The sequence below is a fragment of the Phoxinus phoxinus genome (genome assembly GCF_949152265.1).
Source record: "Phoxinus phoxinus genome assembly, chromosome: 20".
NCBI classification, from domain to species: Eukaryota; Metazoa; Chordata; class Actinopteri; order Cypriniformes; family Leuciscidae; genus Phoxinus; species Phoxinus phoxinus.
The window spans coordinates 15,796,409-15,847,608 of record NC_136895.1 but is presented as its reverse complement, the minus strand read 5'-3'; the positions used below and the strand labels follow the sequence as shown (position 1 = coordinate 15,847,608).

Here is a 51,200-nt window from a genome sequence, read left to right as displayed (position 1 = left end):
ACTTGAACTCAATTTCTTTGTGGATGGAGCTTAACTGCCATCAGTTTAAAGAATATCTTTTGCCTTTTAACCATGATAGGAAAGTATGAAAAAAAAAAGAAAAGAAAAAAACCGATGACCCGGGACCTGTCGTCAAAATCCCAAAAGTATGAAAAAAAAAAAAAAAAAAAAAAACATGACCCGGGACTTGAACTCAATTTCTTTGTGGATGGAGCTTAACTGCCATCAGTTTAAATAATGTATTTTGCCTTTTAACAATGATAGGAAAGTATGAAAAAAAAAAAAAAACGATGACCCGGGACCTGTCGTCAAAATCCCAAAAGTATGAAAAAAAAAAAAAAAAAAAAACATGACATGACCCGGGACTTGAACTCAATTTCTTTGTGGATGGAGCTTAACTGCCATCAGTTTAAAGAATATCTTTTGCCTTTTAACCATGATAGGAAAGTATGAAAAAAATACAAAAAACGATGACACGGGACCTGTCGTCAAAATCCCAAAAGTATGAGAAAAAAAAAAACATGACCCGGGACTTGAACTCAATTTTTTTTGTGGATGGAGCTTAACTGCCATCAGTTTAAAGAATATCTTTTGCCTTTTAACCATGATAGGAAAGTATGAAAAAAATACAAAAAACGATGACCCGGGACCTGTCGTCAAAATCCCAAAAGTATGAGAGAAAAAAAAAAAAAAAAACATGACCCGGGACTTGAACTCAATTTCTTTGTGGATGGAGCTTAACTGCCATCAGTTTAAAGAATATCTTTTGCCTTTTAACAATGATAGGAAAGTATGGAAAAAAAAAAAAAAAAAAAAAAAACGATGACCCGGGACGTGTCGTCAAAATCCCAAAAGTATGAAAAAACAAAAAAACAAAAAAAAACATGACCCGGGACTTGAACTCAATTTCTTTGTGGATGGAGCTTAACTGCCATCAGTTTAAAGAATATCTTTTGCCTTTTAACCATGATAGGAAAGTATGAAAAAAAAAAAAAAAACGATGACCCGGGACCTGTCGTCAAAATCCCAAAAGTATGAGAAAAAAAAAAAAAAAAAAAACATGACCCGGGACTTGAACTCAATTTCTTTGTGGATGGAGCTTAACTGCCATCAGTTTAAAGAATATCTTTTGCCTTTTAACCATGATAGGAAAGTATGAAAAAAAAAACAAAAAAAAAAAAAACGATGACCCGGGACCTGTCGTCAAAATCCCAAAAGTATGAGAAAAAAAAAAAAAATAATGACCCGGGACTTGAACTCAATTTCTTTGTAGATGGAGCTTAACTGCCATCAGTTTAAAGAATATATTTTGCCTTTTAACCATGATAGGAAAGTATGAAAAAAAAAAAAAAAAAAAAAAAAACGATGACCTGTCGTCAAAATCCCAAAAGTATGAAAAAACAAAAAAACAAAAAAAAACATGACCCGGGACTTGAACTCAATTTCTTTGTGGATGGAGCTTAACTGCCATCAGTTTAAAGAATATCTTTTGCCTTTTAACCATGATAGGAAAGTATGAAAAAAAAAAAAAAAACGATGACCCGGGATCTGTCGTCAAAATCCCAAAAGTATGAAAAAACAAAAAACCGAAAAAAACCATGACCCGGGACTTGAACTCAATTTTTTTGTGGATGGAGCTTAACTGCCATCAGTTTAAAGAATATCTTTTGCCTTTTAACCATGATAGGAAAGTATGAAAAAAAAAAAAAAACGATGACCCGGGACCTGTCGTCAAAATCCCAAAAGTATGAAAAAACAAAAAAACAAAAAAAACCATGACCCGGGACTTGAACTCAATTTTTTTGTGGATGGAGCTTAACTGCCATCAGTTTAAAGAATATCTTTTGCCTTTTAACCATGATAGGAAAGTATGAAAAAAAAAAAAAAAAAAAAAAAACGATGACCCGGGACCTGTCGTCAAAATCCCAAAAGTATGAGAAAAAAAAAAGAAAAAAAAACATGACCCGGGACTTGAACTCAATTTCTTTGTGGATGGAGCTTAACTGCCATCAGTTTAAAGAATATCTTTTAACCATGATAGGAAAGTATGAAAAAAAAACCCCCAAAAAAAAAACCGATGACCCGGGACCTGTCGTCAAAATCCCAAAAGTATGAGGAAAAAAAAAAAAATCATGACCCGGGACTTGAACTCAATTTCTTTGTGGATGGAGCTTAACTGCCATCAGTTTAAAGAATATATTTTGCCTTTTAACCATGATAGGAAAGTATGAAAAAAAAAAAAAAAAAAAAACGATGACCTGTCGTCAAAATCCCAAAAGTATGAAAAAACAAAAAAACAAAAAAAAACATGACCCGGGACTTGAACTCAATTTCTTTGTGGATGGAGCTTAACTGCCATCAGTTTAAAGAATATCTTTTGCCTTTTAACCATGATAGGAAAGTATGAAAAAAAAACAAAAAACGATGACCCGGGACCTGTCGTCAAAATCCCAAAAGTATGAAAAAAAAAAAAAAAAAAAAACATGACCCGGGACTTGAACTCAATTTTTTTGTGGATGGAGCTGAACTGCCATCAGTTTAAAGAATATATTTTGCCTTTTAACCATGATAGGAAAGTATGAAAAAAAACCGAAAAAAAAAAACCGATGACCCGGGACCTGTCGTCAAAATCCCAAAAGTATGAAAAAACAAAAAAACAAAAAAAACCATGACCCGGGACTTGAACTCAATTTTTTTGTGGATGGAGCTTAACTGCCATCAGTTTAAAGAATATCTTTTGCCTTTTAACCATGATAGGAAAGTATGAAAAAAAAAAAAAAAAAAAAAAAACGATGACCCGGGACCTGTCGTCAAAATCCCAAAAGTATGAAAAAAAAAAAAAAAAAAAAACATGACCCGGGACTTGAACTCAATTTTTTTGTGGATGGAGCTGAACTGCCATCAGTTTAAAGAATATATTTTGCCTTTTAACCATGATAGGAAAGTATGAAAAAAAACCGAAAAAAAAAAACCGATGACCCGGGACCTGTCGTCAAAATCCCAAAAGTATGAAAAAACAAAAAAACAAAAAAAACCATGACCCGGGACTTGAACTCAATTTTTTTGTGGATGGAGCTTAACTGCCATCAGTTTAAAGAATATCTTTTGCCTTTTAACCATGATAGGAAAGTATGAAAAAAAAAAAAAAAAAAAAAAAACGATGACCCGGGACCTGTCGTCAAAATCCCAAAAGTATGAGAAAAAAAAAAAAAAAAAAACATGACCCGGGACTTGAACTCAATTTCTTTGTGGATGGAGCTTAACTGCCATCAGTTTAAAGAATATCTTTTAACCATGATAGGAAAGTATGAAAAAAAACCCCCCAAAAAAAAAACCGATGACCCGGGACCTGTCGTCAAAATCCCAAAAGTATGAGGAAAAAAAAAAAAATCATGACCCGGGACTTGAACTCAATTTCTTTGTGGATGGAGCTTAACTGCCATCAGTTTAAAGAATATATTTTGCCTTTTAACCATGATAGGAAAGTATGAAAAAAAAAAAAAAAAAAAAACGATGACCTGTCGTCAAAATCCCAAAAGTATGAAAAAACAAAAAAACAAAAAAAAACATGACCCGGGACTTGAACTCAATTTCTTTGTGGATGGAGCTTAACTGCCATCAGTTTAAAGAATATCTTTTGCCTTTTAACCATGATAGGAAAGTATGAAAAAAAAACAAAAAACGATGACCCGGGACCTGTCGTCAAAATCCCAAAAGTATGAAAAAAAAAAAAAAAAAAAAACATGACCCGGGACTTGAACTCAATTTTTTTGTGGATGGAGCTTAACTGCCATCAGTTTAAAGAATATATTTTGCCTTTTAACCATGATAGGAAAGTATGAAAAAAAACCGAAAAAAAAAAACCGATGACCCGGGACCTGTCGTCAAAATCCCAAAAGTATGAGAAAAAAAAAAAAAAAACATGACCCGGGACTTGAACTCAATTTCTTTGTGGATGGAGCTTAAAGTGTGTATGTCAGGTTCAATTTTTAATTATGATTGACACAAAATAGTGAGGGGATATACACGTTTGACAAGTTGATGTATTGTTTTGTATGTTTTTCGATTCCTAAAGGCAGAATATAAGATGAAAAAGTTCGTTATTTTCAGTCCTCACTTAAAACTGCCCATCCCCCCAAACGAATCGTTTGACGTCATAACAGGGAGACGTCTCCCAAGCTCGCTGAGCTGTGTTGATAATTGTACGAGTGATAGAGCGAGAGAATTAGTGATTAGGACATTTATTTAGTTATTTAGTTATTTATTTAAGTTAGGTAGTTAGTATACGCAGGCGTATTTTCACAATGGTGAATTACTGCGTTTGTGCTGTGTGCAAAAAAAACGTTAAAACCGGTCACAGAGTCCACTGTGTTCTGTGCCTGGGTCAACTTTGTTCGGACCAAATGCGCTGACTTCAGTGCTGCCTCGGTTTCCAAGACTTCGGTCATTTGCAGCGCCCATTTCACTGAGAAGGACTACGCGGTTGGAGATCTCATGAGTTATAAAATGGGATTTAAAACCCGAGTGAGACTGGTAGCTGATGCGGTGCCCACGGTGCTACTGAAGCAGTCGATCGCGCCCGCGTCTCTCTCTCTCTCTCTCTCTCTCTCTCTCTCTCTCTCTCTCTCTCTCTCTCTCTCTCTCTCTCTCTCTCTCTCTCTCTCTCTCTCTCTCTCTCTCTCTCACACACACACACACACCAACATATTCCAGCATTGCAATCTTGACACCGCAGGCTGTTCATTATAGCCACGGAGCTTCAGAGCTAAGGCGGAGCTACAGATTAGGTGTCCCTAAATAACCCGCGTATAACAGTAAGCCAACGTTAGTTCCGCATGAATTAATTTGCACGCGAGTTTTATTTATTTTCATACCGTGTATTCTCCGTGTATATTCAAGCACCGAACCATGACGCCCGTACCGTTTCGGTTCAATACGAATACATGTACCGTTCCACCGCTAAGTTATGCCTATACTACCAGACACCTGACCAACTCTCCACTGGTTCTTCTTCACACCAGATATTTATGTTTCTTCGATATGAATTATTTACATTTCTGTTTGGCTCCTCATCTGTCTCCCGCCTGGGAGGCTCAAAATTGTATGGCTGTGGGCCATCGTATAGGTTTGAGGGGGATTTCGGATCTCCTCAGACTCAAAACTCTCCATACTTCAATAGAACTTTGTTGGCGCGACTCCCTTGTATGACGTCACAGCTCAGCCCTTGTTTTAAAAATATGACCTTGACAGAAATGGCTATAAATCTTATTGCAGGGCAGTTACAGTAATAATTTTAATGCTAATTACATTTTCACTCAGACATCTAACCCTTATTTAATGTATATAAAAAAAAAATTTAACCTGACATACACACTTTAACTGCCATCAGTTTAAAGAATATATTTTGCCTTTTAACCATGATAGGAAAGTATGAAAAAAAAACGAAAAAAAAAAAAACGATGACCCGGGACCTGTCGTCAAAATCCCAAAAGTATGAAAAAACAAAAAAACAAAAAAAAACATGACCCGGGACTTGAACTCAATTTTTTTGTGGATGGAGCTGAACTGCCATCAGTTTAAAGAATATATTTTGCCTTTTAACCATGATAGGAAAGTATGAAAAAAAAACCGAAAAAAAAAAAACCGATGACCCGGGACCTGTCGTCAAAATCCCAAAAGTATGAGAAAAAAAAAAAAAAAACATGACCCGGGACTTGAACTCAATTTCTTTGTGGATGGAGCTTAACTGCCATCAGTTTAAAGAATATATTTTGCCTTTTAACCATGATAGGAAAGTATGAAAAAAAAAAAAAAAACGATGACCCGGGACCTGTCGTCAAAATCCCAAAAGTATGAGAAAAAAAAAAAAAAAAAAACATGACCCGGGACTTGAACTCAATTTCTTTGTGGATGGAGCTTAACTGCCATCAGTTTAAAGAATATCTTTTGCCTTTTAAACATGATAGGAAAGTATGAAAAAAAAACGAAAAAAAAAAAAACGATGACCCGGGACCTGTCGTCAAAATCCCAAAAGTATGAAAAAACAAAAAAACAAAAAAAAACATGACCCGCGACTTGAACTAAATTTTTTGTGGATGGAGCTTAACTGCTATCAGTTTTGAAGAATATCTTTTGCCTTTTAACAATGATAGGAAAGTATGAAAAAAAAAAAAAAAAAAAAAAAACGATGACCCGGGACCTGTCGTCAAAATCCCAAAAGTATGAAAAAACTAAAAAACAAAAAAAAACATGACCCGGGACTTGAACTCAATTTCTTTGTGGATGGAGCTTAACTGCCATCAGTTTAAAGAATATCTTTTGCCTTTTAACCATGATAGGAAAGTATGAAAAAAAAAAAAAAAACGATGACCCGGGACCTGTCGTCAAAATCCCAAAAGTATGAGAAAAAAAAAAAAAAAAAAACATGACCCGGGACTTGAACTCAATTTCTTTGTGGATGGAGCTTAACTGCCATCAGTTTAAAGAATATCTTTTGCCTTTTAACCATGATAGGAAAGTATGAAAAAAAAAACAAAAACAAAAAAACGATGACCCGGGACCTGTCGTCAAAATCCCAAAAGTATGAGAAAAAAAAAAAAAAAATCATGACCCGGGACTTGAACTCAATTTCTTTGTGGATGGAGCTTAACTGCCATCAGTTTAAAGAATATCTTTTGCCTTTTAACCATGATAGGAAAGTATGAAAAAAAAAGAAAAAAAAAAAACCGATGACCCGGGACCTGTCGTCAAAATCCCAAAAGTATGAGAAAAAAAAAAAAAAAAAAACATGACCCGGGACTTGAACTCAATTTCTTTGTGGATGGAGCTTAACTGCCATCAGTTTAAAGAATATCTTTTAACCATGATAGGAAAGTATGAAAAAAAAAACAAAAACAAAAAAAACCGATGACCCGGGACCTGTCGTCAAAATCCCAAAAGTATGAGAAAAAAAAAAAACATGACCCGGGACTTGAACTCAATTTCTTTGTGGATGGAGCTTAACTGCCATCAGTTTAAAGAATATCTTTTGCCTTTTAACCATGATAGGAAAGTATGAAAAAAAAAAAAAAAAAAAAAAAACGATGACCCGGGACCTGTCGTCAAAATCCCAAAAGTATGAAAAAACAAAAAAACAAAAAAAAACATGACCCGGGACTTGAACTCAATTTTTTTGTGGATGGAGCTGAACTGCCATCAGTTTAAAGAATATATTTTGCCTTTTAACCATGATAGGAAAGTATGAAAAAAAACCGAAAAAAAAAAAACCGATGACCCGGGACCTGTCGTCAAAATCCCAAAAGTATGAGAAAAAAAAAAAAAAAACATGACCCGGGACTTGAACTCAATTTCTTTGTGGATGGAGCTTAACTGCCATCAGTTTAAAGAATATATTTTGCCTTTTAACCATGATAGGAAAGTATGAAAAAAAAAAAAAAAACGATGACCCGGGACCTGTCGTCAAAATCCCAAAAGTATGAGAAAAAAAAAAAAAAAAAAACATGACCCGGGACTTGAACTCAATTTCTTTGTGGATGGAGCTTAACTGCCATCAGTTTAAAGAATATCTTTTGCCTTTTAAACATGATAGGAAAGTATGAAAAAAAAACGAAAAAAAAAAAAACGATGACCCGGGACCTGTCGTCAAAATCCCAAAAGTATGAAAAAACAAAAAAACAAAAAAAAACATGACCCGCGACTTGAACTAAATTTTTTGTGGATGGAGCTTAACTGCTATCAGTTTTGAAGAATATCTTTTGCCTTTTAACAATGATAGGAAAGTATGAAAAAAAAAAAAAAAAAAAAAAAAACGATGACCCGGGACCTGTCGTCAAAATCCCAAAAGTATGAAAAAACTAAAAAACAAAAAAAAACATGACCCGGGACTTGAACTCAATTTCTTTGTGGATGGAGCTTAACTGCCATCAGTTTAAAGAATATCTTTTGCCTTTTAACCATGATAGGAAAGTATGAAAAAAAAAAAAAAAAACGATGACCCGGGACCTGTCGTCAAAATCCCAAAAGTATGAGAAAAAAAAAAAAAAAAAAACATGACCCGGGACTTGAACTCAATTTCTTTGTGGATGGAGCTTAACTGCCATCAGTTTAAAGAATATCTTTTGCCTTTTAACCATGATAGGAAAGTATGAAAAAAAAAACAAAAACAAAAAAACGATGACCCGGGACCTGTCGTCAAAATCCCAAAAGTATGAGAAAAAAAAAAAAAAAATCATGACCCGGGACTTGAACTCAATTTCTTTGTGGATGGAGCTTAACTGCCATCAGTTTAAAGAATATCTTTTGCCTTTTAACCATGATAGGAAAGTATGAAAAAAAAAGAAAAAAAAAAAAACCGATGACCCGGGACCTGTCGTCAAAATCCCAAAAGTATGAGAAAAAAAAAAAAAAAAAAACATGACCCGGGACTTGAACTCAATTTCTTTGTGGATGGAGCTTAACTGCCATCAGTTTAAAGAATATCTTTTAACCATGATAGGAAAGTATGAAAAAAAAAACAAAAACAAAAAAAACCGATGACCCGGGACCTGTCGTCAAAATCCCAAAAGTATGAGAAAAAAAAAAAACATGACCCGGGACTTGAACTCAATTTCTTTGTGGATGGAGCTTAACTGCCATCAGTTTAAAGAATATCTTTTGCCTTTTAACCATGATAGGAAAGTATGAAAAAAAAAAAAAAAAAAAAAAAACGATGACCCGGGACCTGTCGTCAAAATCCCAAAAGTATGAAAAAACAAAAAAACAAAAAAAAACATGACCCGGGACTTGAACTCAATTTTTTTGTGGATGGAGCTGAACTGCCATCAGTTTAAAGAATATATTTTGCCTTTTAACCATGATAGGAAAGTATGAAAAAAAACCGAAAAAAAAAAAACCGATGACCCGGGACCTGTCGTCAAAATCCCAAAAGTATGAGAAAAAAAAAAAAAAAACATGACCCGGGACTTGAACTCAATTTCTTTGTGGATGGAGCTTAACTGCCATCAGTTTAAAGAATATATTTTGCCTTTTAACCATGATAGGAAAGTATGAAAAAAAAAAAAAAAACGATGACCCGGGACCTGTCGTCAAAATCCCAAAAGTATGAGAAAAAAAAAAAAAAAAAAACATGACCCGGGACTTGAACTCAATTTCTTTGTGGATGGAGCTTAACTGCCATCAGTTTAAAGAATATCTTTTGCCTTTTAAACATGATAGGAAAGTATGAAAAAAAAACGAAAAAAAAAAAAACGATGACCCGGGACCTGTCGTCAAAATCCCAAAAGTATGAAAAAACAAAAAAACAAAAAAAAACATGACCCGCGACTTGAACTAAATTTTTTGTGGATGGAGCTTAACTGCTATCAGTTTTGAAGAATATCTTTTGCCTTTTAACAATGATAGGAAAGTATGAAAAAAAAAAAAAAAAAAAAAAAACGATGACCCGGGACCTGTCGTCAAAATCCCAAAAGTATGAAAAAACAAAAAAACAAAAAAAAACATGACCCGGGACTTGAACTCAATTTCTTTGTGGATGGAGCTTAACTGCCATCAGTTTAAAGAATATCTTTTGCCTTTTAACCATGATAGGAAAGTATGAAAAAAAAAAAAAAAACGATGACCCGGGACCTGTCGTCAAAATCCCAAAAGTATGAGAAAAAAAAAAAAAAAAAAACATGACCCGGGACTTGAACTCAATTTCTTTGTGGATGGAGCTTAACTGCCATCAGTTTAAAGAATATCTTTTGCCTTTTAACCATGATAGGAAAGTATGAAAAAAAAACTAAAAACGATGACCCGGGACCTGTCGTCAAAATCCCAAAAGTATAAAAAAAAACATGACCCGCGACTTGAACTCAATTTCTTTGTGGATGGAGCTTAACTGCCATCAGTTTAAAGAATATCTTTTGCCTTTTAACCATGATAGGAAAGTATGAAAAAAAAAACAAAAAAAAAAAAACGATGACCCGGGACCTGTCGTCAAAATCCCAAAAGTATGAGAAAAAAAAAAAAAAAATCATGACCCGGGACTTGAACTCAATTTCTTTGTGGATGGAGCTTAACTGCCATCAGTTTAAAGAATATATTTTGCCTTTTAACCATGATAGGAAAGTATGAAAAAAAAAAAAAAAACGATGACCTGGGACCTGTCGTCAAAATCCCAAAAGTATGAAAAAACAAAAAAACGAAAAAAACCATGACCCGGGACTTGAACTCAATTTTTTTGTGGATGGAGCTTAACTGCCATCAGTTTAAAGAATATCTTTTGCCTTTTAACCATGATAGGAAAGTATGAAAAAAAAACGAAAAAAAAAAACGATGACCCCGGGACCTGTCGTCAAAATCCCAAAAGTATGAGAAAAAAAAAAAAAAAAAAACATGACCCGGGACTTGAACTCAATTTCTTTGTGGATGGAGCTTAACTGCCATCAGTTTAAAGAATATCTTTTGCCTTTTAACCATGATAGGAAAGTATGAAAAAAAAAAAAAAAAAAAAAAAAATGATGACCCGGGACCTGTCGTCAAAATCCCAAAAGTATGAGAAAAAAAAAAAAAAAGAATCATGACCCGGGACTTGAACTCAATTTCTTTGTGGATGGAGCTTAACTGCCATCAGTTTAAAGAATATCTTTTGCCTTTTAACCATGATAGGAAAGTATGAAAAAAAACCGAAAAAAAAAAAACCGATGACCCGGGACCTGTCGTCAAAATCCCAAAAGTATGAGAAAAAAAAAAAAACATGACCCGGGACTTGAACTCAATTTCTTTGTGGATGGAGCTTAACTGCCATCAGTTTAAAGAATATCTTTTGCCTTTTAACCATGATAGGAAAGTATGAAAAAAAAAAAAAAAAAAAAACGATGACCCGGGACCTGTCGTCAAAATCCCAAAAGTATGAGAAAAAAAAAAAAAAAATCATGACCCGGGACTTGAACTCAATTTCTTTGTGGATGGAGCTTAACTGCCATCAGTTTAAAGAATATATTTTGCCTTTTAACCATGATAGGAAAGTATGAAAAAAAAAAAAAAAAAAAAAAAAACGATGACCTGTCGTCAAAATCCCAAAAGTATGAGAAAAAAAAAAAAACATGACCCGGGACTTGAACTCAATTTCTTTGTGGATGGAGCTTAACTGCCATCAGTTTAAAGAATATCTTTTGCCTTTTAACCATGATAGGAAAGTATGCAAAAAAAAAAAAAAAAAAAACGATGACCCGGGACCTGTCGTCAAAATCCCAAAAGTATGAGAAAAAAAAAAAAAAATCATGACCCGGGACTTGAACTCAATTTCTTTGTGGATGGAGCTTAACTGCCATCAGTTTAAAGAATATCTTTTGCCTTTTAACCATGATAGGAAAGTATGAAAAAAATAAAAAAAAAAAAAAAACGATGACCTTTCGTCAAAATCCCAAAAGTATGAAAAAACAAAAAAACAAAAAAAAACATGACCCGGGACTTGAACTCAATTTCTTTGTGGATGGAGCTTAACTGCCATCAGTTTAAAGAATATATTTTGCCTTTTAACCATGATAGGAAAGTATGAAAAAAAAAAAAAAAACGATGACCCGGGACCTGTCGTCAAAATCCCAAAAGTATGAAAAAACAAAAAAACGAAAAAAACCATGACCCGGGACTTGAACTCAATTTTTTTGTGGATGGAGCTTAACTGCCATCAGTTTAAAGAATATCTTTAGCCTTTTAACAATGATAGGAAAGTATGAAAAAAAACCAAAACCGATGACCCGGGACCTGTCGTCAAAATCCCAAAAGTATGAAAAAACAAAAAAACAAAAAAAAACATGACCCGGGACTTGAACTCAATTTTTTGTGGATGGAGCTTAACTGCCATCAGTTTAAAGAATATCTTTTGCCTTTTAACAATGATAGGAAAGTATGAAAAAAAAAAAAAAAAAAAAAAAAACGATGACCCGGGACGTGTCGTCAAAATCCCAAAAGTATGAAAAAACAAAAAAACAAAAAAAAACATGACCCGGGACTTGAACTCAATTTCTTTGTGGATGGAGCTTAACTGCCATCAGTTTAAAGAATATCTTTTGCCTTTTAACCATGATAGGAAAGTATGAAAAAAAAAAAAAAAACGATGACCCGGGACCTGTCGTCAAAATCCCAAAAGTATGAGAAAAAAAAAAAAAAAAAAACATGACCCGGGACTTGAACTCAATTTCTTTGTGGATGGAGCTTAACTGCCATCAGTTTAAAGAATATCTTTTGCCTTTTAACCATGATAGGAAAGTATGAAAAAAAAAAGAAAAAAAAAAAAAACGATGACCCGGGACCTGTCGTCAAAATCCCAAAAGTATGAGAAAAAAAAAAAAAAGAATCATGACCCGGGACTTGAACTCAATTTCTTTGTGGATGGAGCTTAACTGCCATCAGTTTAAAGAATATCTTTTGCCTTTTAACCATGATAGGAAAGTATGAAAAAAAAAGAAAAAAAAAAAACCGATGACCCGGGACCTGTCGTCAAAATCCCAAAAGTATGAGAAAAAAAAAAAAAAAAAAACATGACCCGGGACTTGAACTCAATTTCTTTGTGGATGGAGCTTAACTGCCATCAGTTTAAAGAATATCTTTTAACCATGATAGGAAAGTATGAAAAAAAAACCAAAAAAAAAAAAAAACGATGACCCGGGACCTGTCGTCAAAATCCCAAAAGTATGAGAAAAAAAAAAAACATGACCCGGGACTTGAACTCAATTTCTTTGTGGATGGAGCTTAACTGCCATCAGTTTAAAGAATATCTTTTGCCTTTTAACCATGATAGGAAAGTATGAAAAAAAAAAAAAAAAAAAAAAAACGATGACCCGGGACCTGTCGTCAAAATCCCAAAAGTATGAGAAAAAAAAAAAAAAAATCATGACCCGGGACTTGAACTCAATTTCTTTGTGGATGGAGCTTAACTGCCATCAGTTTAAAGAATATATTTTGCCTTTTAACCATGATAGGAAAGTATGAAAAAAAAAAAAAAAAAAAAAACGATGACCCGGGACCTGTCGTCAAAATCCCAAAAGTATGAAAAAACAAAAAAAACAAAAAAAAACATGACCCGGGACTTGAACTCAATTTCTTTGTGGATGGAGCTTAACTGCCATCAGTTTAGAGAATATCTTTTGCCTTTTAACCATGATATGAAAGTATGAAAAAAAAACAAAAAACGATGACCCGGGACCTGTCGTCAAAATCCCAAAAGTATGAAAAAAAAAAAAAAAAAAAAACATGACCCGGGACTTGAACTCAATTTTTTTGTGGATGGAGCTGAACTGCCATCAGTTTAGAGAATATCTTTTGCCTTTTAACCATGATATGAAAGTATGAAAAAAAAACAAAAAACGATGACCCGGGACCTGTCGTCAAAATCCCAAAAGTATGAAAAAACAAAAAAACAAAAAAAAACATGACCCGGGACTTGAACTCAATTTTTTTGTGGATGGAGCTGAACTGCCATCAGTTTAAAGAATATATTTTGCCTTTTAACCATGATAGGAAAGTATGAAAAAAAACCGAAAAAAAAAAACCGATGACCCGGGACCTGTCGTCAAAATCCCAAAAGTATGAGAAAAAAAAAAAAAAAACATGACCCGGGACTTGAACTCAATTTCTTTGTGGATGGAGCTTAACTGCCATCAGTTTAAAGAATATATTTTGCCTTTTAACCATGATAGGAAAGTATGAAAAAAAAAAACGAAAAAAAAACGATGACCCGGGACCTGTCGTCAAAATCCCAAAAGTATGAAAAAAAAAAAAAAAAACATGACCCGGGACTTGAACTCAATTTCTTTGTGGATGGAGCTTAACTGCCATCAGTTTAAAGAATATCTTTTGCCTTTTAACCATGATAGGAAAGTATGAAAAAAAAACGAAAAAAAAAAAACGATGACCCGGGACCTGTCGTCAAAATCCCAAAAGTATGAGAAAAAAAAAAAGAAAAAAAACATGACCCGGGACTTGAACTCAATTTCTTTGTGGATGGAGCTTAACTGCCATCAGTTTGAAGAATATCTTTTGCCTTTTAACCATGATAGGAAAGTATGAAAAAAAAACGAAAAAAAAAAAACGATGACCCGGGACCTGTCGTCAAAATCCCAAAAGTATGAGAAAAAAAAAAAGAAAAAAAACATGACCCGGGACTTGAACTCAATTTCTTTGTGGATGGAGCTTAACTGCCATCAGTTTGAAGAATATATTTTGCCTTTTAACCATGATAGGAAAGTATGAAAAAAAAACGAAAAAAAAAAACCGATGACCCGGGACCTGTCGTCAAAATCCCAAAAGTATGAGAAAAAAAAAAAAAAAACATGACCCGGGACTTGAACTCAATTTCTTTGTGGATGGAGCTTAACTGCCATCAGTTTAAAGAATATCTTTTGCCTTTTAACCATGATAGGAAAGTATGAAAAAAAAACGAAAAAAAAAAAACGATGACCCGGGACCTGTCGTCAAAATCCCAAAAGTATGAGAAAAAAAAAAAGAAAAAAAACATGACCCGGGACTTGAACTCAATTTCTTTGTGGATGGAGCTTAACTGCCATCAGTTTGAAGAATATCTTTTGCCTTTTAACCATGATAGGAAAGTATGAAAAAAAAAACCGATGACCCCGGGACCTGTCGTCAAAATCCCAAAAGTATGAAAAAACAAAAAAACAAAAAAAAACATGACCCGGGACTTGAACTCAATTTTTTTGTGGATGGAGCTGAACTGCCATCAGTTTAAAGAATATATTTTGCCTTTTAACCATGATAGGAAAGTATGAAAAAAAACCGAAAAAAAAAAACCGATGACCCGGGACCTGTCGTCAAAATCCCAAAAGTATGAGAAAAAAAAAAAAAAAACATGACCCGGGACTTGAACTCAATTTCTTTGTGGATGGAGCTTAACTGCCATCAGTTTAAAGAATATATTTTGCCTTTTAACCATGATAGGAAAGTATGAAAAAAAAAAACGAAAAAAAAACGATGACCCGGGACCTGTCGTCAAAATCCCAAAAGTATGAAAAAAAAAAAAAAAAAACATGACCCGGGACTTGAACTTAATTTCTTTGTGGATGGAGCTTAACTGCCATCAGTTTAAAGAATATCTTTTGCCTTTTAACCATGATAGGAAAGTATGAAAAAAAAAAAAAAAAACGATGACCCGGGACCTGTCGTCAAAATCCCAAAAGTATGAGAAAAAAAAAAAAAAAAAAACATGACCCGGGACTTGAACTCAATTTCTTTGTGGATGGAGCTTAACTGCCATCAGTTTAAAGAATATCTTTTGCCTTTTAAACATGATAGGAAAGTATGAAAAAAAAACGAAAAAAAAAAAAACGATGACCCGGGACCTGTCGTCAAAATCCCAAAAGTATGAAAAAACAAAAAAACAAAAAAAAACATGACCCGGGACTTGAACTCAATTTCTTTGTGGATGGAGCTTAACTGCCATCAGTTTAAAGAATATCTTTTGCCTTTTAACAATGATAGGAACATATGAAAAAAACCCAAAACCGATGACCCGGGACCTGTCGTCAAAATCCCAAAAGTATGAAAAAACAAAAAAACAAAAAAAAACATGACCCGCGACTTGAACTCAATTTTTTGTGGATGGAGCTTAACTGCTATCAGTTTTGAAGAATATCTTTTGCCTTTTAAACATGATAGGAAAGTATGAAAAAAAAACGAAAAAAAAAAAAACGATGACCCGGGACCTGTCGTCAAAATCCCAAAAGTATGAAAAAACAAAAAAACAAAAAAAAACATGACCCGGGACTTGAACTCAATTTCTTTGTGGATGGAGCTTAACTGCCATCAGTTTAAAGAATATCTTTTGCCTTTTAACAATGATAGGAACATATGAAAAAAACCCAAAACCGATGACCCGGGACCTGTCGTCAAAATCCCAAAAGTATGAGAAAAAAAAAAAAAAAAAAACATGACCCGGGACTTGAACTCAATTTCTTTGTGGATGGAGCTTAACTGCCATCAGTTTAAAGAATATCTTTTGCCTTTTAAACATGATAGGAAAGTATGAAAAAAAAACGAAAAAAAAAAAAACTATGACCCGGGACCTGTCGTCAAAATCCCAAAAGTATGAAAAAACAAAAAAACGAAAAAAAACATGACCCGGGACTTGAACTCAATTTCTTTGTGGATGGAGCTTAACTGCCATCAGTTTAAAGAATATCTTTTGCCTTTTAACAATGATAGGAACATATGAAAAAAACCCAAAACCGATGACCCGGGACCTGTCGTCAAAATCCCAAAAGTATGAAAAAAAAAAAAAAAAAAAAACATGACCCGGGACTTGAACTCAATTTCTTTGTGGATGGAGCTTAACTGCCATCAGTTTAAAGAATATCTTTTGCCTTTTAACCATGATAGGAAAGTATGAAAAAAAAACTAAAAACGATGACCCGGGACCTGTCGTCAAAATCCCAAAAGTATAAAAAAAAACATGACCCGCGACTTGAACTCAATTTCTTTGTGGATGGAGCTTAACTGCCATCAGTTTAAAGAATATCTTTTGCCTTTTAACCATGATAGGAAAGTATGAAAAAAAAACGAAAAAAAAAAAACCGATGACCCGGGACCTGTCGTCAAAATCCCAAAAGTATGAGAAAAAAAAAAAAAAAAACATGACCCGGGACTTGAACTCAATTTCTTTGTGGATGGAGCTTAACTGCCATCAGTTTAAAGAATATCTTTTGCCTTTTAACCATGATAGGAAAGTATGAAGAAAAAAAAATGAAAAAAAAAAACGATGACCCGGGACCTGTCGTCAAAATCCCAAAAGTATGAAAAAACAAAAAAACAAAAAAAAACATGACCCGGGACTTGAACTCAATTTCTTTGTGGATGGAGCTTAACTGCCATCAGTTTAAAGAATATCTTTTGCCTTTTAACAATGATAGGAACATATGAAAAAAAACCAAAACCGATGACCCGGGACCTGTCGTCAAAATCCCAAAAGTATGAAAAAACAAAAAAACAAAAAAAAACATGACCCGCGACTTGAACTCAATTTTTTGTGGATGGAGCTTAACTGCCATCAGTTTAAAGAATATCTTTTGCCTTTTAACCATGATAGGAAAGTATGAAAAAAAAACTAAAAACGATGACCCGGGACCTGTCGTCAAAATCCCAAAAGTATAAAAAAAAACATGACCCGCGACTTGAACTCAATTTCTTTGTGGATGGAGCTTAACTGCCATCAGTTTAAAGAATATCTTTTGCCTTTTAACCATGATAGGAAAGTATGAAAAAAAAAAAAAAAAAAAAAACGCTGACCCGGGACCTGTCGTCAAAATCCCAAAAGTATGAAAAAAAACAAAAAAAAACATGACCCGGGACTTGAACTCAATTTCTTTGTGGATGGAGCTTAACTGCCATCAGTTTAAAGAATATATTTTGCCTTTTAACCATGATAGGAAAGTATGAAAAAAACCCGAAAAAAAAAAACCCGATGACCCGGGACCTGTCGTCAAAATCCCAAAAGTATGAAAAAACAAAAAAACAAAAAAAAAACATGACCCGGGACTTGAACTCAATTTCTTTGTGGATGGAGCTTAACTGCCATCAGTTTAAAGAATATATTTTGCCTTTTAACCATGATAGGAAAGTATGAAAAAAAACCGAAAAAAAAAAAACCGATGACCCGGGACCTGTCGTCAAAATCCCAAAAGTATGAGAAAAAAAAAAAAAAACATGACCCGGGACTTGAACTCAATTTCTTTGTGGATGGAGCTTAACTGCCATCAGTTTAAAGAATATCTTTTGCCTTTTAACCATGATAGGAAAGTATGAAAAAAAAAAAAAAAAAAAAAACGCTGACCCGGGACCTGTCGTCAAAATCCCAAAAGTATGAAAGAAAAAAAAAAAAAACATGACCCGGGACTTGAACTCAATTTCTTTGTGGATGGAGCTTAACTGCCATCAGTTTAAAGAATATCTTTTGCCTTTTAACCATGATAGGAAAGTATGAAAAAAAAAAAAAAAAACGATGACCCGGGACCTGTCGTCAAAATCCCAAAAGTATGAGAAAAAAAAAAAAAAAAAAACATGACCCGGGACTTGAACTCAATTTCTTTGTGGATGGAGCTTAACTGCCATCAGTTTAAAGAATATCTTTTGCCTTTTAAACATGATAGGAAAGTATGAAAAAAAAACGAAAAAAAAAAAAACGATGACCCGGGACCTGTCGTCAAAATCCCAAAAGTATGAAAAAACAAAAAAACAAAAAAAAACATGACCCGGGACTTGAACTCAATTTCTTTGTGGATGGAGCTTAACTGCCATCAGTTTAAAGAATATCTTTTGCCTTTTAACAATGATAGGAACATATGAAAAAAACCCAAAACCGATGACCCGGGACCTGTCGTCAAAATCCCAAAAGTATGAAAAAACAAAAAAACAAAAAAAAACATGACCCGCGACTTGAACTCAATTTTTTGTGGATGGAGCTTAACTGCTATCAGTTTTGAAGAATATCTTTTGCCTTTTAAACATGATAGGAAAGTATGAAAAAAAAACGAAAAAAAAAAAAACGATGACCCGGGACCTGTCGTCAAAATCCCAAAAGTATGAAAAAACAAAAAAACAAAAAAAAACATGACCCGGGACTTGAACTCAATTTCTTTGTGGATGGAGCTTAACTGCCATCAGTTTAAAGAATATCTTTTGCCTTTTAACAATGATAGGAACATATGAAAAAAACCCAAAACCGATGACCCGGGACCTGTCGTCAAAATCCCAAAAGTATGAGAAAAAAAAAAAAAAAAAAACATGACCCGGGACTTGAACTCAATTTCTTTGTGGATGGAGCTTAACTGCCATCAGTTTAAAGAATATCTTTTGCCTTTTAAACATGATAGGAAAGTATGAAAAAAAAACGAAAAAAAAAAAAACGATGACCCGGGACCTGTCGTCAAAATCCCAAAAGTATGAAAAAACAAAAAAACAAAAAAAAACATGACCCGGGACTTGAACTCAATTTCTTTGTGGATGGAGCTTAACTGCCATCAGTTTAAAGAATATCTTTTGCCTTTTAACAATGATAGGAACATATGAAAAAAACCCAAAACCGATGACCCGGGACCTGTCGTCAAAATCCCAAAAGTATGAAAAAAAAAAAAAAAAAAAAACATGACCCGGGACTTGAACTCAATTTCTTTGTGGATGGAGCTTAACTGCCATCAGTTTAAAGAATATCTTTTGCCTTTTAACCATGATAGGAAAGTATGAAAAAAAAACTAAAAACGATGACCCGGGACCTGTCGTCAAAATCCCAAAAGTATAAAAAAAAACATGACCCGCGACTTGAACTCAATTTCTTTGTGGATGGAGCTTAACTGCCATCAGTTTAAAGAATATCTTTTGCCTTTTAACCATGATAGGAAAGTATGAAAAAAAACCGAAAAAAAAAAAACCGATGACCCGGGACCTGTCGTCAAAATCCCAAAAGTATGAGAAAAAAAAAAAAAAAAACATGACCCGGGACTTGAACTCAATTTCTTTGTGGATGGAGCTTAACTGCCATCAGTTTAAAGAATATCTTTTGCCTTTTAACCATGATAGGAAAGTATGAAGAAAAAAAAATGAAAAAAAAAAACGATGACCCGGGACCTGTCGTCAAAATCCCAAAAGTATGAAAAAACAAAAAAACAAAAAAAAACATGACCCGGGACTTGAACTCAATTTCTTTGTGGATGGAGCTTAACTGCCATCAGTTTAAAGAATATCTTTTGCCTTTTAACAATGATAGGAACATATGAAAAAAAACCAAAACCGATGACCCGGGACCTGTCGTCAAAATCCCAAAAGTATGAAAAAACAAAAAAACAAAAAAAAACATGACCCGCGACTTGAACTCAATTTTTTGTGGATGGAGCTTAACTGCCATCAGTTTAAAGAATATCTTTTGCCTTTTAACCATGATAGGAAAGTATGAAAAAAAAACTAAAAACGATGACCCGGGACCTGTCGTCAAAATCCCAAAAGTATAAAAAAAAACATGACCCGCGACTTGAACTCAATTTCTTTGTGGATGGAGCTTAACTGCCATCAGTTTAAAGAATATCTTTTGCCTTTTAACCATGATAGGAAAGTATGAAAAAAAAAAAAAAAAAAAAAAACGCTGACCCGGGACCTGTCGTCAAAATCCCAAAAGTATGAAAAAAAACAAAAAAAAACATGACCCGGGACTTGAACTCAATTTCTTTGTGGATGGAGCTTAACTGCCATCAGTTTAAAGAATATATTTTGCCTTTTAACCATGATAGGAAAGTATGAAAAAAAACCGAAAAAAAAAAACCCGATGACCCGGGACCTGTCGTCAAAATCCCAAAAGTATGAAAAAACAAAAAAACAAAAAAAAAACATGACCCGGGACTTGAACTCAATTTCTTTGTGGATGGAGCTTAACTGCCATCAGTTTAAAGAATATATTTTGCCTTTTAACCATGATAGGAAAGTATGAAAAAAAACCGAAAAAAAAAAAACCGATGACCCGGGACCTGTCGTCAAAATCCCAAAAGTATGAGAAAAAAAAAAAAAAACATGACCCGGGACTTGAACTCAATTTCTTTGTGGATGGAGCTTAACTGCCATCAGTTTAAAGAATATCTTTTGCCTTTTAACCATGATAGGAAAGTATGAAAAAAAAAAAAAAAAAAAAAACGCTGACCCGGGACCTGTCGTCAAAATCCCAAAAGTATGAAAGAAAAAAAAAAAAAACATGACCCGGGACTTGAACTCAATTTCTTTGTGGATGGAGCTTAACTGCCATCAGTTTAAAGAATATCTTTTGCCTTTTAACCATGATAGGAAAGTATGAAAAAAAAACGAAAAAAAAAAAAAAACGATGACCCGGGACCTGTCGTCAAAATCCCAAAAATATGAAAAAAAAAAAAAAAAAAAAAAACATGACCCGGGACTTGAACTCAATTTTTTTGTGGATGGAGCTTAACTGCCATCAGTTTAAAGAATATCTTTTGCCTTTTAACCATGATAGGAAAGTATGAAAAAAAAAAAAAAAACGATGACCCGGGACCTGTCGTCAAAATCCCAAAAGTATGAGAAAAAAAAAAAAAACATGACCCGGGACTTGAACTCTGGTCGTCAAAATCCCAAAAGGGTTAAATGTCAGTGCTTAGACCACTAGGCTATAGGGGACAAGTGCAAAACAAAAGTTTGTTGAGTATTTGAACCTCACTGCTAAGAAAAATGAGAGGGGGGGGGGAACAGAATTCGACGGCAAAAAACTAGCTGTCGGAATCCGTTCCCCCACCCTCATTATGAGAGGTTTTGATGAAGTAGCTTAAAAAAAGGCTGATTCAATTTTTTTGTGGATGGAGCTTAACTGCCATCAGTTTAAAGAATATCTTTTGCCTTTTATCCATGATAGGAAAGTATGAAAAAAATAAATAAATTATGACCCGGGACCTGTCGTCAAAATCCCAAAAGTATGAAAAAAAACAAAAAAAAAACATGACCTGGGACTTGAACTCTGGTCGTCAAAATCCCAAAAGTGTTAAATGTCAGTGCTTAGACCAACTAGGCTATAGGGGACAAGTGCAAAACAAAAGTTTGTTGATTATTTAAACCTCACTGCTAAGAAAAATGAGAGGGGGGGGGGGGGGGGGGGGGAACAGAATTCGACGGCAAAAAACTAGCTGTCGGAATCCGTTCCCCCACCCTCATTATGAGAGGTTTTGATGAAGTGGCTTAAAAAAAGGCTGATTCAATTTTTTTGTGGATGGAGCTTAACTGCCATCAGTTTAAAGAATATCTTTTGCCTTTTAACCATGATAGGAAAGTATGAAAAAAAAAAAAAAAAAAAAAAAAACGATGACCCGGGACCTGTCGTCAAAATCCCAAAAGTATGAAAAAAAAAACGATGACCCGGGACTTGAACTCTGGTCGTCAAAATCCCAAAAGTATGAAAAAAAAAGAAGAAAAAAAACATGACCCGGGACTTGATCTCTGGTCGTCAAAATCCCAAAAGTGTTAAATGTCAGTGCTTAGACCACTAGGCTATAGGGGACAAGTGCAAAACAAAAGTTTGTTGAGTATTTGAACCTCACTGCTAAGAAAAATGAGAGGGGGGGGAACAGAATCCGACGGCAAAAAACTAGCTGTCGGAATCCGTTCCCCCACCCTCATTATGAGAGGTTTTGATGAAGTGGCTTAAAAAAAGGCTGATTCAATTTTTTGTGGATGGAGCTTAACTGCCATCAGTTTAAAGAATATATTTTGCCTTTTAACCATGATAGGAAAGTATAAAAAAAACAAAAAAAACAAACGATGACCCGGGACCTGTCGTCAAAATCCCAAAAGTATGAAAAAAAAAAAAAAATACATGACCCGGGACTTGAACTCTGGTCGTCAAAATCCCAAAAGTGTTAAATGTCAGTGCTTAGACCACTAGACTATAGGGGACAAGTGCAAAACAAAAGTTTGTTGAGTATTTGAACCTCACTGCTAAGAAAAATGAGAGGGGGGAACAGAATCCGACGGCAAAAAACTAGCTGTCGGAATCCGTTCCCCCACCCTCATTATGAGAGGTTTTGATGAAGTGGCTTAAAAAAAGGCTGATTCAATTTTTTTGTGGATGGAGCTTAACTGCCATCAGTTTAAAGAATATCTTTTGCCTTTTAACCATTATAGGAAAGTATGAAAAAAAAAAAAAAACGATGACCCGGGACCTGTCGTCAAAATCCCAAAAGTATGAAAAAAAAAGAAGAAAAAAAACATGACCCGGGACTTGATCTCTGGTCGTCAAAATCCCCAAAGTGTTAAATGTCTGTGCTTAGACCACTAGGCTATAGTGGACAAGTGCAAAACAAAAGTTTGTTGAGTATTTGAACCTCACTGCTAAGAAAAATGAGAGGGGGGAACAGAATCCGACGGCAAAAAACTAGCTGTCGGAATCCGTTCCCCCACCCTCATTATGAGAGGTTTTGATGAAGTGGCTTAAAAAAAGGCTGATTAATTTTTTTTGTGGATGGAGCTTAACTGCCATCAGTTTAAAGAATATCTTTTGCCTTTTAACCATGATAGGAAAGTATGAAAAAAAAAAAAAACGATGACCCGGGACCTGTCGTCAAAATCCCAAAAGTATGAAAAAAAAAATGGAAAAAAAAACGATGACCCGGGACTTGAACTCTGGTCGTCAAAATCCCAAAAGTGTTAAATGTCAATGCTTAGACCACTAGGCTATAGGGGACAAGTGCAATACAAAAGTTTGTTGAGTATTTGAACCTCACTGTTAAGAAAAATGAGAGGGGGGAACAGAATCCGACGGCAAAAAACTAGCTGTCGGAATCCGTTCCCCCACCCTCATTATGACAGGTTTTGATGAAGTGGCTTAAAAAAAGGCTGATTAAATTTTTTTGTGGATGGAGCTTAACTGCCATCAGTTTAAAGAATATCTTTTGCCTTTTAACCATGATAGAAAAGTATGAAAAAAAAAAAAAAAAAAAACGATGACCCAGGACCTGTCGTCAAATTCCCAGAAGTATGAAAAAAAAAAAAAAAAAAACGATGACCCAGGACCTGTCGTCAAATTCCCAGAAGTATGAAAAAAAAAAAAAAAAAAACATGACCCGGGACTTGATCTCTGGTCGTCAAAATCCCAAAAGGGTTAAATGTCAGTGCTTAGACCACTAGGCTATAGGGGACATGTGCAAAACAAAAGTTTGTTGATTATTTGAACCTCACTGCTAAGAAAAATGAGAGGGGGGGGGGGGGGGGGGAACAGAATTCGACGGCAAAAAACTAGCTGTCGGAATTCGTTCCCCCACCCTCATGAGAGGTTTTGATGAAGTGGCTTAAAAAAAGGCTGATTCAATTTTTTTGTGGATGGAGCTTAACTGCCATCAGTTTAAAGAATATATTTTGCCTTTTAACCATGATAGGAAAGTATGAAAAAAAAAAAAAATTATGACCCGGGACCTGTCGTCAAAATCCCAAAAGTATGAAAAAAAAAGAAGAAAAAAAACATGATCCGGGACTTGAACTCTGGTCGTCAAAATCCCAAAAGTGTCAAATGTCAGTGCTTAGACCACTAGGCTATAGGGGACAAGTGCAGAACAAAAGTTTGTTGAGTATTTGAACCTCACTGCTAAGAAAAATGAGAGGGGGGAACAGAATCCGACGGCAAAAAACTAGCTGTCGGAATCCGTTCCCCCACCCTCATTATGAGAGGTTTTGATGAAGTGGCTTAAAAAAAGGCTGATTCAATTTTTTGTGGATGGAGCTTAACTGCCATCAGTTTAAAGAATATATTTTGCCTTTTAACCATGATAGGAAAGTATAAAGAAAAAATAAAAAAAAACGATGACCCGGGACCTGTCGTCAAAATCCCAAAAGTATGAAAAAAAAAAAAAAATTCATGACCCGGGACTTGAACTCTGGTCGTCAAAATCCCAAAAGTGTTAAATGTCAGTGCTTAGACCACTAGGCTATAGGGGACAGGTGCAAAACAAAAGTTTGTTGAGTATTTGAACCTCACTGCTAAGAAAAATGAGAGGGGGGAACAGAATCCGACGGCAAAAAACTAGCTGTCGGAATCCGTTCCCCCACCCTCATTATGAGAGGTTTTGATGAAGTGGCTTAAAAAAAGGCTGATTCAATTTTTTGTGGATGGAGCTTAACTGCCATCAGTTTAAAGAATATATTTTGCCTTTTAACCATGATAGGAAAGTATAAAGAAAAAATAAAAAAAAACGATGACCCGGGACCTGTCGTCAAAATCCCAAAAGTATGAAAAAAAAAAAAAAATACATGACCCGGGACTTGAACTCTGGTCGTCAAAATCCCAAAAGTGTTAAATGTCAGTGCTTAGACCACTAGGCTATAGGGGACAAGTGCAAAACAAAAGTTTGTTGATTATTTGAACCTCACTGCTAAGAAAAATGAGAGGGGGGAACAGAATCCGACGGCAAAAAACTAGCTGTCGGAATCCGTTCCCCCACCCTCATTATGAGAGGTTTTGATGAAGTGCTTAAAAAAAGGCTGATTCAATTTTTTTGTGGATGGAGCTTAACTGCCATCAGTTTAAAGAATGTCTTTTGCCTTTTAACCATGATAGGAAAGTATTAAAAAAAAAAAAAAAAAAAAAAAAACGATGACCCGGGACCTGTCATCAAAATCCCAAAAGTATAAAATAAAAAATAAAAACGATGAGCCGGGACTTGAACTCTGGTCGTCAAAATCCCAAAAGTATGAAAAAAAATTTGAAAAAAAAAAACGATGACCCGGGACTTGAACTCTTTTCGTCAAAATCCCAAAAGTGTTAAATGTCAGTGCTTAGACCACTAGGCTATAGGGGACAAGTAGAAAACAAAAGATTGTTGAGTATTTGAACCTCACTGCTAAGAAAAATAAGAGGGGGGAACAGAATCTGACGGCAAAAAACCAGCTGTCGGAATCCGTTCCCCCACCCTCACCATCAGTTTAAAGAATATTTTTTGCCTTTTAACCATCCCAGATTGGAGCTCTGTAGGAGCCTAGTGGCAGCCCAGCTTGCGAAGTTGCTTTCCAACGAGTTGACCTTGACAATACAGTCTATTGTACTGTGGACCGATTCTACTACGGTCCTTCAGTCGTTGAAGTCTGAATTCGGTACCGAGTTTTCGTTGGGAACAGGATCGCTGAGATCCAGGAGCTTACCGATCAGTGCTCTTGGAGTTTTGTTAGCTCTGCAGATAACCCGGCTGATGACCTAACAAAAGGGACATCTCTTTCCTACCTACCTACCCCAAACCGATGGTCCCGAGGATCCCCTTTCCTGGTCCTTGACCCTCTAGAATAGCCGGTCCTTCCTAATCCTGAGCCTCGTGCCTGGTACATTGATCCAGCGGAGTTGCGGAAGTCTACCTTTTGTGGAGTTATTGCCTCACCTACCGCCTGTAGCCACCCTGATAGATGGAATTATACCTGGTAAGACCTGCTGGACACCACTGCCTGAAACCTTGTGACCCAGTTCCTGACACCGGTCCAGAAGCCACAGATTATCGTCGAGCTGAAGCCCATGTTCTTAAACACGTTCAATAGGAATCCTTCTTTGGTTGTTACCACCTGTTAGAATCTGGGAAGACAGTTAAACGATAAAATGCAGGTATTTCATAGGTAGGTGTCAATTACAGGCAGTAGAGGCATTAGTCTGGAAAACAAGAAATACCATGAAGGATAGTGAATAACAAGAATAGCTGGGCATATATACAATAATAAACACCCATTGGTAGGCTACATAAAGGCAGCCAAAGCATACTAAATCCTCATCAGTAACATTTCACTATGGAATATACAATCCAGACAGTCAAAGTCTCCCAAACAGGAGTCTCATCAACACAGTTATGTGTAAAAAGATACAGAGTGTGTGAAGCTCGTTTACATGTGCTCATTGCGCCCTCTAGCGATGTAGACTGCAAAAACCTATGTACATGTCTTAAGAGTTTCAATAAGATCACACTGAACACAACAGAAATGTCTTTCTCTTCATCTCATGCTATGAGAGAAAAAAAATCCTTCATTGAATGGCTAGATTTACATGCTACTTCTTTACATTCAAGACTCTGTGCACTGTCATTGTAACGGAGGCCATAGGGATGGAAATTGATAAGAATTTAACGATTCCGATTCCATTATCGATATTGCTTATCGATCCGATTCCTTATCGATTCTCTTATCGATTGTTATTGGGGTGAGGAATTAAGTACAAATTTGTTTGTATTAACTCGCTTTAATATCTGATCAAATTGATAATTTTCACATTCATTGGCCCGGACAAAAAATAAAAATAAAACTGCCATTTATGTGCCATAAAAAATAAAAACACAGACTGAAAACAGTTAAGGAAGAGCTTGTGCCTTTTGGAATATTAACAGTGCTCATTTGGATTAGGCTATTGAGTTACTAAAACAAACTTTGTCAAATAATACACAGGTTTTCTTCACATTTTGAACGTTTTTGTTTCCATTTGTTTAATTTCAAGATCTGATGTGACTTAGCCATTGCTGTTTTTACAGCTACAAAGCTGGGAGCACTAAATGATATTCAGTCACATTATACACACTTCTAACATTAAATAAAGCACATAAATAGTACCTGATATTATCATTGCCACACTTTGAGATTGTTGTTCCAGCGCGACGTCGCAATAAAATAGGATCTGTTTCAAATAGAATCGATTAACATGGAAAATTATACTTTTTATCACGTGTCGCACCGCCGCGTCGCATGTAGTTAGGATGCGGTCAGAGCGCTTCTGCCTCGATGCCATGTTTTCTCATAGTGTTTGCTACATTCTGAACCAAAACAACGCAGCACGTGTGTAACGTCGTGTCACATTTGAACGAGCGGAACCGATAAGCGGAATCGTTAAGCAGGCATGCTAACGGTTCCAAGGAATCGATTCACTGCGCACCGGTTCTGAAGAAGAACCGGTTCTCGGTTCCCATCCCTACCAGCTAGTAAGAGCTGTGCAGGTAAACCTCACTCTCCTGATGTCAAGAGGTGCTCTAGTGACTGATGCTAGAGACTGCAGTTTTTTGCTTCCTTGTTAGAGCGCCCGCACAGAGCGGGGCGAGTAGGTCCTGAGGGGTTACATTGGTGCCGTGACCCTGAGGAGAGTGGGGTTTAGGGGGTTGAGTGTAACAGAGGCCAGCTAGTAAGAGCTGTGCAGGTAAACCTCACTCCCCTGTTTCAGGAAATAGTGGTACAATCATGTCTGTTTTATATTACATTTCTTACCTCCATCTTGAAGATGATCCAATCTTTCTATTAATCATTATGTCATTTTTGGTTTACAGCTAGAAAAACATGTCAAACTAAACAACATCAAGTGGATATCCATACCAATGAATGAAGATAATATTGAAGCAGAATATTGGTGATGGAGGAAGCTATGATGTATACTAATAATAAAATAAAAACAATTGAGTTATCAAATCTTAATGTGTTAGCAAAGTTTAAAAATATGACAAAGGTCCCATGACATGGGGTTATTTTATTATTTTATAATGTTTCCTGGGTTGCCCTTATAATGTTAGTATGTTTTATAAGATCACAAATAGTCATAATTTAGAAATAAAAGGCATTTTTCCTAGCCTGATTTTATCCTCTGATTTGAACGCTCTGTTTTGAAGGGGCGTGTCTGCTGTGAAATTCAGTGTAACCGGCCACTGCTGTGATTGGCTGACATGCTTGCATATGAAATAGCTACATATTACATGTGAAACTCTCTCAAATACTTTTACTACAGCTATTATACGTTTTTACTTTTACAGCTATCAAGATTAACGAATCGTCAGAAGTTTTTTAAGTATTTAGATCTATTGCCATCACATTGTAGAGTGTCGAATAATACACATGCAGCCTGCGTGAGTGTAAACACCAGACTGGTTTTAATTCACGTTACCCGCTCCCTCCCAACAGCGTCACCACGGTGACGTTAACATCAACACTGATATTTAAAGTGATAGTGCCACAACTCTACATCCCCTTTCTTCCAGATAGGATGTAAATAAACTTAACACAGCCCACATAACAAACTGGAACAAAACACGTACAGAAATTATGTTATTATCAGGCCGCCTACCACTGAACAAAAGGTGGCACAAAACATTAAAAGTATGGTGAGTATAAACAAACAAAGTTAGTTCAGTTAACGAAGGGACACCTAGTTATCATTCCATGTCCTGATTTTAGTTCATTTTTTTAGCCCAGTAGCCTACTGACATAGTCCTGATAACGCCGATTGGGTTGGCTAACTCTGCCTGCTTGAGTCACCACCAACGGCCTCTCAGATGAGTCAGCAGTATTGACCACTACCACTGGAGTGTTACTAGGAGGTGTGGGTGGTGGGTTGGCATTTTGGGCAGTTTCTTTATCAGGTACTGGTGAGGTGGACCATATGGTACATCCTCCTCAGAGCTTGACGTTGGGTTTTCATCAACCCGGAGGAGATGTCGCCTGTTCCTGATATATTTATTTCCTTGTGATGCCATTACGTAGCTATCAGGCTGCTGAGCTGGGCCTTCTACTCTTGCCACTTGATCAAAACCACGTTCAGTGTGTACTCTGACTGTCTGACCTGGTCCTAGTGCAGAGAGGCGGTGAGCACAGCGGTCATGATACACTTTCCCCCTCATTCTGTGTTTGGAGATGGCAGCAGCCACATTGACTTGGATAGCAGGCCTGAGCATGTCTGTGGTTGCTGGCAGGAAGGTCCTGGTTTGCCTGGACATGAGGCGCTGAGCAGAGGAAGGGAGCCCATCACGGGGAATGTTGCGAGTGTGGAGAATGGCTGCTTGGTCAAAATATATAATATAATATTACATAAATATAATAAGGTCATTTTTCTTTTTCTTTTTAACTAGTAAAAATGAACCAGTCATTAATTATTCACTTAGTCATGTCTACAGCTCACTTGAATTTGTTCTAGATCATTAGATATGACATTGTGGTTCCCTTGAAACCGATCTGATAATGAGTTACCAGAAACTCTTTCCCTCATGTGTGTGGAGATGTAAAAAAAAATAAAAACGTCCCAAAATACTACCCGTCCTAAATAGTATGCAACATTTGTATCATAAGAGTATCATGTGTTAACAACAATAAGTCAAATAGTCTTCAATGAACCTCATGAAATTGCAGTAAGATTCTGTCTAAATGCATTGCACACACAAAATATAATTGTTCTTCCTCGCATTTGTTTCCTGAGCTCCTGTAAAGTTAATCAAGAGGTTTACTTCTACCTCACTTCTGCATTTTGAGAACAATAACACAGTAGACATTACAGTTTTATAGCCATTATGAATTTTATTTTTGATTTGGAGTAGAGTGATTAATAATGAAGATGACAATTCGTACTTCATGTCAAATGGCTGACAGCCCCTGGTCTACTTTGTAACATGTTTAAATGCCTCATAACTGTTTAATGTCGGCCCAAGTATATTTGAACATATTTGTGTTTTATATATTGCATGCAAGTGTTAATTGTGACACTATGTGTCATGTTTAAACAGTTTTCTTTTTTTGTCGTCTGACACTGTGGTTGGAGATGATGAGCTGAATAAGAGATCTTGCTACGATGGGTGGGAAGTTTTACTGCGTCAAGCAAAAGGATGTGAAATTGCTTTCGCTTTTTGCACTCTATTTTAAGAAAGACCAAAACCTGAAACAAACTAAAACAAATTTATCTAGGAAAAAAAAAATATATACACACTGCATTCATCAATGCATTTAGGGTCATGTGACCTATATTAGCATTGCATACCAAAGTTTTTCACATACCTGTAACTTATATTTGTATATGTGTATTACCTACATAGAAAATTGTTTTAGGGTAAAAGTGGACAATGATACAGAGATTTTGGACCTTGCTTTTTTCCTCACACCAATGTCAGCACTGGTGCTTGCCCAACGCTACAGTATCTCACGACCAAATCGTACGATTTGTCTAAACAGGTAGGTTTAGAGGCGGGGTCATTTGGCAACTCGTAAAATTTGTACGATTTAGCAAAAATCATACAAATTCTTACGAGTGAGGTCGTATGAATTGGTATGAATTAGGCACCTCGTAAAATTCATACGAATTGCCGTGAGATCGTGTTGGCTTGCCAGATGAGGTGCTTACAGGATGGTCACAAGTTATGGTTTTAGACATTAGACCACAAGGATTAGCAAGAAAGTGTTACTGACATCATAAAGTGAGTCTCCACCCACTGAAAAAAACAATAAATACTCTTACGCTTCTTCTGCACACTCACAGATCGTCTTCATCATGACCATCATCATCATCTCTCTGCTCCTGCTGGCCTCTCTGCTGCCACACCTGACCTTCACTGGTGAGATTGATTATATAACAGTATATTAGGATGATTTTTAAGAATAATTAATTGGTGTGTGCTGAATAAGTTGACTGACAGCTCTATCTCTCTCTCAGCTCATGTGAATGTGGGTATAGTGAACGGCACAGAAGCAAAACCCCACTCCAGACCTTACATGGTTTCTCTTCAGGTGAAAAGTCAACATGTCTGTGGTGGATTCCTCATTTCTGATGAGTTTGTCTTGACTGCTGCACATTGCAACAAGTAAGACACATTTTTTTCTGAGCTAAAATCATGAATTTTCTATTCAGCTCACATTTATTTTGTATTGCTTTTCACAACACATTATCGTTTCAAAGCAGCTTTACAGAAAAATACATGTTTCTACATTACAATTTAGAGTAATCTGTTATCAAATGTGAAAGTAATAATACAGTGCTAAGATTATACAAATCATGCAGTTAGCTGACATCTTGTATTAATTTAGGCAGATACAATGATCTCAATAAATCAATTATTACACCACATGTTTTTACATTGCTTTAACTCATCAAAATAAATTAAGCAATTTTCATAAAAAAATGTTTTAGGTCAGTTTAATGTAATTTAAGTTGAAATTATATAAACATCCAAGTTGATTGTACTTACAAATTTAAGGCATCATAATGATTACAATATTTAGAAAATTTGGCAGTGGTGCATGTGTTGATTCAGAGTTGGCATCGTCTTCGTAGGGGTTGGCGTAATCTCTTCGCAGGTTTTGGGTCATCTGAAATCTTTGTACGAAGATTCAAACTAAACTAAATTAAAAGTAAAATCTCAATTAAATGGTTTCATCATACCTTCACAATCTTCTCTGAAAGAATAAAGAAATCTAAAAGTTGAAGTTAAGATGAATGTTTCCATAAACAGAACAGAAGAGCTGACAGTTGTGGTTGGCGCACATGACCTACGAAAAAGGAATGAAGGAAATGTCCGCATTAATGTGAATTCCTACTACAAACATCGGGATTATAATGAAACAACTTTTTGGAATGACATCATGCTTTTGAGGGTAACAGACGGCATTTATACCAGTTGTTCAAAATGATAGCTAATCATTTAAACACTGTCTATTAACATATAATTGTGTTTTTGGATTGCAGCTAGAGAAAAAAGTCGAAAGGAACAGAAATGTTGAATGGATTTCAATACCAAAGACAGAAGGAGACATCGCAGCAGATTCTGTTTGCAGTGTTGCAGGCTGGGGAAGTTTAGTAACTAACGGCACTTCAAGCCCAGTCCTCATGGAAACTAATGTGAAGATCATGAATAACGAAACATGTAAACATAGTTGGAAATCGGAGTTCTCAGCTCCACTGATGATGTGTGTATATGGCGATGGAGGAACCTGTCATGTATGTAAATCGTTTTTTTTTTAAGAATAATAAAATTAGAAATTAACAAATAAAATAGGCCTACATAGATCTATAGAATAATAAATATATAATTATTTTGATTTATATAACACTTTACAATGCATGAAGCAGTCTCAATGTGCTGAAAAGAGAAAGGTGATACCTGGCATTTTAGTGACGTGCTGATCCTTGTTTTTTTACAGGGGGATTCAGGAGGTCCTTTGGTTTGTGGAGACACTGCAGTTGGTGTCACATCTTTCGGTGACCCTCATGGCTGTAATTCACCTAAACTACCTGAAGTTTATACGAAGATTTCAGCATTTCTGCCATGGATCAAAAAAATAGTTGGAAATAATTGACTTTAAAAATAAAAAATATGTGTAGTACTCGGTCTTAATCGTTTCCAATTGTTTAACATAATTTTCTCCCACATCTTGTTCTAGTAAAACTAGCAAGACAAGTCAAATGGTCCTCAATTGTATAACCTCAGGAAATTGCAGTAACATCCTGTCTAAATGAATTATGCAAACAAAATATACTTTTTCTTCCTCGCATATATCCTGAGCTTGTTTCTTAACAGGGGGATTCCGGAGGTTTGTGGAAACACTGAAGTTGGTGTCTCATCTTTTCATCACATTGATCTCTGTAATTCACCTCAGTTTCCTAATATGTATAAGATTTCAGATTTTCTTCCATGGATCAAAAATAAGTCAAAGTCCTCAATGTTACAACCTTATGCAATTGCAGTAACAACATCCTGTCTAACTGCAGAATGCATTACACACAAAATCCATTGGGGCGCAGGTTAACCTGAACTACCTCAAGTTCAGATTTCAGCATATCTTCCATGTATAAAGAGCATTATTGGTTATGTTAATTGAATTAAATGCTGGTGATTTTGCTTTTTTAAAGTTAAGTTAATTTGCCCTCAAAACTTCTTTCAATAAACATATATATACATTGCAATATATAAAAATGTACTGTGCGCTTTTCTCTCAATAACAAAATAAACAAATTATCCTGAACTTTGTATAATCATTTGTTTCTTGTGTCATAAAGCAGAAAAGAGAAAAGATTCCTTCACATAAAAAGTCTACATCAGGCTTTTGTAGTCGGGGAAGGTCTCGTTTTGAAAAATTTCTTTACAAACTGTTCACACATTGGCAATAACAAAGCGATTAGTACTTGCCAATTCTTACACAAAGCCCATTTAAAGACATTTATAATGTTGCAAAATATATATATATATTCCTCTATGGTACAGTGTTGCCTCCAGGCAACATAGTCAATTTTAGTTTTTTTTTTATAATAAAAACATAATAAAATGTAATTGGTCAATGCTCTCTAAGGGAAGGGAACTCAAATACTAACCAATGAAAATGCAAAAGAGTGGTCACATGGGTCCATTTTATTCCCTCTTTCAGCTCACATGTACATGTCACATGGCTCCATATTTTCTCCACTGAAAAGGGCATTTTTCACTAATTTCTGTCCAGATAATCAGTTACAAAAAATCAGTCACCTTCATTGGTAAGTAAAGAAGTATTTTCAAAAACTTTACATTATATATCATCAAATGTTTCATAGGACATTACATAAAACTGCATGTTGCCTCGAGGTAACATTGTACCATAATGGAATCACATAAGGCCATACCAGGCATACTAGGCTTGAATACAAGTATATTTCATTTGTAAGGAAAGAAGTTTGAATTATCTAAATGTATTTGCATTTTTGCAAACTGAAAACTCAGCAGGGGTTTTCACTATAGGGGTTGGCCACTATAGTGGGTAATCGGACAAATAACGGGTCCGTGGGATGGGGGCGTGGCTTGTGAATGGTCAGCAGGGGTCGACGGGACATTTGGCCACTATGGTGGGAAACCGGACAAATAGTGGGTTCATGGGACGGGGTGTGGGTTGGGAGTGGTCAGGGGGGTCGACGGGACAATTGGCCACTATAGTGGGAAATCGGACAAATACACTCTAAAAAAAAGTGGTTCTTCAGGGGTTCTTTGCAGTGCTTACTGCCATTTTAAGAACCTGTTAAGCCCAGTTTGGTTCTTCAGCGGTTCTTCAGTTCTTCAGGGGTTCTTCAGCGGTTCTTCAGGGGTTCTTTGGGGTGGTTAAGGTGCTCTTATGGTTCTACATAGCACCATTTGACAAAGGTGAGGTGCTATATGGCACTTAAAGTGGTTCCCCTATGATTACAAGCCAATGAACCACTTTTAGTGCTATTTAGCACCATATTTGTTTAGAGTGGGTTCGTGGGACGGGGTGTATATATATTAAAGGTACACTGTGTAGGAATTTCTCCCATCTAGTGGTGAAATTATATTTTGCAATCAAACGAATAGTGGTCTCTAGCGCCTCGCTTTTTCAAATGCGTGTTGCAACTACGGTAGCCGTTATGTACCAAAAAGCTATCACAACATGCCTTCCAATAGCACTTCATTGAGTTTTCTTTCGGGTGATGAGGTTCGTTATTTCAAACAAACTGCAGCTTGACATACACCGAACAAACAAATGTTACAGTATGAATCACAGACTGTAAAAAGTATGAACAATGTTAATTAGTGATACATTCGTTTATTCGTTTATTCTATATAATGAATTACACAACCAAGCAATGAAAAAAGCTTGCAATTTAGAATGTAACTTCAGCGTCCCTTTCAAAGTCTTTCTCCTTCATTAGCTCTTTCCACCTGGGAAAAGCTATCCCGATATTTACCCTCGTTTTTTGAATTCGCCGGTCACGTTTCCTTTTAATTAAATTTTTCGCTTTTTTGGCGACGGGGATTCCTTCTCCTGTGGCTCGGCATAAGTATGATTCTGCATTATAAAGTACCATGCAGTGCAGCCTTTTAAATTTTCCGGGGCAGTGACACGCGTTACGCCTCCTTGTCCGTTTCTGTCACGTGACGCTGGCTCTGAACGAAAATGCGTTGTGGAAACGCGTTGAGGTAGGCTAGTGCTTTTTGTCCCTCTCAAATTATAGTTTTTCAAAATGGCGGAACAACATGAAAGCCTCCTTGGACTTACCCGTCCCATGAAAATAAAGATAAGAAATTCTTCGCTTACGAGGATAAGTCAGATCATTGGCAGAGGTCATTTTACACCAATGAGGACATATTTATAAATAAGGACATTGATATTAGCTAATAAAATACTTAAAAACTACACAGTGTACCTTTAAGCTGCACAAATATATTAACTTTCAACATTAATAACAATACGAATAGTTTATTGTAGTGCAACAAATAGTGCAACAAATAAGAGACTTCTTTCAAAAAAAAAAATTTGTTTTAAACCTTCCCAACCCCCAAATTTTGAGCTGTAGTGTAGTTTTTGGTCTGTACACACTACAAACACATTTATTGCACACACACAAAATAAAAACATACATATGGTGTTTGTAGGAATATAAGAACCAGTGTTGGGGAAAGTTACTTTTAAAAGTAATACATTACAATATTGTGTTACTCCCTAAAAAAGTAACTAATTGCTATAGTTACTTTTTATAAAAAGTAATGGGGTATGTTACTTTTTCCAAGCTGGGCTGGCTTGTTAATGTTTTAATTAAAGAAAAAGTTTTATTTTTGGCAAATGTAATGTTCAGACCAAAGGTGAAATGAATAAGCCTCATAATGAAGGAAATGCAGATTAAGATAAAAACACTTTTACTTCAGTAATACAAAGAAAGAAAGAAAGAAAGAAAGAAAGAAAGAAAGAAAGAAAGAAAGAAAGAAAGAAAGAAAGAAAGAAAGAAAGAAAGAAAGAAAGAAAGAAAGAAAGAAAAAGGAAAAACAAATGTGATGGTTAACTGAAGTAATTTTTGCTTATTCGTATAGTTGAATTGGAACAACAAAAGTCAGCAGCAAAGAAATTGTATAATAAAGTGAGATTAAATACATAAAAGTACATTTATGTAATTTAACATATTTAATTATTGCAGGTTAGCATACTATTCTGAGTTTGCTTTTCACTGTTTTTATTGATTTTGAGGAATACTGAATCTGTTTTTCTTCAAGTGAGAGGAGTAAATGCATGCTCACATAGTCTAAAACTACAACAACCATCATGTTCACACACAGTTACTTGAAAACTTTTTTTTTTTTATCAGATGTACTTGCAATGCGTTGCCCCCAAAACCGATAAGATCAAATCAAATCATTCAAATGAACATTGCAACCGGTGGGAAAATGCTGTTTCATACTCTCAATGTTCATTATGAGTATTTCTTGCTGATAAGATCTGCTCTTTTTTTTACCTTATTAGTTTCCTGTTGACAACATATGCAGCCCATGTCTTAACCTCTTGGCATCGGCCACAGCCATTACATATTTAAAACAGTAATATCCTATACCTAAACTAATCTTGACAAACTATATATCATTTGAAAGCTTACAATCTAGTGTACATATTTGGTGACTGATTTTCAAAATAAGTTATAGAGGAGCCGTAATTTATCAATTTGCAACAATAATATTTTCATTTCATCTCTCCTAAGGCGTGTTCAGACCTTTATTTTGAAATAGTGATGAACATGAAAAATCATAAAAAATGGTAGAAACCTCAGTTTGTTTTCATACCAAGAGTTCAAAAGATAGCATCCATTCAATTCTTTTAGAAAGAAAGTGTCACGTTTATCATGGACTTTCTGTTTTCTTCATCATCATTAGTTCAGTTCTGTCACCTGTGTTTAGTTAATTAGTCATTGTTAATCATCATCATCACCTGTCGTCACTCGTTATCATCTGTGTATTTAAGTTCCTGTCTTTCACCTTTCAGTTGTCGGTCAATGTATATGTTACTGTGTGTTGAGTGTGTTACCCGTCTGCCTGTACCAGTTGTGTGAGTTTGTTGTAGTAAATGCTTGAATTGGAACTATTGTGCCTCTGCTTGTCTTCATCCGCACCATACCCGTGACAGAAAGGTCTGAAAATTTTTAAATATAAAGAAAAATAATAATAGATTCACCATTTGTGATGTGCGAGCTATAATGCACATACGTGATCTTTTTGTGTTTCTTTGAGGTTGAATTCATTTCAAAATCAGCCAAACTTCCAATACTACTTCTGAATAGGATGTCTACTTCATAAATTGTATGACAATTGTAAAAATAATGGTTCAGATCACTCAAACAACACATGGAAATGGAGGCGCCCTTATATGTTGGAGTAATGTCAACTAGTGAAAAAGTTTGGTACTGCGCCCCAAACAAAATCTCACTGAAAGCTTATTTTCTTGAGATATCAACCTAAAATTTGAAACAACTTGTTCAGATTTTTGGCTTTGTTTTTTGTGCATTTTTACAGTTCACCAGGTTTTGAAAATATATATTTTGTATAAAATATGAATAATTAAATTTTTAACATGAGTTTTATTTTCATAAACTCAAACTTCTAAACTTCTTTCGAAAACGTCATTTTCATGTCTATAAAAAAAAGAGGGGGTGCCGTTTAAGGGGTATATAAATGTATTTATACATTTAATGGGGTTAAATGTACAATCTGATATGGATTTTCTGCCTGAACTGTTGTTTTTAATAAATTCTAAGGTATGTTAATTCTGTTCAGTATATTTAACACCACGCTTGCCACAAGTGAGAGTATTTCATGTGCAAATTCAACAGCAAATGTACTGCCCCTATTTACTGTTTTTCATCTTGACAGAGAGTTGTGGATCAGGGGCCGTATTCACAAAGATTTTTATCTTACCACTAGGAGTACTCCTAAATCGCACTAAAAGATTTTAGCTAGGAGTGTTCTCTTAAAAGTTATTCACAACGCCTTTGAGACCTACTCTTAGTAAGGAAAAATGACAACTCCTAAACTAAGAGTGAGTCTTCGTTGCTATGGATGACGTCAATTCTCATGCACGAGCTTCCTCGCAATGATCACGGTGATTGGTTGTTAGATGACAGGGCCATCATGCGAACCATAACACAGACGTACCAAATCATGGAATTACGACATCTAAATATGTCTGTGTCCTACACAAAATAATAATAGTAATGTCATCGAAATGCATATATAATGACATGTTTGTGCAGGCCCCAGTGAAGTGTAATTCTAAAAAGGCAGAGAGAGAGAGAGAGAGAGAGAGAGAGAGAGAGAGAGAGAGAGAGAGAGAAGTTGTGAATTAAATTAAATCAAGGTAGCCTAATACCGTAATGAAAACAGCCACTTGCCTAATAATGAAAAACGACACTTGCATTAACTCTTGCTTGGTTAATTGACATCCTATTAGCCTAAATAGACTACTTAAAGCAAGGAAATATTGCTCCTATTTAAGTATTGTAAGTAATGTAATAGTTGAATGACGGTGGATTATGAACTCTCCAAAACGGAAAAGAAAGCCCAACTGGACACAGGATCAGTTACTGGCACAGTTGGTGCTGAAAAAAAAAAAAAACATAATAAAAGGGAAATTCGGCACTGGGATACAACATCGAGAATTGTGAAGTTTTGCATCGAACACAATCTGGGTATTGATGGAGTGGGTTTTCTTTCTATTCACAAACACATCCTCATCCTGACGTGGTGCAATTATTTTAATATGTGTCCCGTCTATAGCACCGACCACTCCGGCAATATCCATAAAGCTGGCTCTGTTTCTTTGGAGTTGGCGAATGTCAGGAAAACTTATGAACTGTCGAATAATATGGGGTCTACAGAGTATATTGATGGTTTGGTGGATGGATCTGCTTACCGATGGCTGGGATATCGCTAGATCGTCGGCATTACACAATTGCATTTTCCCCGTTGCCAGGTAGCGAAGTGTTATCAAACATTTCAATTCGGCACTGATTGGGTTGTTGCGATTAGTTGGCGCTGTTATTGCATCCCTCACAAGATCCACAACAATCAGTATTCCCTCACGGTTAAGGCGGTATCTTTGTAATAACTCCGTGTCATTGAGTGTTTCCAACACACTGTGTCGCGCGGCGATTTTAAGATCCTTTGTGAATAGGTTTTAGTGAGTTAGGAGTCCTCTCGACTTCTTTTAAGCTGTCCCAGACTTAGGTGCTACTTTTATGGCTAAAATGCTTCGTGAATTACTCTTAGTGAAAATAATTAGGAGTCCTAAAGTTAGGAGTGACACGCCCATTATTTTTAGGAGTTGCTCCTAAATTCGCCAGTTAGGAGCTACTTTTAGCCTTAAAATTCTTTGTGAATACGGCCCCTGAGCTCAACTGCGGTTCTAGCCACATATCTGTTCAACCACATCCACCCAGGCCATGGTGTGAAATTTCACAACAAACATTTTTGTTTTTTTTATGTAATCAAAATGAGTAAAAAAATTTTTTTTTATTAACAATGTATTTTAAAAAGGTATTATTTTAGTTGCATGCACTATAATACGGTTCTCAATTTCCATCTTTTTCTGTAAGAATTTCAGTAATTCATAAAAGATCTGATGCAGCCCGGGAGAAGTAAATAAGAAGTAAATAAATATATTACTGTAATTTTTATTTATTTATTTATTTATTTATGTCATGTTATTAAGTATTCACATAGTCATGTCTACAGCTCACTTGAATTTGTTCTAGATCATTAGATATGACATTGTGGCGCCCTGAAGCTGGTCTGATAGTTACCAGAAGCTCAATGTCTCCACCCACCCTTATATTTCTACAGTGTTTTACCATGAGAGCTCACTCATCGTCTTCATCATGACCATCATCATCATCTCTCTGCTCCTGCTGACCTCTCTGCTGCCACACCTGACCTTCACTGGTGAGACTGACTGAACTGAACTGAATATTGATTAATCTAGGTAATAATGCAACTAACACTATCTCTCTCTCAGCTCATGTGAATGTGGGTATAGTGAACGGCAGGGAAGCCAAACCTCACTCCAGACCTTACATGGTTTCTATTCAGAAGAACTGCCTCCATATCTGCGGTGGATTCCTCATTTCTGATGAGTTTGTCTCGACTGCCGCACATTGCTGGAACAAGTACAGTGTATTATTTGGAAATGTTTCTCATGACATTTGACATAGGCTACTATACTCTAAAAATAAAAGGCTGATTATATTAATGAAATCTATTTGATATTAACAGATTGGAGAATTTGACAGTTGTGGTTGGTGCACATGACCTAAAAAATAAGACTGAGGGTTCAGTCCGCATCGGAGTAAAGTCTTACCACCAGCATCCAAACTTTACAGAGGAACCTGTTATGAGTGACATTATGCTTTTAAGGGTAACAATCTGTACTCATTTCAGTTCAAAATGATATCTGGTGACACTTTAGAATAAGTAACTAAGCAGAAAATAGGCTAATGCAGGACTAGTACATTAGCACTTCATCTATTAACTAAAGCTTCAGTAAGTAGTATCACATTAGGATATTACCTTAGATTAATCTCATTAGTAACTAACTGACAAATGATAAAGAACATTATCGTGTCTGAGACGCAATTAGTCATAATTTTTACTCTGAATATAGTCATAAAATGCATCACTAATTACTCATGTGTTATAGTCACTGCAGGAACTACTATTAACACAGCTGCAAATTATTTAATCATCTTACCTGTAGCTACAGTGTTTTAAAACTTCCGCTATGGAAAAAAATTGCCCACTACAACGTACAAAACTATTGACAAAAAGACAAACACTTAAACAATAGTATAGTAGTTAAGGTCATTTCCATCACAATCAATAACTAAGACGCAAGATGGCGCCGTTGCATTTGTGATAAGACACATAAATAAACCTCAATACATGCAGCGTTTTCCTTCTCTTCCCCTCTGGTTCTTAATTATTTTATTTGTATTGCTTTCATGATATAGGTCTCGGTCGTTATCGTTCCTTTTGTTATGTATTGTTACATTTAAAAAAAAAATCTGGCATTAAAAAAACCCTCCAAAACAAACATGCAACGTCATGGATGACTGACCGCTAAATACAACGATTGGCCAATCAAAATCACGTATTACACAGAGCGCAGCGTCAGCTAAATCACTGTAATTGTACACTATGTTGCACTTTGTACATTCACCTTATTATTTTGTATATCATTTCTAGAAGTGGTTAGCGTATGGGTGTGCAGGGGCTCAAAAATATCAAATAGTAAAATGTACAAATAGCCTACATTTATAAGATAAATGAAGGATTCATACAAAAGTTTGTGTTTCTAAAGCTTTGCATATGTAGGCTAAATGCTTTTATTTAGATGCTGTCAAACATCTCAGCGTATCTGAACCTTTACAAAGATGCATAAATACTTGATCAGAAAAGAAACAAATCTCAACTAAAGGGAAATTATCTAAGACAGGTTGCATATTTAAATAGATTTTTTTTTTAAATTGTTCAATATGATTAAATCTATCTATGTGATTTTGTACAACAGCTGGATAAAAAGGTCACACAAAATGAGAAAGTCAACTGGATTCCCATACCAATGAAAGAAGAGGACATTGAAGTGCATTCTGTGTGCGGTGTTTCAGGATGGGGAAGACTGGAAACTAATGGCGCACTTAGCAATCGTCTCATGGAGACATATGTGAAGATCATGAATAACACAAATTGTGAAAATAAATGGAGAGAAGACAATTACTATTCAACTTCACAGATGATGTGTACATATGGCAATGGAGGAAGTTGCACCGTAAGTACAAGATCATCATCTATCATTTGATCCAAACACTGACTGATATGAAGCCCAAACTTGTGTTTGCGTTGTTAACAGGGGGATTCAGGAGGTCCTTTGGTTTGTGGAGACACTGCGGTTGGTGTCACGTCCTTCGGAGACCCAGATCTCTGCAATTCACCTAAACTACCTGAAGTTTATATGAAGGTTTCAGCATATCTCCCATGGATACACAAGTTTATTGGAAACTTTTTCTTGATTTTGCCTTGAATGTCCCCAAATTGTTTCAATAAATGCATCATATCAATCATCCAGTCAAGTGGCTTTTTTTAATCTAGCCCTATTTAAAAAAAAAAAACATATTTATAGAGTATAGATATAGTGTAATTCCAGTAGGCAAAATGCTCTGCCCACAAAGGTTTGCCACTAGCTATTTTCTGCGGCTATGGGTGCGTATATTTCTAAGGCTAGTTTACCACACAAATTCAGGAGATTTTGCGAAATATTTCCTGCCCACAAGATGTAATGTAAGCAAAATTTCAGAGAAAAACAAAAAAAGAAGTGGTTCTAACAGCATATTGTGAAGTTTTACCCCATCCGCCTTGAACATTGTGAAACTGCACAGCCACAAACCATTTTTTATTGGGACAGAATTGTAAAGCAACAATTCACTATAACTTTGTAGATTATGAGATCTTCACAATAATTGATTGAACATCTGTTTTATATTCTGAGTTCAAGCAATAAGGTATAGAGGCTGAAGCGGAGTGCCTGCAACCCCTTATTCACGATATAGCCGAGTCCTATTGCTTTTATAAAACGGTTACCACACAATACAAATATTAAACCCCAAAAATATGCAAGTTTCATGAAGTAAAATCACTAAAAGCCTTCCTTTCGCTGGAAATATTGGGGAGTTTTGTGACAAAATTACTATTATAACCACTAGATGGCAACAGAAGACACACACACACACACACACACACACACACACCACCTGGGTTATTATGTTGGTTTTCCATCAATTTATACTGATATTTAAGGTTATGAATTGTAAAATATTTACGTAACAAATTGCTGACCTGCTTAGTACTTCTAGATCTCGGCCAAACCATCTGTGGGCTGAAGATGAGACCACAAGGATTAACAAGAACAATATTTACTCATCCACAAACTGAAGGAAAAAAAAGTCTTACTGGCAGTTCAATGTCTCCACCCACCCTTATATTTCTACAGTGTTTTATCATGAGAGCTCACTGATCGTCTTCTTCATCATGACCACCATCATCATCTCTCTGCTTCCACAGCTGACCTCTCTGCTGCCACAGCTGACCTTCACTGGTGAGACTGACTGAACTGAACTGCATATTGATTCACTACTAAGGGTACATTTACACGACAACAGTATACTAAAAGCTGATATTTTTTCCTTCGCATTTTTTGCGTACAGATAACAAAAAAACGCTTTATTATTCATGCCAGGCCAGTAGTTGGCGATGTCACTTTGTAAAGAAACTATGAGCCTTTAGACTGAACATGTAATACGCATGCGCATGACATCACAGTTTTCACAAATTCACATTCGTGTGGTTTACACAGAGAAGATAACCGTATCGTTTTCAAGAACTTGCACTTCGGAACCCAAGTGTGTTTTCAGGCCCCCAAAGCGGCATTGTCATGTAAATGAACGGCACAAAATGTTTTCAGTTTTAAGTTAAAAACAGTATAGCCTAGTGTAGACAACCCGATGACAACGCAGTGCTGAAGAGCCAACTAGTCTCTCCCTATGGAGGATCCCTGTACTCTACAGATAAAGCGTTGTCGGGATAATTTCGGTTTCGCATATCTACCCCGAAGTGATAAAATTCTGTCTAAAAATGTTTAAGGCCAGACAAGTAGTTTGTTAGGGCTTGGTTTGTAGGGAATTACAAACCTGCGCACATATATTAAAATGCGCATAACTATAGAATTCATTCTTAATGCACATGTGAGTCTGTGTAGAGAGAACGGTGTCGTCTTAGTGGTCTCTAATTTAATAACTAATGATCGTTGCGACGGAAGTGAATCAATCAAAACTAACTTTAAGTCTGGTTCACACGGGCCGAGCATTCCCAGGTCAGACGGGAAATCACGCAAAATCACGAGATCAAACGTGACTTCAGACTGAGTAAACAATCGGACGAAGAGGATGCAGTGGCGATAGTTTGTAGTTTGTTTTTAACCGGAAAAAAAAACCGTAATCCTCCATCTCCGACGTCCACCTTTCTGGTGCGCCGCCGGCTGTTTTGATTTTGTTTCCCCGGTGCTTCCTCGCCGCCTCGTCTTCTCGCTTTCTGATTGGCTACACGCCACAGTCCACAGGCTGCGTGCTCGTTTGTCCTCGGGGGACACCACACATAAGGAGAAATCGGGCCAAAAAAATCCAACATGTTGGATATCCCTGATTTGAGATCGGAGCGGCGTCCTTCCGAGCAGACGAGAGCAGTCTTAACCACACACGGCAGAAATATGTGATCAGATTATTTTACGATAATCGGAGCATCCTTAACATTGTTGGAAGGGGCGAATCGGGGCTCAAATCGGCCCAATTATCCTGCCGTGTGAACCAGCCTTTAGCTGGAAAATATCTTTATTCAAGATCCGCTATAAAGCTAAAACAATCTCTGTTACCTTAAATTATCCGTTTACTAAGCTGCTTTGAAGCAATCTACATTGTTAAAAGCGCTATATAAACCATAAAGAATATTTCTTGTCTGGTGAATATGTCAACTAACAGCACTATCTCTCGCTCTCAGCTCATGTGAATGTGGGTATAGAACGGCAACAAAACCAAACCCCACTCCAGACCTTACATGGTTTCTCTTCAGACAAATGGGCAACATAACTGTGGTGGATTCCTCATTTCTGAGGAGTTTGTCTTGACTGCTGCACATTGCCGAATGAAGTGAGACTTTTGTTTAGTCTGAACTGCAATAATAATTGATTATTTATGGAGATTTTTAATATGAAATGCCAGTAGTATATAGTTTACATACTTTATTTATCAAATCAGTATGCTCAATATGCTTTTATAAAATAATTCATCAAACTGTGAGAAATAATACTACTTTCTTTCAAAAGAAATGAAATCCTGACAGCTGTGGTTGGTGCACATAACCTGAAAAATGAGAATGAGGGTTCAGTCCACATCGGAGTAAAGTCCTACATCAAGCATCCGGACATTAAGAATGACATTATGCTTTTGCAGGTAAATATCTACACTTGTTACAGTTGCAGAAAATAAAAAATAAAAAAATAAAAAAAAATAAAAAAATTCACTTTCAGGGCTATATTATATGCACTATACCCTCATATATTGTAAAAATGAGAAAATAATAAACTGTGGTTTGATCTAATGGAAGAAAAATCTATTAGTTAGTAATGAATGCTTTTAAATTACAGCTAGAGGAAAAAATCAAACCCAGCCAACGTGTAAATTGGATATCATTACCAAAGAAAAAAAGCATCAACAAAAAAGATCCTGATTGCAGCGTTGCGGGCTGGGGACATCTGAACATGAACGGTCCAGAGAGTGATAGTATAATGGAGGCCAATGTGAAGATAATGGATTTCGCAAAATGTAAAAAAAAAGTGGAAAAGAAAACAGAGAAAGTTAGGTTCACAGATGATGTGTGCATATGGCTGCGGTGGATCCTGCAAAGTATGTAATCATTTTATGAAGTGAGTTTTAATTGTGATATGGCATTTTTGTGACGTGTTGATCTGTGTTTCTTAACAGGGGGATTCAGGAGGTCCTTTGATTTGTGGAAACACTGCAGTTGGTGTCACATCTTTCGGTGACCCTCATTGCTGTAATTCACCGGAATATCCTAATGTGTATACTAAGATTTCACCGTATCTTCCATGGATCTATAAACATATTTGAAATGTTAAGTGAAGGAAGAAGTTTTCCTGTATTCTTCCAAAAAAATAAAAAAATCCTAATTTTTTCCCCCAATTAAAGTATCACATGGCAAGTATCAATCAGTCAAAGTGTGTTCATTGTCACAACCATATAAAATTACAAAATTACCGTCACGAATCAAGTCCAATGATGATGAGGAAAGCAGAATAAGTGGTTAAAAATAACAACAAGGTTAATTTAACAAGAGCAAACAACATATGACAACCAAAAAAGAATATAGGACAACCAACAGAAACCCAAAAAGAACTTAAATACACAAGATAAGGCAGCAACATAGTGTCGGCCCAGATACCGCCCACATCTGGTACACATGGATTCCACACGGTCCAGATGTGGGCCGGATCTGGGACGACACTGTGTTGCTGTCTGGGAATGAACTCAATAATGAACAGCTGTGAGGATGAATATCTATGGTAACTGATAAGTGGCGGGGAAACTACAAAGGAAACAGGAAACTGAAGAGCAACAAACTAAAAGTTCATGAAAATCAAACTAAACAGAGAATAACAATAACAATTACATGGTGGGTGGCGCTAAAGTCATTTTACAGTAGCAAGTACACCTCATTTTGATTGAGCAAAGGCAGAAATCTCCAAAATAGAATAGCTATCCTATAATAAAGTGAGATTCTTTAGCTCAATTTTTTTTTCTTTTTTTTCTTTCTTTCAGATTTGTCATGCTAAAATAAAGTGCACATGAGTAGAACCTTCTGACGCAACCTTCTGATCCGTCATTTATCAATGGAGGCTAGAGCTATTGACATGCAGTAATTAGAGAGAGAGAGAGAGAGAGAGAGAGAGAGAGAGAGAGAGAGAGAGAGAGAGAGAGAGAGCGAGCGAGCGAGCGTGTGAATTTCCTGAATTTGTGCGGCTCGTTCGGTAACAGTCTCTGACACAGACGTTATCGCCTTGCTACTGAGAAATGCCATGTCAGTTTCAGCAGTGAAACTTAATTTAATTGATAAAATTTTGCAGGTAGTGCTGATAACTTTCTGAGCTCTAGTATGTGTGTACATGTGGGTGTGAAAGAGCATGAGAAAGAGATAGATTGTGCTATAATTAAAGATAACTGTTTATAAGATAAAAATATTAATAGTTTGAGATTTTTATCCTGTTGTTGGTCATGTTTATTTGCTTGATCAGTGCAGGGCCGTAGGCCTGTTTACCGAATATATTATGATATATTTAAATAATTTAACACTATGCAGTCAAAGTTGATATTGTGGCTGTATATATGGTCAGACACTCTCATGAGTCATTGATAATTAACATTCACACCAGTGAATGTCAAAACATGTGTTTGTCCGCCAATAGAACGGCCGCATCTGAGGCAGTAAGTCTATCACATTACGTTTTCATCAACTTAGGATGAAACACACGCACATGCCATTTAAGAGGGTTCTCGACGACAAATGCTAGACTAAGACAGTCTTCTCCACTCCTCAAATACATAAAACGTTAGCCTTTATAGAGAGAGTTTCTTCGGTAAAGAAAACACTGTGCTTATTCCAACATCCAGTTATTTATTAACCCCTGCATTGCAGAAAAGCAGACGATCCAAAACACTTATTTTACGATAGAGGTAAGGTGGAGTTATGAGGTTTGTCCGAGAGTTTGAGGATCCAATGGAGATATGAGGTTTATTCGCAAGCTATTTTTAATACGTTTTACTGGTTAAATATTTGCAAAACCATCAAACAGCGTGACCAATTGTAATGATTACTACAGGGCCGTTGAATGCTTAAATCTGATTGGTTGACTAACGTTCTATGGTGTGCAATTATTTTCGGGGAACCGCACTAAAGTAGTTCCAGGCAGGTCTTGACCGCATTACAGTTCCATATCACTTCGCGTAGTTAACTGTAATAAAAACCATGCAGGCATAACTAATTGGAAGGATTGTCCTTGTATGTTTCCCTGCATCACAACTATAGATATTGTCCTTTTTGGAATTATATTGTGCTTTTAAGGGTAACAAACTGCACGCATTATTCAGCTGTATTATGAGCTGTAAAATATTCAAGTACCAAAATGCATGCGTACAGCACGTGCTCAATTCTTATCATCTAAACCATCTTTAATCTTCATGCAAGACCGGAAAAACTGTATCTTTTCATCACTGTGTTGCTCATACTGCAAGAAGAAAAGAAAAAATGACTTAGGGGTAACTCAGTGACTCCACCCACTTTTACAGTATATTTATACAGTGTTTTGCCATTAGAACTCAATGTCATCTTCATCATGACCATCATCATCATCATCCCTGTGCTCCTGCTGGCCTCTCTGCTGCCACAGCTGACCTTCACTGGTGAGATTGATTATATAACAGTAAATTATGATTTTTAAGAATGTTTGATTCGTTTATGCTGAATAAGTTGACTGACAACACTCTCTCTCTCAGCTCATGTGAATGTGGGTATAGTGAACGGCAGGGAAGCCAAACCCCACTCCAGACCTTACATGGTTTCTATTCAGGCGAACAGGAAACATGTCTGTGGTGGATTCCTCGTTTCTGACCAGTTTGTCTTGACTGCTGCACATTGCTGGAACGGGTAAGAACTTGTTTAGAAATCACATGACACAACAACTGCAGTGCAACCATACAGTGTACTGTATGACATAACTGACCATCATGACTTTCTCTTTCAACAGATTGGAGATTCTGACGATTGTTGTTGGTGCTCATGACCTAAGGAACATCAAGAGTTCAGATCGCATCGACGTGATGTCTTACATCCCGTATCCAAACCCTCATAATCAGAATGACATCATGCTTTTGAGGGTAACGAACTGTAATACTTTTAGATGTTCAAATAGAATCTGATCAGGAAACAGTGACACAAAACTGACACACACTGTGTTTGAATTTCTATTGCAATGTAGGATTGTAAGATTGCTGTAGGGCAGGGATAGACAACACCGGTCCTGGAGGGCCACTGTCCTGCAGAGTTTAGCTTCAGCCCCGATAGAGAGCCTAAGTCCCTCCCCTTCCGGTCGACCACCATGGGACCTTATTTCGGAAAAATATTGTATGGTAGTCAATGGCGAGAGACAACAAATATTTTGATCTCGTTTGAATTGTGCCCTGAATTACACATATGATGTTTGTCAATTTAAAAGATACATTTTAAAGTCAAGAAAGTCGCAGTTTGATGTAAAACGGTTGAGGTATAAGACTATGAAAATACGTAATTACAAAGACTACAAACCCAGAAGGCGCACATGCGACGTCATACCTTTTCTCTCAATGAATGAAGCTAACTTTACTGAAGCTAACGTCTGTCATTTTTTCTATAGTCTTACATTATAATCGTAACGTTACGCCGTCATGCCTGACTCGTGTTTTGAGCCAGAATACACACATACGAGCAACGGATCTTGTGACGTAGGCTACATAGTGCGAGACGAGAGATGTAGTTCATCGAGCGATTTTCACATACAACTAAACGTTACTCTTCTGTTTTATGACAAACTGCGACTTTCTTGACTTTCATATTTACCTTTTAAATTGACAAACATCATATGTGTAGTTCAGGGGACAGTTCAGACGTAATAAAAAGATAAGTTATCTCTCCCCATTGACTTCCATACATATTTTTTCCGAAATAAGGTCCCATGAGCCGGAAGCGGAGGGGCGGGACTTAGGCTCTCTATAACAACTCACCTGACTGTATCTATCTAGCAATCCTGAAAACATTGATTGCCTTGTTCAGGTGTGTTTAATTAGGGTTGGAGCTAAACTCTGCAGGACAGTGGCCCTCCAGGACCGGAGTTGCCTATCCCTGCTGTAGGGGATTCAATTAATTTCTAACGTACAGAAAAAGGCCAAGTGCCTCCTTGAGTTTATTTCCTAAATTCTATTTTAAAAAACTTAAATTTTCTCATAATGTACGTTGGACATTACCCAATTTCTCAAATATTCTGAAACGGTTTGTTTAAAGATTAAGTCTCTCTAAACTTCTCCTTTCCGCAAGCCAAATCGGCTCTGATTGTTTAGACAGCTCAGTCTGTTGTGATTGGTCTACGGCTTAGGCCATATCGGATCAACTCCGGAGGCTTCCTCAGCACGTATACACATTGATACGAACAGAAGCGATGGTGGCGTTTTTTTCCATATCAATCCCAGCGCGAGTCCTCATCCTTTTGAAGTGCTGCAAAGTGGAATCGCAGCATCTTCTCGACATGTCGACAACACAAACCAAACTCTTCCGCTAAAACTACAGTGACTGAGAACGGGTCAGAGTAGACGTTGTTTGCGGGCAGCCAATGAAGGCCATGGGCTGGTATTAAGCAAATGTATTACATTGTAATGTAGGTTTGTAATCGGAAGTGAGACTAGAATTTCTTACGACTCGTTTCGGCAGTTCAGAATCGATTCTTTCTTTTAGGTGACGTTAACTTTATTTGTTGAGCACTTTGATCTCTAAAACTTTGCAGACCTTTTATATTCACGAACATTGCATGAAAGTTAATATTTGAAAAAAGCATAATAGGGACACTTTAAGGGGCCTTTTTATAACCACACAAACAACAGTATAAACAACTGCAGTTCAGTCTTAATAAAGATGACTAAATCTTTTATTAATGTTTGTGTTTTTGAATTACAGCTACAGGAAAAAGTTGGAGCAAACAACAAAGTTAAATGGATTTCATTACCAGTGACAGAAGAAGAAATGGGAACAAATTCTTTCTGTAGTGTTGCCGGCTGGGGACAACTGACGACTAATGGCGCAAAGAGTGATGTTCTAATGGAGGCAGACGTGTATTCAATGAATAACACAGAATGTAGCAATAGATGGGGAGAGTTATACTCCATCTCAAAGATGATGTGCACATTTGGCCATGGTGGATCCTGCCTTGTACGTACAAAAAAAAAAAAATTCACTCACTTTGATTATGTTTGTCATGTTCATTTACTGATACTGTACATTTCATTTTTTAGTAACGTGTTGATCTGTTTCTTCACAGTTTGATTCAGGAGGTCCTTTGGTTTATGGAAACACTGCAGTTGGTGTCACATCGTTTGGATATGTAAATGAGTGCAATTCACCTAAATATCCTAATGTGTATACTAAGATTTCAGAATATCTCGCATGGATCAACAACATAATTCGAAATGTGAAGTGAGTTAAGTTACTGAATGCTTCCCTAACTTCTTTCAATAAAGTATCACATGGCAAGCATCAATCATTCAACGTGTCTTCATTATCACACCATATAAAGTTACAATATTACATGGGGGGCACTAAAGTCATTTTACATTTAGTTCACTTGGTGGCACTGGTTACACTATGAATATACACTGTACAGCCACAACATTAAAACAACTGAGAGGTGAAGTGAATAACATTGATAATATCATTACAACGGCACTGGTCAGTGGTCAAGGAGTGGGTAGTTGTAAGCCGCGC

General features: G+C 36.3%; 4 protein-coding genes across 5 annotated transcripts; all 4 read left to right on the top strand.

Annotated features, from left to right (window-relative positions):
- The first annotated feature begins 28,514 nt into the window (after positions 1–28,514).
- On the top strand, positions 28,515–33,251 carry LOC306988672 (granzyme B(G,H)-like). Its single transcript, XM_079593785.1, has 6 exons — positions 28,515–28,628; positions 30,767–30,842; positions 30,941–31,088; positions 31,737–31,878; positions 31,970–32,221; positions 32,425–33,251. Exons 1-6 carry the CDS (start codon positions 28,626–28,628, stop codon positions 32,578–32,580), a joined length of 777 nt encoding a protein of 258 aa, XP_079449911.1. The 5' UTR covers positions 28,515–28,625; the 3' UTR covers positions 32,581–33,251.
- Positions 33,252–39,842: 6,591 nt separating this feature from the next.
- On the top strand, positions 39,843–43,159 carry LOC306988671 (mast cell protease 2-like). Of its 2 annotated transcripts, XM_079593784.1 has the most exons (6): positions 39,843–39,962; positions 40,036–40,186; positions 40,293–40,434; positions 41,587–41,844; positions 41,926–42,033; positions 43,063–43,159. In XM_079593784.1, the coding sequence occupies exons 1-6, from the start codon at positions 39,899–39,901 to the stop codon at positions 43,084–43,086; spliced, it is 747 nt and encodes a 248-aa protein (XP_079449910.1). In that variant the 5' UTR covers positions 39,843–39,898; the 3' UTR covers positions 43,087–43,159. The 2 variants fall into 2 exon arrangements, with proteins under 2 accessions (XP_079449910.1, XP_079449909.1); XM_079593783.1 differs by lacking the exon at positions 43,063–43,159 and having other exon boundaries at positions 41,926–42,135.
- On the top strand, positions 43,101–45,812 carry LOC306988217 (granzyme E-like; the record flags this gene model as incomplete). Its single annotated transcript, XM_079593020.1, is given in 7 exon segments — positions 43,101–43,167; positions 43,426–43,436; positions 44,643–44,770; positions 44,947–45,073; positions 45,268–45,485; positions 45,487–45,526; positions 45,605–45,812. Coding segments are annotated over 7 exon segments (738 nt in total). The 3' UTR covers positions 45,752–45,812.
- Positions 45,813–47,971: 2,159 nt separating this feature from the next.
- LOC306988666 (mast cell protease 3-like) lies at positions 47,972–50,974 on the top strand. The gene is made up of 5 exons (XM_079593772.1): positions 47,972–48,097; positions 48,191–48,341; positions 48,442–48,571; positions 50,397–50,648; positions 50,758–50,974. Exons 1-5 carry the CDS (start codon positions 48,031–48,033, stop codon positions 50,914–50,916), a joined length of 759 nt encoding a protein of 252 aa, XP_079449898.1. The 5' UTR covers positions 47,972–48,030; the 3' UTR covers positions 50,917–50,974.
- The last annotated feature ends 226 nt before the right edge of the window (positions 50,975–51,200 follow it).

Excerpts from the sequence above, each read along its gene's own strand:
- LOC306988672 (XM_079593785.1), top strand. Across the intron at positions 31,089-31,736 it reads ACTGCTGCACATTGCAACAA|AACAGAAGAGCTGACAGTTG; the intron begins GTAAGACACATT and ends TTCCATAAACAG. Across the intron at positions 32,222-32,424 it reads GCGATGGAGGAACCTGTCAT|GGGGATTCAGGAGGTCCTTT; the intron begins GTATGTAAATCG and ends GTTTTTTTACAG.
- LOC306988671 (XM_079593783.1), top strand. The coding sequence starts at position 39,899 with ATGACCATCATCATCATCTCTCTGCTCCTGCTGACCTCTCTGCTGCCA. Across the intron at positions 39,963-40,035 it reads GCCACACCTGACCTTCACTG|CTCATGTGAATGTGGGTATA; the intron begins GTGAGACTGACT and ends TCTCTCTCTCAG. Across the intron at positions 41,845-41,925 it reads GCAATGGAGGAAGTTGCACC|GGGGATTCAGGAGGTCCTTT; the intron begins GTAAGTACAAGA and ends CGTTGTTAACAG.
- LOC306988666 (XM_079593772.1), top strand. The coding sequence starts at position 48,031 with ATGACCATCATCATCATCATCCCTGTGCTCCTGCTGGCCTCTCTGCTG. Across the intron at positions 48,098-48,190 it reads GCCACAGCTGACCTTCACTG|CTCATGTGAATGTGGGTATA; the intron begins GTGAGATTGATT and ends TCTCTCTCTCAG. Across the intron at positions 48,572-50,396 it reads ATGACATCATGCTTTTGAGG|CTACAGGAAAAAGTTGGAGC; the intron begins GTAACGAACTGT and ends TTTGAATTACAG.